At 36.2% G+C, this 72,089-nt stretch overlaps 3 protein-coding genes across 3 annotated transcripts; 1 reads left to right on the top strand and 2 right to left on the bottom strand.

The window, feature by feature from the left end:
• Positions 1-38,487: 38,487 nt before the first annotated feature.
• Positions 38,488-51,768, bottom strand: LOC143585231 (uncharacterized). Its single transcript, XM_077067061.1, has 4 exons — positions 51,604-51,768; positions 41,971-42,118; positions 41,803-41,899; positions 38,488-38,784 (listed from the first exon to the last, which is right to left on the bottom strand). Exons 1-4 carry the CDS (start codon positions 51,765-51,767, stop codon positions 38,516-38,518), a joined length of 678 nt encoding a protein of 225 aa, XP_076923176.1. The 5' UTR covers position 51,768; the 3' UTR covers positions 38,488-38,515.
• Positions 51,769-59,290: 7,522 nt separating this feature from the next.
• Positions 59,291-61,954, top strand: LOC143585232 (putative mitochondrial import inner membrane translocase subunit TIM21). The gene is made up of 7 exons (XM_077067062.1): positions 59,291-59,444; positions 59,732-59,868; positions 60,506-60,684; positions 61,169-61,217; positions 61,285-61,401; positions 61,637-61,800; positions 61,893-61,954. The coding sequence occupies exons 1-6, from the start codon at positions 59,291-59,293 to the stop codon at positions 61,793-61,795; spliced, it is 795 nt and encodes a 264-aa protein (XP_076923177.1). The 3' UTR covers positions 61,796-61,800; positions 61,893-61,954.
• A 601-nt stretch (positions 61,955-62,555) lies between these two features.
• LOC143585233 (3-hydroxyisobutyryl-CoA hydrolase-like protein 1, mitochondrial) lies at positions 62,556-66,380 on the bottom strand. The gene is made up of 14 exons (XM_077067063.1): positions 66,275-66,380; positions 66,117-66,197; positions 64,930-64,998; positions 64,561-64,624; positions 64,422-64,501; positions 64,253-64,336; positions 64,092-64,176; positions 63,800-63,885; positions 63,599-63,720; positions 63,440-63,500; positions 63,273-63,371; positions 63,098-63,199; positions 62,978-63,019; positions 62,556-62,794 (listed from the first exon to the last, which is right to left on the bottom strand). The coding sequence occupies exons 1-14, from the start codon at positions 66,368-66,370 to the stop codon at positions 62,678-62,680; spliced, it is 1,188 nt and encodes a 395-aa protein (XP_076923178.1). The 5' UTR covers positions 66,371-66,380; the 3' UTR covers positions 62,556-62,677.
• Between the last annotated feature and the right edge of the window lie 5,709 nt (positions 66,381-72,089).

Raw genomic sequence — 72,089 nt, forward strand, 5'->3', positions numbered from 1 at the left:
GCTGTTTATTCGGTTTTGAATCTATTTAACACCGTTATACACTGTGAGAATGCACATTTGAAAACGTTCATACCGATTGTAACTGTGTTGACCTCTTCACTAAAGATTTACTTCATGCCCAATTTTACTATCTTGGAATCACTTGGCTTGATTAGCGTTTTGAAATCCCAACAAAAACATCTTTTTATATATAAATTTGTAAATATTTTCATGTGTGTCACAAATTTAGAGGGAGAAAATGAGTAGTTAAACTCACCAAAAATATTTTAGATTTTCCCTTGAGAAAAACAAAACTGAGTTCTTATCTCGCTAACTAAATGTTTCAAAAAAGAATAGTTCTTGGTTGTAAAGGGAGCAATAAATTGGAAATTTTTGTAAAAAAATAATAGTTCTTTGTTTTAGAGAGAATAATGGACGTTTAAAATTTAAAAATGGAGAAACTGATCCAACTTTATCGAAAATGATAGTATATTAAATTGACTTACCTAACACATGAAAATAGTAGACTAAAATCCCATAAGATTTTAGATTTTCCCTCAAGAAAAACAAAACTGAGTTCTTATCTCGCTAAAAATATTTTGTCATTGTTTTAAAAAAATCACTAAATGTTTCAAAAAAGAATAGTTCTTGGTTGTAAAGGGAGCAATAAATTGGAAAATTCTTTAAAAAAATAATAGTTCTGTTGTGAAACCAACCACCGACGATCTTGCAAGTTGCATGCCACCTTTTACACATTTGTCAAATATATAGACACATGAACACCAACCACCGACGATCTTGCAAGTTGCATGCCACCTTTTACACATTTGTCAAATATATAGACACATGAACACTCAAAGTAAATCCAATAATTTGAGTTTGTCGGTAATTTTTACTTTTGTGTATTATAAATAATACTATGATGTAAACGAAAGATTATCCCCAGAAAACATTCTCATATATTTACTTCTTTCTTTCTTCATATCCAATATTCTCAAAATTACGGTAATATTCTAACATGTTATCAGCACGAACCGCTTATATCCTAACCAAGAAAGGTAATAGACACAAAGGTATCTACGTAAGCATCATAAACACTTCTTTAATTATGTACATTAGATATATATCTATGCATATACATATACTAACTAATATACTGAGTAATAGCAATAATGTGTATAAACATTGTTATTAAAATTTGATAACTATTCTAACTTTTATTTATATATGCACACTAATATCTCATTTAGAAGTTAGATTTATTTACACTAACAATTCTATTCTTATTATTGTGCATACTAATTAAATATATTTTATAAAATAAACTGTATTTAATATCTTAATTATTATCTTACTTTAAAATAATTAATATTATATATTATATATATACACACACACAAACGGTAATATTACCGTTATAAACGGTAATATAACCGTTATAAATGGGTTATAAACTTACACTATAAATAACCAATAATTAACCCCATTTCATTTACAACAAACATTCTTCTTATTAAATTTATCCAAGATAAAATTCTCAAAATGATTCACCCGGTTTTGATGTTGGTCACTATAATGCTTATACTACTTCTCATTCTAATTTTTAATCTCCCATCTGAAGAGTTCGGCATGTTCTTTTTCTTTTATATGTTTATAGCTCTACCAATGTATTGTATCTCATTGTTGATTGATATATATGGATTCTAATATTTATCTTATTATTTGCTCTATTATGTTTAGCAACAAAATGTCAAATATAGCAAAACTCGAATTCCCAGCACTCAACATTTCTGGAGAAAATTATATGTCTTGGACAGCAAATGTCAAAAGACATTTAAAATCTATGGATGTGTTAGACGCAATCCAAGAATACAATGATTGCTCTGACCAGGATAAAGCAAGAGCTGATGTTTCATCCATAAACATATTGATGAATTGCTACAGCATGAGTATTTTAATTATGATAACCCATATATGATATGGGAAGATTTGAAAAGCAGATTCGGTCATCTAAAGGAAGTTTTACTTCCTACTTCTAGAGATGAATGGAACAGTCTTAGGTTCCAAGATTTTAAGAGGGTAAATGATTACACCTCTGCTTTATACCGAATTTGTTCAAAGCTAGAATTTTGTGGGTATCCCGTAACAGAGGAAGAAAAGTTAGAGAAAACTCTCTCCACGTTTCATGCATCAAATATAAACTTGCAAACACATTATCGTTTGCAGAATTTTAAGAGATACTCTTATCTAAATGCATTACTCCTTGTAGCCGAGAAAAATAATGAATTATTGATGAAAAATCATCAATCTCGTCCCACGGGTTCATTAGCAATACCAGAAGCACATGTTGCTCACAAAAGTTCTCATAAAAATTCTGATCATAAATGGGAACAAAGTCGAGAACGAGGCCGTGGACGTGGACGTGGTCATTTTGACAAAAGGCATTTTAATGATCGTAAGCATCCATTCAAATGGAACAATAACTCTTACGGTCATGGTCGTGGCCGTGGTCGTGGTCGTAACCATAGAGCCAATAATTATCATGTCCCACACAATACCAATTCCAACCAACAAAATAAATGGAATGAAGCTGGTAGGTCCGAAAACAATGGCACTTCATGTTTTAGATGTGGAAGTACAAACCACTGGGCAAAGGCTTGTCGCACAGCTCCACATCTGTGTGAACTGTACCAAGCCTCTCTAAAAGGAAAAGAGAAAGAAGTTAACCATGTTGATAACTTTAATAATATCAATGCTGAGCTGAGCATTGAAGACTTTGGGATGGAACTTTGAAACAAAGTTGCTTGACTACTATAATTAGATGCAATTATTAAGTGTGTTCTCATTATCTTTAATTATGTAGTTTCTCTTCCATGTACTACTTGTGTTTCAATTAAAGTTCTTATTAAAATATCATATGTCTTTGTTATACACTTATTTTTTTCTCTTAATATTTTTCAAGATTTAAAATGAAAATCACCGGAGCACAAGATCAAACAAATGAAGAATATATATGTATAGCGGATAGTGGAGCCACGCACACTATACTTAGATCTAAAAAATATTTTTATGAACTGAAACCAACAAAAGGGATCATCAATACAATATCAAGTCCTACAAACTTGATAGAAGGAGTGGGAAAAGCTAATTTAGCATTACCAAATGGTACAAAGCTCAAAATAGAAAATGCTTTATTTTCCCCAAAATCAACAAGAAATTTGTTGAGTTTCAGAAACATATATCATAATGGATATGATACTCAGTCAAGGACTGTTAGTAATGAGAAATATTTGCTTATCATAAGCAAAGATCAAATATTGGAAAAATTGCCAATGCTCCATTCTGGTTTGCATTATACATATATAAATGTGCCTCAAGCACATATGGCAGTCAAAGAAAATTGTTGCGATTCTGGTATCATAAACTTATGGCATGACAGATTAGGCCATCCAGGATCCACAATGATGAAAAGGATCATTGAAAATACACATGGGCATCCACTGAAAGGTCAAAAGATCCATAAAATAGATAAAATGCCTCAATGTACATCTTGTTCTCTTGGAAAATTAATTACAAGGCCTTCGCCATTAAAAGTCGATAAAGAAACACCAATGTTTCTTGAAAGAATTCAAGGTGACATATGTGGACCAATTCATCCACCATGTGGACCATTTAGATACTTCATGGTCTTAATAGACGCATCCAGCAGATGGTCTAATATCTCTTTATTATCGACACGTAATGTTGCTTTTGCAAAATTTCTTGCTCAAATTATCAAATTACGTGCACATTTTCCGGATTATACCATTAAAAGAGTAAGGCTTGATAATGCGGGAGAATTTACATCACATGCTTTTGATGATTATTGCATGTCTGTGGGAATTGTTGTAGAACACCCTGTTGCTCATGTACACACACAAAATGGCTTAGCCGAGTCGTTGATCAAACGCCTTCAGCTAATAGCTAGACCATTAATAATGAGGACAAAACTCCCTATTTCTATTTGGGGTTATGCAATTATGCATGCTGGATCATTAATCCGCATGAGACCAAGTGCAAATCATAAATACTCTCCCACACAACTTGTTTCTGGAAATGAGCCAAATATCTCTCATCTTAGAATTTTTGGTTGTGCTGTGTATGTTCCTATTGCACCACCACAACGCACAAAAATGGGTCCCCAAAGAAGGTTGGGAATATATGTTGGATATGAAACATCTTCCATCATAAGATACCTTGAACCTTTAACAGGTGATGTATTTACAGCACGTTTTGCTGATTGTCATTTTAACGAGACAATGTTCCCAGCATTAGGGGGAGAAATGAAAAAGCAAGAAAGAGATATATCATGGTGTGTGCCATCATTGTTACACCTAGACCCAAGATCAAAACAAAGTGAGACAGAGGTTCAAAAATAATACATCTACAAGAAATTGCAAATCAGTTACCTGATGCATTTACTGATATAAACAGGGTCACTAAATCTCATATACCAGCTGCTAATGCTCCAGCTCGAGTTGAGATTCCAAGCAAGCAAAACCATAATAATGCGCCTCATGAATCTCAAAAACGTTTAAAACGTGGAAGGCCAATCGGTTCAAAGGATAAAAATCCTCGAAAAAGAAAGGGTTCTGAGAAGGATACTGACCCTAAGGAATGAATGATTGACAAAACCTTCCCTCAGGAAAGAATAAATGATATAACATTTCCTCAGGAAGAAATAAATGATTCCTATAAAGAATTGTCAATAAACTATGGTAAATCACATATAATGTGGGATCGAGATGAAATGGAAAATATTGATGATATATTTTCTTATTCTGTGGCAAGCGATATCATGGAAGAAAATGATGACCCTGAACCAAAATCTATAGATGATTGTAAAAATCGACAAGATTGGAACAAATGGAAAGATGCTATGCAAGCTGAATTAAACTCACTAAACAATCAAAAGGTTTTTGGACCTATTGTCATTACACCAAAGTCAATGAAACCTGTAGGATATAAATGGGTTTTTGTGAGAAAACGAAATGAGAAAAATGAAGTTACAAGATATAAAGCAAGACTTGTAGCTCAAGGTTTTTCTCAGAGGCCAGGAATTGACTATGAAGAAACGTATTCTCCTGTCATGGATGCTATTACGTTTAGATATTTAATCAGCTTAGCAGTCTCTAAAAAGTTAGAGATGCGTCTTATGGATGTTGTCACAGCTTACTTGTATGGATCACTAGATAGTGACATCTATATGAAAATTCCCGAAGGATTTAAACTCCCCGATGCAATAAGCTCAAAGCCTAAGGAAATGTATTCCATCAAATTACAAAGATCCTTGTATGGACTGAAACAATCTGGAAGGATGTGGTACAATCGTTTGAGTGATTATTTGATAAGCAAAGGATACACAAATAATCTTATTTGTCCATGTGTCTTCATCAAGAAGACAACATCAGGATATGTGATCATAGCTGTGTATGTTGACGATCTAAATTTAATTGGGACACAAAAAGAAATTAATGAAGCAATTGCTCTTTTAAAGAAAAAATTCGAAATGAAAGATCTTGGAAAAACCAAATATTGTCTTGGTTTACAAATTGAGCATATGCATAATGGGATACTTGTGCATCAGTCAACTTATACTGAGAAACTCTTAAAACATTTCAATATGGACAAAGCAAATCCTTTAAGCACACCGATGGTTATTAGATCACTCAATGTTGACAATGATCCATTTCGTCCTTGCGAAAATAATGAAGAGATTCTTGGTCCCGAAGTACCATACCTCAGTGCAATTGGAGCACTTATGTATCTTACTAACTGTACAAGACCTGACATTTCTTTTGCAGTTAATTTATTGGCAAGATTCAGTTCATCCCCTACTAAAAGACATTGGAATGGCATTAAACATATTTTTCGGTATTTAAAAGGAACTGTTGATTTAGGTTTATTTTATCCTAACGATTCAAAAGAAGGGTTAGTTGGTTATGCAGATGCAGGTTATTTATCTGATCCCCATAAAGCAAAATCTCAAACTGGATATGTATTTAAGAATGGAGGAACTGCGATTTCATGGCGTTCTCAGAAACAAACACTCATTGCAACATCTTCAAATCATGCTGAAGTCATTGCATTGCATGAAGCTTCAAGAGAATGTGTATGGTTAAGATCTATGTCACGACACATATTGATTTCTTGTGGACTAGAAAAAAATCGAATTCTAACTCCTATCTATGAAGATAATGCAGCTTGTGTCTCGCAAATGAAGGAAGGATATATCAAAAGTGACAGAACAAAGCATATACCACCAAGATACTTTGAGTATACTCGAGACCTTATTAAAGACAATCAGGTTGAAATGAGATATGTCCAGTCCAGCAACAACTCAGCTGATCTTTTCACAAAAGCACTTCCCACAGCAACATTCAGGAAACATGTTCATGATATTGGCATGCGCCATGTACGAACAATGTAACGACCTGCAATTTGAGGGGGAGCTATATACTGCACTCTTTTTCCCTTAGCTAAAGTTTTTTCCCATTGGGTTTTCCTTTAGCAAGGTTTTTAATGAGGCAGTAATTCAATATCCCGAAGTTTTGAAAAGGTGTCATCCAAGGGGGAGTGTTGTGAAACCAACCACCGACGATCTTGCAAGTTGCATGCCACCTTTTACACATTTGTCAAATATATAGACACATGAACACCAACCACCAACGATCTTGCAAGTTGCATGCCACCTTTTACACATTTGTCAAATATATAGACACATGAACACTCAAAGTAAATCCAATAATTTGAGTTTGTCGGTAATTTTTACTTTTGTGTAGTATAAATAATACTATGATGTAAACGAAAGATTATCCCCAGAAAACATTCTCATATATTTACTTCTTTTTTTCTTCATATCCAATATTCTCAAAATTACGGTAATATTCTAACAAGTTCTTGGTTTTAGAGAGAATAATGGATGTTTAAAATTTTAAAATGGAGAAACTGATCCAACTTTATCAAAAATGATAGTATATTAAATTGACTTACCTAACACATTAAAATAGTAAACTAAAATCCCATAAGATCATTTTTGGATGTGTCGATAGGCTTGAAAAATAAGTTAAGTGTTGATGTGACATAAAGTAAAGAAATCTACCATTAATAATGATCAACACATTCATGAAAATGTTGCACGTCTCTACATAAGTCTTATCAATGAATGAGGCAATGTTATTATCTTGTTATACTCAAGCCTCTCTTTTCTTTTCATGGTTCTAAATGTATTGAGTCTACATTAAAAATTTTACAATTGCTAGAAAGTTTTAAAATAAATTATGCTTTATTTTTTTTTATATTGATACAAACCTTGGACTTTCTCTCCAGGGAAAAAAATACCAACCTGATTTTTAAGATTTGTATCATCTGCTTTATTTTATTTATTTTTGTTTAACCCTAGGACTTTCTCTGCGTGTAGAAATACTGACCAGATTGTTAAGGCCCTGGACATCTTTATTTTCTTTTTATATGCAAAAGAATAGGAAAAGTGCAAAATGTGTGTCAATAAGTAATTTGTGATCAGATAAGATAGGTTTAAGTCAACTTGAGGTAACATGAGAAAGCAAACTGAGCCTGAGGTTAGATATGAGATTGTAACTTTCTAATTATGTGGGGACTACATGATGGTTGGTTAATTTTTATATTGTTAAGTTCGTTTATTTACTAGTTTTGACTGTTTATTGGGGGAACTTTGATACTTTATACGTGTTTATTGTATTTCTAGTCATAGACGTTAAAGCAATTAATTATGACCTGTTGAGGCACGGGATGAAGAACCGGGACGTCCAGCACGCGAAAAGAGAAAAAAGATTATTTTATTGCTGATGATAAGACCCATCGCGATACGCGATGGGAAAGCCTGAAGACCCATCGCGTATCATGAAGGGAGTAAATAATATATGTTGACCATGGTACATCGCGATACACGGTTGACCACAGAAGACCCCATCGTGTATCGCGATGGGTGACAAAGATGGTAAAGTTAGAGTTTTATGTTTTGCATCCTTTGTCGACCCTATCATCCATTACTTCATTATATTATAAATTAATTACATGATTACATTAACCACATACTTATTGTGTTATACACCCTACTTACCCTAGCTTTCTTAGGTGATTAGGAACTTGATTTAATTATTTTTGACTACATAGCGACAGTCTAGCATCAAAATTGCGTCGTTACCGGGGAGTTAGTGCGCGTAGTGTTTTTCGTGTTATTTGAATTTTGTGTTTATTTTAGTTTTAAGTTTAGTTTTAATTTTTAATTTTTAGTTTTTAGTTTAGATTTTATTATTCCATTTTACGCGAAGTGTGTTGTTTGTGCAGGTAACAGGTTTTTGCACACCCGCCACTCGGGCAGACAGTCATCGCTTATCTTCGAGCCCGAAATTGAGAGATTAGCTCGGCAGAACCGAGCTCATAATAGAGGGTCAGAAATGGAAGATCAACCTCAGAATCAAAACCATAATCATAACCAAAACCAGGATACCAACCCATTACCAAATATAACGCTTTTAACCCAAATAACGAATATCAACCCGAAAATGACCAAAACCCACCAATAAATTCTAACCAACAACCAAACCAGAACAACTCAGCTCGCTAATGTAGAAATCGAAACCGAAACCAAATCATTGATCAGGCCGGACTATCAGCCCCACATAATACCCCGAGATACAGAGTTCATATTTTGCATTATGAGTATTATGTCAGTATCCATACAGAGAATGAAGAAGAAGGGGAATGGAATGATGCAGGTCCAGATGTTGAAGGTAATAACGAGGCAAATTGGCAAGTGAGACAGAACGGGGAGTTTGAGCTAATAAATAAGGGAAATAATGGATGGGAGGAAGAGGTGGAAGCACCGGTAAATCAGAGACAGGAAGAGTTGGTTAACAGAAACAGAGAAAGAAATGGTATTGGATGAAATAGGGTTAACCGAGCGGAAAGGATAAGGTCAGGGTATTCAGTTTAATAGAGGAGCTCTGATGTATCCTGGGCGGCAAAGGAGGAATTACGTATCCTTGGTTCAGGGTGTTAATAGTCGGTTCGGACCGACTATTTAAGACGGAGCATCCCCGATTGTTCCACAGGTGCGAGTACCGGGATAACAGACATTTAAGTCACGGCCATCATACATTAACATTGTGCCACATTTTCATGGGATGGCTTCCGAGGACCCGTATTTGCATTTTTCTGATTTCTCGGCTTTCTACGGGTCGATTGGTGACAGTACGTTTGACCAAGACGAGGTTTGGTTGCGGTTATTCCAGTTTTCACTAAAAGACAGGGCAAAACACTGGTTTAATTCGCTACCGTTGCACAGTATTGGTAATTGGGCAGAGATACAGCAGGTGTTTCTTAATGAGTACTATTCACAGTCAAAGACAAGCAAGGCCCGAATGAAAATTCGCCGCTTTTAATAATTATCGGGCAAACTGTTTCTCTAGGCATTCACCAGATTCAAGGAGATGATCAGAAAATGCCCACATGATCATATTGAGTTGTGGGAATTGGTGAAGTGTTTTGTTAACGGGTTGACTTATGAGGATAGAAAACATTTGAAAGCCTCATGTAACAGGCAACTGTTGAACCAACCCGAGGAAGATGACTGGGATTTTTTGGAGTTTATGTGTGAAGACTGAAAGTCAGAGGCAGCAGCAGAAAGATGAAGAGATTATACTTCTTCCAGATCAGTAAAGTCAGACACGAGTCAATCTGAAAGGATAGCTGAATTGGAACGTGAACTGGTCGGATACAGAAAGGGTAAAAAGAAAGAGGTTGGTAAAGTTGGAATAAAATTCCCGGTATGTGATGAATGTGTTGAGCTTGAGCCCCGAGTTTTATGATGATGATGAGGAGGAGTCCGAAGAGGTGAACTATGCTTACGAGGATTCCAAGGTCCAAGGGTTCAATTCAAAGACTTATCAACCTAGGCTTAAGGAATCACCCGAACTTTCGATATTGGAATGCGGCTACTCAGTTAAACCCGAACTTTCAGGGATTGAACCAGAAAAGACAGCAGGGAAATTACCGCCAAGGCGGTTATTAGTAGTAGGTTTTGTATAATCGGAATCATGGGTATAACAGAGACGATAACCGGGGTAGTAATTCATCGGGTAGTCAAGACTAGCAAAAAAGGTCCTCGGGAAATGCAGATGAGTCGGTGCACTCAAAATTGGATGCATTTCTAAAGAGTGACAGATAATCAGGCTGAAACGAAGAAATAGTTCGAGTTACGGGATAAATCAGCGGAGGAAATGTCAAAGCAAATTGGTCAGCTCGTAGCGGATAAGGAAAAATTGCAGAAGAGTGCGGGTCAACTCTCGAGTGATACCACGGTCAACCCAAACCACTACAGCTTGAGTTTGAAAAATCACGTTAACCAATTAAGTATTTTAAGAATTGGAAAGAAATATGATAGTAAGGTTGGTGTTCCACCACCATTGGTTGAGGGGGTGATGGAAGAAATTGATGAAAAACTCATCAGTGATGACGAGCCAGAACCGGTTAATGTAAATGAATCTAATAAAAGTGAAAATAATATTAATAAACCGGTCCCGAAAGATGACACCAACAACCCTAAGGAGAAGGTGAAAATTGTTCCCTATCCCGATGTTTTGTTGCGCCATCCAAGGCGACGATGGCATCCAAAGGGGGCCCACAACAAGAAGAAATATGGGAAACGTTTAAACAAGTTAAAACTAATATTCCCCTTATATATGCCATAAAACAGATTCCCGCCTACGCGGAGTACTTGAAAGAATTGTGCACACAAAAGAGGAGTCATAAGATTCCCAAACAGATTGATTTTACCGATAATGTGAGTACAATCCATTCGGGTGCTCTTCCACCCAAGCTAAAGATCTGGGAACGCCCATTATACTCATTCAAGTGAGTGATTTTAAGATTACACGGGCACTTTTAGACCTTATAGCTAGCATCAGTATTCTTCCGGAAATTCTATACGATCAGTATGACTTCGGTCCACTTAGGGCAGCTGCTACCACGGTTGTTTTAGCTGACCAAACATCGAAACTTCCCCGGGGGACGCTGACTGACTTTATCGTCAATATGGAAGATTTTTACTTTCCTTGATTATATACTGAGGGGTCATATATGATTGATATACACATTGTAGTGGCTAACATGTTGATATTAAGACCCCAGTACGTATAAAACCATTTGAATGAAAAAGGTTTCGTTTAACGATACGCTATGAGTTTAAACGCAATCGTTAACATCAAAACGAGCATTATAGCATCCATAAATCCGAAAAGCTTTATAGAACACTTATATGACATGTTTTAAGAAATTCATGAAAATATTTTTAATTTTTACAACGAGTCAGTACGTTTTTCTTATTTTACAAAAATGGGCTGAAAAACACTCGTTTTCGCGCTGTTTTTTGCACTTAAACTATTTTTCTTGCGAAACACCGAACCCGAACTAAATTTGTACCAAGACCGAACCTTGGCATGCAAAACGAGGCAGAAATGGGCCAAAAAGAGGCCCAATGGGCCCCTTATCCTTTGTGACTGCAATACACGGGGACTCCCCCTTGTGATATATCTTCAAAAAAAGATATTTTCTCCATCACTTTCACACCAAAACGCAAACCTACTTCTGGACCAGCTCCCATCTTCATATTTCCAACAGATACATGTAAGAACTTGATCTTTTTTTTTAGTTTTGATCATGATTTAATCTCATATAAACATAAAAATCATGTTTTAATTAGTGTTAAGCATGTTTAACCATCCAAAACCTATTAACATGGCCTAAAATAAAGTTTTGATCTTAAACAAATTTACAAATCAGAACCATATAGATTTTTGACTAAAAACACGGATTAGAACGTTGATATGACGTTTTTACGGTTTAAAAGTTCAGTTTGAAACCCTAAACGAAACCCTAATTAACAAGGCTTGATTGGGGATGATTTATGCTTGGTTTTTTGTTATATGATATGTAGATACACTGACTTTGTGACCAAAGACCCGTAGAGTCGATAAAACAACCAAAAACACTCGAAAACCGACAAGGTATTACCGGTTTACTCGTTTAGGGGCTGTTTGTGCTTAGATTGTGACGTGCTTGTTTTTATTTTGTGAAACTTTTCAAGGAAATTAGGGATCAAATAAGTGAGTCTCTGTTCAAGTTTAGTGATTTTTCGATAAATGGTGAATATTTAGCGAATTTATTACTATTTATTAGCGTTTATTAATAAACAATAGTTAAACTAATTGAAAACTTATGAAACTTAGTTTAGAAATTTGAAATTTTATTGTAAGATCACTGATAAAGATTGGGATTATTTGGAGATGATTAAGTACAGTTTGTGGAATTGCGTTTTTATCGGGTTTTAACAGCCAAAAAATGCACAAAAGGGAATTTTAGTCAAAGAATTAGGTTCTTTAAATTTTACAGGGGTTATTTAATGGTATTTTGACCACTCAAAAAAATTATAGGATTTCAGTAATCATATGGTATAAACAGGCTATTTATCGGTTAATTATAACACATAAAATGAATTTTTATAAATAAATAGTTAAGTACAAAATCAATCATCAATCATACCCAGTAAAATCCCACCGACAGCAAAGCTATAAGTAGGGTCTGGAGTTAAGTACAAAAATTCTGAAAATATTTTTATAAAATTATACAAATTTTACTTTATTTTTACAAAAATTCTCATAATTTATGTATAATTACATAAATAATTATGATTAATTAAATATTTAATTTATATATGTTTTAACAAAGCAAGCAGTTTTGTGTTTAACTGACTGACTTGTATGTCAAAACGTCAAAAGTAGTCAAAAATCGTAGTTTTGGATGAATTCAATAAAAACAAACTTTTTACGAGATTTCCGGAAAATTCGGGTGGATTGTACGCGTTTTGTATAATCCAACCCATATGAAACGGAACGAGCCCTGCGATCAATCTAGATAATGAAACCCTAGATTTCTTTCATAAATCAAATCGTTTTATAAAACAGTATGTTTTCTTAATTTTGTGTGATCTTACCTATTTTCGAAACTCGTAAACGATCAACTTGGCCAGGCACGGAAAACCGTGAAACTAAGCCAAATCGGTTTTAAACATTTCATAATGTACAACGTCACAATCTAAGACTACTAACATGTTCTGGTTGTAACAGCTATGACCAGACTAGATAAACAGTCTGATTTAGTTTAAAGACTGTACTAGTGTTAACCGTACTATACCTATTATAGGATGCGAGCTATAATCAAGGCATTATACATACTACAGGTGTAACCGATCAATACTACGCTAAGGTGAGTTTCACGACCCCACTTTCTAAACTTTTTTACGAACTTTTGGGGTGGAAAGCATGTTTACATATACTTATGTACTTGAAAACTTTTTATGATGTGAATTATCTAAGTGCTAACACTTGAAAGGCCTCTCACACGAGTGATTAACTACGTGCCGAAGGCATGTGAATATGACTACTGATTTGACAAACCCAACTGGCAGGGCCGGAGGGGTATGCCGAAACATGTTTTTACAATTGCACATTACCATGCGAACCTTTTGTAACATGCTATGTGGTGTTAGACATAGTACATACTTGAGGCAAATAGAGCCAATGTGGGCATAAGAAGTGCGTGGGCAGTAAAGGCCATGTAATGGAAACTGGTCGAGGATTCACTCATGGCTTAGTATAATTACATCGCATATTTACAAAACATGAATACTATGATTACGTATACTGGTTTTCGTTCGTACTTGTGAAACTTGAAACTCACCAAGTAGACGTAGTTGGCCCGTTTAACATGCTTTTTAGGTGAGCTAAAGCTGAAATGATTTGCTTACGTGTTCGGTGTTAAGAGTGAAGTTGAATCACTGTAGATAGATACAAGTATATAATAAAGAATAAGCATCCACGAGAACTAGTTATGTGTTATCGCCTAGTTTGTAAACTTAGTACCAACCAATGTTGTATGATGTAAATTAGTTTGTTGAATTTTTTTATAAACAATGTGGTTGATACCAGAGTTATCTGTTGCATTCCCGAATTACGCTTCTGAATTAACCTAGTCGGGGTGTGACAAAAGTTGGTATCAGAGCCATTGGTTATAAAGAATTAGGATATCCCCTAGGATACCCTAATATATCTGTATGCTTGATTAGCTCTGGGTATAAAGTAATGTTAAATAACATATACTGATGATTCTCGGAATTAATTCGAATGAAAAAGTGGGTTATTATGTTCCGGAACGTAATAACGGACTTGTTGGTACGAGTAAATTCGAGAAGAAATCGTTGAACAATCTAATATGTAAAAACAGCAGATATATGTATAAAATATAATATTAAATAAATATATGTATATACACAATTATCTGTACTAATGTGTATGAATACCTGTATGTATTTTATTATGATTAATATTATTGATAAATATTATTATTATTACTAACCCTTGTGCAGAAATATGTCAAGAGCTACAATATCGTCTATCTGACAAAGTACAAGTACTACATGGTGACGAAGAGGACCCCGAAGAGGAATCATAGGATGAAGCGAGTGAAAGCTTAGGGGATGTTGTGGTCCCGCACGAGGTACCTCCTGACCAGCCTGATTTAGCGGGCTATCGTTGTGACACCTATCCCCCGAGGGAATCCCCCAAAAATGACTTAGGAGCGGGAGCCACTAGTGCTTATCATTCACCGATTATAGCTCCTAGATCCCCTACTCCACATGTGTATCACACACCAGTACCCCCTCCCACTATTAGGAACCGTCAGACTGCCCGCATGAACGTGCACCCACCTTAGCACACCTCTCCTCCACCTCGGTCTACATACCATAGGGGAGAAACATCACGTGTCCAGGTCACTGAGATACATGTTCCCACCTGGGGTCTACCCTCACCGATACCGGAACCACCTCTTATATTCGATTCAGCGTGGTTGGGTTTAGTGACTGATCAGATATTAGACACGACATGCAAGATCACATGCGGTACATGCAACGAGAAATGAGGGACGTACAAAGGTCAAATGCTCACAACCATTGGTGTTAGGATCGGGCGATGACACTGTTGGGAGTTTGTAGGGAGGTTATTACAGCCCTAGTGGTTGCTGTTGTGTGCTTGTTGTACCATGTACTTAAGAACGTGTAGGACACTTGTAGTATAATTTGGTTGTATGTAGTGTTTTGACATCCCATGCAGCATTTTGTAGCAGCATGTTGGGTTGACTTGGGAACTATTTACGGTTTATTACTATTACAAGCACTGGCCCTTGTCGGGTGAAGTCTATATGTCGCTTAGTGACAAATTTTGATACGCATATACAAGCGCTGGCCAATACCAGGTTAAGCATATGCATTAAATTTTGGATGCATATGTACAGTAATGATTAGGGGCAATACAAACGTGTTCTTTGGCATAGTTGTGTGTTTGTAATTGGTAATATCGTGATACTGTGCTTATAATGGTGGAAACGGTATTAATTATTATAAATCTGATTATTGTTATAGAATGACCCCGAAGAAAGCTAAGCCTATATTTGAGGCGGAAGTGGCCGAATTGATTGCTTGCCAATTACAAGCAGTGATACCGACCATTGTAACACAAGTCACTGCTAGCATACGTGCCAATAATACTGTTAATCAACCCCCAAGCACCACTACGGCCACTGATAATATACCTCCGCCAGATACTAACGAAGCCCCGGGCGTTACTACCCCGTTGACTACTGATAATGTTATAAACAGTAATAATACTCGCCCGACTGTTAATATCGTTGGGAACCCTGAACCCGTTTTGAACACCACTAATTTCACAAATCCAACTCCCATATTGGAAACCAACACAACTACTAATGATAACGCTCGACCAAATACCGGTAATAATCGTAACAATCAAAAACCCCAACGTCAAGAATATTCGTTAAAGCAGTTTGCCTCCTGCAAAACCGACTGAACGCAGAGGTACTGAAGGACCTAGCGGATTGGTGAAATGGATTGGAAAGACCGAGTCCATAATTAACATTAGTAAATGATCACTAGACCATATAGTCAAATTCGCTACCAGTATGTTTCTAGATCATGCTTTGATGTGGTGGAATATGATTGTACAAACTCAAGGATGAGAAACGATTAACAGTATGACATGGCCTGAACTTAAAACCCTCGTATTAGAACATTTTTTCCCAATAAATGAGAATTAGAACACGAACTTTGGAATTTTGAAATGAGAGGCGTTGGTCATTTAATATACACAAATCGTTTCAATGAATTGACTCGTTTAGTACCATGGTCACTTATTCCGGAATCCAATCACATTGAGGGATATATTTGGGGACTGACCCCAGCCGTGAGAAGTATAGTCAATTCCACAGCCCACCCAACTTTAGAAAGTGCTGTGTCACAAGCCAGCGTTGTTACTTTGACCTTACAAGAAACGGTGTATTAAGAGTACCAGGAGAATCGTCTGGTTTGAAACGAACTAGTTATACCTCTAGAACACAAGTGAAATCTCAGAATAAACGAATCTGCCCTACAACTCAAAACTATGCTATGACCAGTTCCAACATGAAACACGATACAAACAAAGGACATTGCCAAAGTGTGGAAAGTGTAATTTGCATCATACTAGTGAATGTCAAACGGCCATATGTCAAAGATATGGAAAGATTGGGCATTATGCCGCAAGTTGTAGAACTATAATGAATACTGCAAACCGACAGTCTCAAACAACCTAACCTTGTTGTCCACAAACACCTAGTCCCAACCAATTCGACAACAATCTAATCAACAAACCCCATCTTCAATGAACCTCCAGACATGTTATAAGTGCGGTAGTATGAAACACTTTATGAGACATTGCCCCAAATTGAATCCTGATGTAGTAAAACAACAAAATCTAGGGCAAACATCAACTTCCTATCTAGCTAGGGGACGCTCTTCCGTAAATGGATCGGGCGAAGCGCGACAAGACCACATGTAGTAACAGGTGCATACTTAGTTTCTGATCGTTGAGCTTCAGTTTTAATTGTTACGGACATTGATAAAAGTTTTGTAGCTACTAACTTCTTACTATTGAGGAAAATTTTGATTAGTGAATTAACAAATCCTTATACTATAGAACTCACTAACAATAAGTCTACGATTGTTAACCAAATAGTTCGTAACTGCCCTTTTATCCTAAACGACCAATTCTTCCTTACCGACGTATTCCCAGTAGAACTAGGAAGTTTCGATGTTATAGTCGGTATGGACTGGTAATCTAGGTATAAAGCTGAAATCATTTGTAAGGATAAGACAGTTAGAATTCTTCTTTCGAATGATGAGGCAATGATTGTTCAAGGTGAGAAATCTGGTACCGTATTACCTATTGTATCCCAACTTAAGACACTAAAGTATTTGCGCCATGGTTATACGTTATACTTGGAAAGTGTAACAACTAAGGACCCTGATGAAAAATGAGTAGAAGACAACCCAGTGGTACAAGAGTATTCAGATGTGTTCCTGATGAGTTTCCTGCTTTACCACCGACCCGACAAGTAGAATTCTGTATTGACCTAATACTAGGAGCAGCTCCCATTGCTAAAGCGCCTTATCGACTGCACCTTCTGAAATGCAAGAATTGTCCAACCAATTGCAAGAATTACTAGATAAGGGTTTTATACGACCTAGTTATTCACCATGGGGAGCACCGGTTTTATTTGTGAAATGAAACACGGAAGTTTTGGGATGTGTATTGATTACCAAGAATTAAATAAAGTGACTATCAAGAAAAGATACCCACTACCTCGAATTGATGACTTGTTGACCAACTTTAGGGTGCGAAATATTTTTCAAAAATTGATCTCAGATTTGGTTATCATCAAGTAAGAATCCAGGAAGAAATGTCCCAAAAACAGCCTTCCGAACTCGGTACGGTCACTATGAATTTTTGGTTATGCCGTTTGGATTGACCAATGCGCCTGTAGTATTTATGGATCTCATGAACCGAGTTTCCAAACCCTATCTTGATAAATTTGTGATAGTATTTATCGAAAACATCTAAATATATTCTAAAAGTAAGGAGGAACACGAACAACATCTGTGGGTAATCTTGGAATTACTGAGCCAAGAAAAGTTACACGCTAAATAGTCCAAATGTGAATTCTGGCTACAAGAAATACAAATTTTAGGACACATTATGAATCAACAAGGAATCCAAGTAGACCCCAGTAAAATTGAGGCTATTAAGAATTGGCAAGTACCTAAATCACCAAAAACAAATTCGCCAATTTTTGGGATTAGCCGGGTATTACCAATGATTTATTGAAAATTTTCCAGTATTGCCCAACCTTTAACCCTTCTAACTAAAAAAGATCGAACGCATGACTGGGGGGAAGAACAAGAAATGGCCTTCCAAACGTTAAAACAAAAGTAATGTGAAGCTCCAATATTAAGTCTTCCAGATGGAACTGATGACTTGGTAGTTTATTGTGACGCATCTCGTAAAGGTTTAGGATGCGTATAGATGCAAAGAAACAAAGTAATAGCATATACTTCCTGATAATTAAAAGTACACGAAAAGAATTATACCACTCATGACTTGGAATTGGGAGCAGCTGTTTGTGCATTTGAGGTCTAGAGACATTACTTGTATGGTACCAGGTGTACAATTTACAGGAACCACAAAAGCCTACAACACATATCTGATAAAAAAATAATTGAATATGAGGCAAAGAAGATGGATGGAACTGTTTAACGATTAGGATTATGAAATTAAATACCATCCAGGCAAGGCCAATAGACTAGCCTTACCGAGTAAATTCATAAAAATTCTATCCGTTTAGGTGTTAACAAGATATATATAGACTTGAAACAATTTTATAGACGGCCTGGTACGAAGAAAGATATAACCACTTATGTTAGTAAAGGTGTGAGTTGTACTCGTGTTAAGGCGAAACATCATATACCTTCAAGAATGTTACAAAAACTTGAAATACCCCAATGGAAATGGGAAAAAATTACAATGGGTTTCGTTATACACCTTCCCAAAACCTCCTGAGGACACAATGCAATTTATGTAATTGCAGACAGATTAACAAAATCCGCACACGTCATTATGATCCGTAACAACTACACTACCTAAAAACTCACCCAAAATTACATTGACAAAATTGTATCCCGACACGGAGTACCACTTTCGATTATTTCAGACCGAGACAGTCACTTTACTTCATATTTTTGGTAAGCAGTTCATGAAGCCTTGGTAACACGAATAGACCTGAGTACTGCTTATCATCCCCAAACAGATGGCCAATCCGAACGAACCATCCAAACCTTAGAAGATTTACTTCATGCTTGTGTACTGGACTTCAAGCGGAATTGGGATCAACACCTCCCACTCATTGAATTCTCTTACAATAACAGTTACTACAGTAGTATGCAAGCAGCGCCTTATGAAGCATTATACGGGCGAAAATGTAGATCGCCGCTTTGTTGGACAGAAGTGGGTGATACTCAAATTACAAGATCCGATTTGATTCATGAAACAACCGATAAGATTCATAAAATTAAACGGAAACTGAAAGCCGCCCGTGACCGACAAAAGTGCTATGCCGATGTTCGTAGAAAACCGCTATCTTTTGAAATAGGTGACATGGTATTTCTTAAAGTGTCCCCATGGAAAGGTGTTATAAGGTTTGGAACGACCGGTAAGTTAGCTCCGAGATATATTAGACCTTTCGAAATTATTGCTAAAATTGGTCCCGTAGCCTACCGACTGAAATTACTTCTAGAACTGCGCACCATTCACGATGTGTTTCATGTGTCGAATCTTAAAAAGTGTCTTACTGATGAAACGACAATAGAACTACTGGAAGATGTTCAGGTAAATGAAAAGCTAAACTTTGTAGAGGAACCAGTAGAAACTATGGGTGGGAAAACTATACAGTTACGACACGACAAAATCTCATTGGTAAAAGTTCGATGGAACTCACAACGAGGACCCGAATTTACTTGGGAACGAAAGGACGAATTCCGAAATAAATACACACACTTGTTTTCTAAAAAGAAAACCGTTGACACATCAAATTTCGGGGACGAATTTTTTTAACGGGGGGGAGAATGTGACATTCGTGACAAAACAAGGTATAACTTATTTACTACGTAGCGAGTAAACGATAAATCGGTTAATTCGTAGTGATTAAACGAGTAACCGACCGACACCGATTATGACCCTAATATATACCGAGGGGTCATATATGAGTGATATATACATTATAGTGGCTAACATGTTGATTTTAAGACCCCAGTACGTATAAAACCATTTAAACGAAAAAGGTTTCGTTTAATGAAACGCTATGAGTTTAAACGCAATCGTTAATATCAAAACGAGCATTGAGCATCCATCAAGCCGAAAAGATTTATAGAACAATTATATGACATGGTTTAATAAATCCGTGAAAATATTTTTAATTTTTACAACGAGTCAGTACGTTTTTCTTATTTTACAAAAATAGGCTGAAAAACATTCGTTTTCACGCTGTTTTTCGCACTCAAACTATTTTTCTTGCGGAAACCCAAACCCGAACTAAATTTTGGACCAAGACCGAACCTTTGCATGCAAAACGAGGCAGAAATGGGCTAAAAAGAGTCCCACTGGGCCCCTTATCCTTTGTGACTGCAATACATGGGCCAGCTCCCTTCATCATATTTCCATCAAGAACCATGTAAGAACTTGATCTTTTTTTTTAGTTTTGATCATGATTTAATCTCATATAAACACAAATAATCATGTTTTAATTAGTGTTAAGCATGTTAACCATCCAAAACCTATTAAAATGGCCTAAAATCAAGTTTTGATCTTAAACACATTTACAAATCATAACCATATAGATTTTTAACCAAAAACACAGATTAGAACGTTGATATAACGTTTTTACGGTTTAAAAGTTCGGTTTGAAACCCTAATCGAAACCCTAACTAAAAAGGCTTGATTATGGATGATTTATGATTTCTTTATGTTATATGATATGTAGATACACTGACTTTGTGACCAAAGACCCGAAGAGTCAATAAAACAACCAAAAACACTCTAAAACCGACAAGGTATTACCGGTTTACTCGTTTAGGGACTGTTTGTAGTTCGATTGTGACGTCCTTGTTTTTATTTTGTAAAAAATTGCAGGGAAATTAGGGATCATATAATTGAGTCCCTGTTCAAATTTGGTGATTTTTCTATAAACGGAGAATATTTGGCGAATTTATTACTGTTTATTAGCGTTTATTTATGAAAAATAGTTAAACTTATTGAAAACATATGAAACGTAATTTGGAACATTGAAAGTTATGGTAAGATCAATGGTAAAATTTGGGATCATTTGGAGATGTTAAAGTACAGTTTGTGCAATTGTGTTTTTATCGGGTATGAACAGCCGAAAAATACACAAAAGAGTATTTTGGCCAAAGAATTAGGTTCTGTAAACTTTACAGGGGTTTTGTAATGGTATTGTAACCACTAAGAAAAATTATAGGATTTTTCGGAAATCATTTGGTATAAACGGATTACTTATCGGCTAATTATAACACATAAATGAATTTTTATAAATAAATAGTTAAGTATAATAATTTTGAAAATATTTTTATTAAAATCTACATATTTTACTTTATTTTTTCAAAAATTATCATAATTTATATATAATTAAATAAATCGTTATGATTAATTAAACATTTAAGTTATATATGTTTTAACAAAACATGCAGTTTTGTTTTTACAAATTGACTGGTATTTCAAAACATCAAAAGTGGTCAAAAATTGTAGTTTTGGATGAATTCAATAAGAACAAACTTTTTACGAGATTTCCGGAAAGTTCGGGTGGATTATACGCATTTTGTATAATCAAACCCGTATTAAACGGAACGAACCCTACGATCAATCTAGCTAATGAAACCCTAGAATTCTTTTATAAATCAAATCATTTTATCAAACAATATGTTTACTTAAGTTTGTGTGATCTTACCTATTTCTGAAACGCGTAAACAATCAACTTGGCAGGCCCGAAAAACGGTGAAACTGAGTCAAATCAAGTTTTAAAACATTTCATAACGTACGACATCAAAATTACTGACATGTTCAGGGTGTAACAGCTATACCCAGACTAGATAAAAATCCCTATTTAGTTTAAAGACTGTACTATTGTTAACCGTACTATGCCGATTATAGGATGCGAGCTATAATCGAGGCATTATCATACTACACGTGTAACCGATCAATACTACGCTAAGGTGAGTTTCACGACCCCACTTTAAAGTGTTTTACGAACTTTTGGGGTGGAAAGCATGTTTACATATACTTATGTACTTGAAAACTTTTTATGATGTGAATTATCTAAGTGCTAACACTTGAAAGGCCTCCTACACGAGTGATTAACTACGAGCCGAATGCATGTGAATAGTACTATTGGTTTGACAAACCCAATTGACAGGGCCGGAGGGGTATACCGGAACATATTTTTACAATTGCACATGACCATGCGAACCTTTTGTAACATGCTATGTGGTGTTAGACATAGTACATACTTGAGGAAAATAGAGCCACTGTGGGCATAGGAAGTGCGTGGGCAGTAGAAGCCACGTAATGGAAACTGGTCGAGGATTCACTCGTATACTGGTTTTCGTTGGTACTTGTGAAACTTGAAACTCACCAACTAGACATAGTTGACCCGTTTTAACATGCTTTTTAGGTGAGCTAAAGCTGAAATGATTTGCTTACGTGCTCGGTGTTAAGAGTGAAGTTGAATCGCTGTAGATAGATACAAGTATATAATAAAGAATAAGCATCCTCGAGAACTGGTTATGTGTTTTCGCCTAGTTTGTATACTTAGTACCAACCAATGTAATATGATGTAAATTAGTTTGTTGAATTTCTTTATAAACAATGTGGTTGATACCAGAGTTATCTGTTGCATTCCCGAATTACGCTTCCGCATTAACCTAGTCAGGGTGTGACAGTCGTCAGCACGGATGGCACAACAAACAAGTGTTTTTTGTTTGAGGGGTTACAGGTGGAAACATATAATTTGCTGGAAAAGTAGGAGAGACAGCTAGAAGTTGCATCTGTGCGAGGAGACTATCCTCCATGGTCAGTTCAGGTGGAATCTTTTCCCGAGAAGATAGATACCGGGTTGAAACAGTCATTATAGGAGACACCAAAAGTTGAGCTGAAGGATCTCCCAAAGCATTTAAAATATGTTTTCCTTGGTAAGAATGAAACTTTACCTGTTATCATAGCTTCTAATTTATCTGTTGAACAATAAAGTGCTTTGATGGAGGTGTTGATTGCAAACAAGGAAGCAATCGGGTGGACGATAACGGATTTAAAGGAAATCAGTCCTTCAATTGTGATGCTCAAAATCTTAACAGATCCGGATGTCAAACCCGCACATGATGCTCGGCGGAGGTTGAACCCTAACATGCGGGAAGTGGTGAAGAAAGAAGTGTTGAAGTGGCTAGACGCTGGGATTATTTTTGCCATCTCGGACAGCACATGGGTAAGCCCGAAACAGACGGTACCAAAAATGACGGGCATCTAAGTCGTCAAGGACGAATCAGGTAATGAGGACGCCACCCGGCCGGTAACCGGGTGACGTATTGGTACTGATTATAGAAAACTGAATGCGTAAGCATCGAAAGATCACTTTCTACTTCCGTTTATCAATCAAATTTGTTGAAAACTATCTGGTCAAAAATTTTATTACTTTTTAGATGGGTATTCCGGGTATAACCAGATAGCCATTCATCCTGAAGATCATGAGAAGACTACGTTTACGTGCCCGTATGACACATTCGCCTTTAGGAAAATGCCATTCGGGCTATGGAACGCCCCCGCCACCTTTCAAAGATGCATGATGGGTATTTTTTCCGATATATTGGGGGTGTCTTTAGAAATTTTGATGGATGACTTTTCAATTTTCAACACCTCTTTCGAGACATGTTTAAATCAACTCGAATGAGTATTAAAAAGATGTGTTGACACGAACTTGGTTCTTAGTTGGGAAAAGGGCCATTTTATGGTCCAAGAGGGAATTGTTTTGGGCCATGTCGTGTCGAGTTGTGGGATTGAGGTGGACCGAGCAAAGGTTCAATTTATTTCTACTCTACCTCATCCCACGAATGTCAACGGCATTATATCATTTTTGGGGCATGTCGGGTTTTATAAACGATTTATTAAAGGTTTTAGTGATATCACTAAATTATTAAGTAACTTATTGTTTAAGGATGCCCCGTTTTACTTTAATGAAGAATGTGCTAAATCCTTTGACATTCGGAAGTTGAAATTGGTTGAAGCTCCGATCTTGCAATCACCTTATTGGAATTTACCTTTTGAAATAATGTGTGATGCAAGTGATTATGCGGTCGCGGCTGTTTTGGGTCAACGGGCTGACAAGAAACCTGTTGCCATATACTATGCAAGTAAAACTCTCTCGGATTCTCAATTGAATTACACAACAACCGAGAAAGAATTACTAGCACTAGTATATGCTCTAGATAAATTATGGTCTTATATTTTGGGTAGTAAAGTAATTATTTATTTTGACCACTCTACAATCAGGTATCTTATGGACAAAAAGGATGTAAAACCGAGGCTCATAAGATGGGTTTTGCTACATTAGGAATTTGATCTAGAGATTCGGGACAAGAAAAGAAGTGAAAATGTTGTTGCAGATCACTTGTCCCAAATCATGGTGGAAGACGGAGACATGGACGGGCCCTTTAACAAGTCTTTCCCGGATGAGCACATTTTGGCAGTCTCACGAAACCCCCGGTTTGCTCATATTGTTAATTTTAATGTTTCAGGTGATATACCGGAGCATTGGCCAAGGAGGAAAATAAGCACTTGATGTCACAAGCTAAACAGTAAATTTGGGATGACCCGGACTTGATTAAGACTAGTGCAGATCAGATGATCAGACGATGCATACCCGAGGAGGATGTTAGATCCATGTTGGAACACACACATTCTTTCGCGTGTGGGGTCACTTTAGTGGCCAGGAAACAACTAGAAAAATCCTTACAAGTGGCTTCTTTTGGCCTTCATTGTTTAAGGATGCTCACGAGTTCGCGACACACTGTTTAAAGTGTCAACAACTCGAGAGCATTTCTAAGAGGGATGAGATGCCCTTGAACCTGATCCTTGTAGTTGATATTTGGGGGATCGATTTCATGGGCCCATTCCCGAATTCACATGGTAATTAATACATCCTAGTGGTCGTCGACTATGTGCCACTAGGACAAATAATAATATGGTAGTTTGCAATTTTGTGCAAACTAATATATTATCAAGATTTGGAGTCCCCCAAACCATCATAAGGGATGGGGAATCTCATTTCAAAAACTTTTAACTTTGGAAAATTGCTTAAACAATACGGTATTTATCATAGAACTCCAACACCTTACCATCCACAAACGAGTGGACAAGTTGAGGTGTCTATCGGCAAATTAAATAGATTTTACAAAAAACAGTTCGGACGGACCGCAAGGATTGGTCAACAAGTTGACCGATGCTTTATGGGCCTACCGAACCGCTTACAAAACGCCGATTGGAACCACTCCTTATAGACTTTTGTATGGAAAGGATTGTCATTTACCGGTAGAGATTGCACAAAGAGCATATTGGGCTACTAAACAGGTTAATATAAATTATGATGATGCAGGTAAGGCTAGGAAGTTGGCTTTGTGTGAAATTTAGGAGTTAAGGGACGAAGCTTATGATTGTGCATTCGCATACAAGTCAAAGATGAAGAAGTCCATGATGCTAATATTCAGTTGAAGAACTTTGAAGTTGGACAGAAGGTTAGGTTATACAGCACAAGGATGAAGCTATTCCCAGTTAAGTTGAAAAGTAAGTGGGCGGGTCTGTACTTGGTAGTTGGAGTTGGAAATCATGGTCAATTTGAGATTGAAGATTTTGATGACAATTTGAGACAATTGGTGAATAGCTATAGATTGAAGCCATATTTGGAAATGAAGGACATTCACAATATGGAAAAGGAATTGGTGAGTTTCATTGTGACCTCACCGGTTTATGAAGACAATTGAGTGTTCAAGCATTGTCGAGCTGTAGACACGAAATTTAGCGCTTAAGGAATTGGGATATGTAAGTGTCTTTCCAATTTGTTTTCAGTTTATTGAGTCATATATTGATTGTTGTCTTGCATTTGGTGCAGCAAACATCAAGTGTAGGGAAGATTGTTGGTGGACAAGCAATTTCATAAAGTTCGGTAAGAGTTTGTTCAATTACACGTCTTTCCAGGTACGTAAAGTATGTTTTGAGTTCGTAAACATGTTCAGGATGATGTCTGGGTGCCAAAAAGTGGTCGAGTCAGAAAATGTCCGGACCCGTTTTTGGGCGAAACTTTCTGTGGAAAAAGCCCATCGCGATACGCGATGACCTTTTCCACAACTCCAACGCATATCACGATGGAGTATGATATTCCTGACATTGTGACGTCATCGCGATACGCGATGACGTCCTTCAATACCCCGTCACGTATCGTGATGGGGCCAAACACTAATTGCAATATAATTGGGTCGCGATACGCGACCCATTTGTTTTTAACCCATCGCGTATCGTGATAGGTCATGGATATACGAAAAAAATATAATAAATCTGCTCGTCTTCTTCATCATTCCTCATTACCACGGTTATAATCTCATATCTACACAACCATCGCTGTACCAGCCACCATCAACACTCCTTCCAACTATCTCCATAATCAACACCACCGTTTAAACCGTCATCAATCACCATCTCTAGCCACCACCAGTCATCTCCATCACCACCACACTACCATCACCGCCGTCTACCGTCGCACACAGCCAACAAAACACCCTATCACCATTTCACATCACCATTCACCTCAACCAAGTTCACATATCACCACCGCCAGTAACCACCACCATTGTTACCATCTTCCACCACAACTCACCACCACCACATCATTGTCCATCATTTTCATTCATTACTCACCACCAGCGGACGCCATCATCATATGTCCATCACCGTCTATCACCTCTGCTATTAGTTAGTTTTCTTTCCGACACAGAGGTAAGTTTTACGTTAAATATTTTATTATTGTATTAGTGTCGGGATTTGAATTGACATAGTTCGGTTGGGTTGGAATTTGAGATTAATTTTTGTTTGTATATTTGGGGCACTTTGCGGGTGGTTAGTTTCGGGCTAGGGTGTGGTGGGTTGTAGTCAACCCGTGGAGGAGTTGATTTTTTTTTGGTTCCCAGGTTTATTGGATGGATTTTTGGTTTGATTAAACGAGATTGTTTGTACGCTAAATATAGGTAGAGACGGGTCGGGTTTAAGTTCAAAAATTTTAAAAATCATTATTTTATTATTATTTTAATGATAGTTATATCACAAACTCGACATGTCATCTAATAAATTGTTTTGCCGATGTATGAATTTGTGTTTACACGTTGTTTGAGATAGTCGATCATTTGTTTTTGTAGATATATTGATTCATTAGTGTGTTTAGTAATCGATTCGTGGGGATGCGTTGTCAGATTGAGTTTGATTCGAATATTGATTGTACCGCCCGTATTCTATCTCCATTCAAGCGGAACAATCTGGCTTTATAAATGATTATATAGGGTGTCCCCGAATTTTTCGTTTTTATTTAATTTTTATTTTATTATTTGACTTTTATTTAAGTAGTATTTTATTGTATGGAATGACCGAAACTTAAATGTTATACGGTCTTCGCTATAGTTCATTTTCGACATATCTAGCTTACATGATTTAATTTTATAGATATGTCTGATTTTCCTGGATCGCTGGGTGCCGCTGGGCGCAAGAGATCGAGGCCACGACCTAAAGCTACGGGCCGTCGTAGCCCCATTGCTGCTCCGTAGGGTAATCCTGAGCCGCATCGCTTCATAGAGCAGCCCCAGATGCCACCTCTCATGATTCAGTACGACAGTCCAGAGTTGCCGTCCGGACATTGAGCGAGAGGAGATTGTTGGAGATGGTCCCCGCACATATGGTGCTTAGGTTCGGTATTCTCACTGATGAGTACACTAGATTGACCAGGATTAGAGGGATGCAGTTATTGTCACACCCCAACATACGACGGAAATGCCAGGGCGGACTGATTGCTCACAGATTTTCAAATGTTACTATCAAGCAACATTATAAGTTTTAATATCTATTTAATAATTTCAAACAAACATTCATGTACATCAAAGTTATAAATATACAATTATATAAAACATCCCAAATTAAGTTCTTGTATCTTTTCTCTAACATGCATCCTAAGTTGCTTCAAACAATCTTGATAATCACGTCACACGATAACCTGCATATGTGTTGAAAATAATATAGTTTGTCAACACAAGGTTGAGTGAGTATAACACCAGATTTGAGACACTATATAATAATAAATAAAAGTGAAAACTGTTCCTATGAGATATACAGATAAGCCATAGCACATAACAGTCTTATAAAGAAAGCAAACCATAAAGAAAGGGCTCAACAAATCCATATAAATGGACATTGGCTACCAAGCAAGGACTAAACCATGCCATAAAAATGGACATCGATTGCCGAAATAAGAAAGTAGTATTCAAACAAAGCAAGTAAGCAAATAGCAAGTTAGGCAAACTGATAAACACACAAGGATAAACAGTTGCGGTTGAGTACTATATTATATAAAAATATATACGAACGCATATGTCCCCAAAACGGCTAAAATAAATAAAAGAGTGGAGTTAAATACTCATCTTAGCAATAAGCAAGATATAAGCGAAATTCGGTAAGAACAAGAGTTACGATCTTCGGAAGTTATCGATGAGAAATCCTAATTAACAATAGTTGTGGAATAAATACGAATTGAATAAAAAGTTTAAAACTAAATAGAGGCTCGAAATTGATTATCGAGTGAAATCTTACAAAGGCTAATTATTTCATTTATTAACTTTATTAACAAACTTTTATCATAAATAGTATGATTTAATTATATAAAATACTAAAAGATACGTAAATTAATATTTATAATACTTTATAGTTTAAAATATTTTAACTATGAATAACTATAATTATAATTAAGATACTCAAATGAATATCTACAAACTTTTGGATGGTTTTATAAAGAGATATAAGATTTGACGTATGTTCGAGGTAGATTACTTTATTTAAAATTTATAAATAATAATACATTTGGCTTACAAAATACTTGGCCAACTAACTATATAAAATAATAGGATATATATTTTAATTATGTATTTTAAATAGTTAAACCTTTTTAAACCTTTAAACATTTATCAATTTCCCAATATCAATTATATATATACATATTTATATGTAAATAGTGTTTAACCAAAGTTCGGAGACGTGACTAGGTAACATGTCGGTTTTTAACAAAATATTATTTAGTTACAAGTTTTACAATAATTATAACATTTATTTTACATTTAATATTAATTACAATATGTTTATAACTCATAAAACAACTTTAAATAATTAACAAAAATAAAATACCCAAAACTGGGCTGGCTAGGGCTCGAACCTGCGCCCCTGGCTGGCTCAGCATCTTGTCACACAAATAACAACCCAACTGCTCTAGCATGTTAGTTGGGTTAAAGTTGAATACAGTTTATTATATACAGCAGTGACAGAAACCCCCCAAAATGTAATATAAACCCTAGATCTTAAATCAATCAATCCATTCGTTTTATGTTTAATTAACGTTAGGGCTTTTATTAAGCATGAAATCACGAACTGAAATCATGAATTGATTACCTTAGAGGATGCTTGATGATGGGTTAATTGAATGAGATCGTGGACGGCTTAGACGGATCAAGGACGGCTAACAAAGCACGACGATACTAAAATTGACATTAGGGGTTTCGATCGCGAGGTTGAGAGAGTTGTTTTTGCACATTTAATTGGTATAACGAACTCGTTTTCTTGTGTAAACTTAAACAGGTTAAATACGGTAGAATAATTCGATCAATTTGTATAATATTGATTTTGTTTTCCTAATTGAACATGTCGGTGAGGCGAATTAGGCAAGTGTAATCAAGTCTATGATTTGATTACCATGTATAGTACGATAATTGAGGCTCAAGCTAACAAACGGGTTGCGATTATGGGTTCGGATCCGGGTTAAGAATCGGGTTAACGGATCAAATGGTAGTAATAATAAATAAATATATAATAATTGCTTTTAAGTCCCTGAAGATTGAAGGTAGAAACATAGATGGGTTAAAGTTTGGTTTTGGGTAGATTTATCAAAGAAAGAAAGTTATGTTTATATACTATATAATTAATTAAGTAATAATATAATAATAGTTAATCTTCTCGATGAACGCGACATATATAAAATAACCCGAACATAAAAGCGAGTCGGGTATTGAAATGTAAATCCGGAAAAACTCGATTTGTTACAATTATTTAGTCATAGATCCTTTGATTGGGCATTATTGGGTGCTTTGGGGGTAGAGGCAAGACTGCGGGGTTTGATATCTGCTCAGTGGCCCGGGCCCTCGCGTGTGACTCGATTCCATACATCGAGCTTACATGTGAGTTCTGTTCGACTTTTCGACACACGGCCACCGATTTTTTCGAGCCACATGTCGTGTGGTTATCACTTGGACGACACGTGTACGAGATGTCGGTCCCCGACTTTGCTGTGGCCACGGGTTTTTATACTCGGGAAGAGGTGCACACTCCAGAATTTTTGTAGAGTTTTGGGGTTATACATCGCGGGCCCAGTGGGATAGAGATTTTTGGTTGATTAAGGCTCAGTTAGCTCAGTTTTGGGAGAAGATCGCAGACAAGGCCCACTCGAGTTCAGTGGCGGCATCATCCATCAGGGGCCCGTGTCACACCCCAAACTACGGCAGAAATGTCGGGGCGTGAACTAATTGCTCACAGCTTTTCAAAGGTTACTATCATGCAATATTTATAAATTTCGATATCTATTTAATAATTTCAAATAAAACAAAATTCATACAATATCCAAACAAAAAGAACAATAGTGCATTAACAATCGTAAATAACATTGTCTCATTAAATTTCTTTTAGCATAAGTCTTAAGTGATCTTCTAACTTCAATTACTTCACATCACACGGTAACATGCATATGCGTTGAAAATAAAATAGTTTTGTCAACACAAGGTTGAGTGTGCAACACACCAGTTTAAATGTACATATAGTATATAAAAATAAGTAATTGCAACAAGTCATCTGAGAATAACAACATAACCAATGAGCAAGTATAACTGACATATCGAGAAGCACAAAGGCTATAACGACTGGCGTATGATCATACTAGACTGAGATTACGTTGGACCTCTCCGAATGCGGAAGCATATAAGCAAATAAGCACATAAACAAGTAAGGTATAAGTTGTTAACACATAAGAAAATAATTACAGTTTTGAGTATAAGTATATATGAGAAATATAATTTACGCATATGTCCCCAAAACGTGGAAAAAGAAGTAAAATGGGGGAATGTGGTACTAACCTCGATAAACGAACAAGGGAAATAGATAACAATAAGAATGACGATTCGTGGAAGTCACGCGTTGAAATAAGGCCTAATAAGGAAAATAGAATATGGATACGCCAAGTTAATGAACTAAATCGATTAAGAAAACTCGATAGTTAAAATTATTACCAAGTCATATTATATTCTTTTTACTCATAATTAATATATATTTTTACATAACGATAGTATATGAAAAATTATTAGTTTGTTAAATTATCAATAAAGTATATTATAATATTATATAAGTAGAACACATCTTTAACAATATTATTAGTTTATTAATACGTTTAAAAGTATATTATAATATTTAATACAATATATAAAAATACTATATTGATAAAATACATCTTTAGTAACTATAAGTTTGCTAAAGTATATAAATAAATATATATAAAGTTTGCATATCGTATATCTTAAACCAAAAATATTAATTTACGTGATATTATATATGCGTAAATATACAGATATACACGGATGAGAAAAACAAGTATTATAGTCGGTTTTTAAATAAATAATTTATTGATTTCAATTACTGATTTGTTATAATTGTTATTTATGTTTCAAAATGAATAATTACTAAAAATAAACAAAAACGGGGGTGGCAGAACTCGTGACCTGTCACAGGTTAACCAATGCACAATCCAACTGAACCAACCAAACCTGATGCTATAATCTTACAAAACATTAAATATAAATGAACCGAAACTGAACAGAAATACATTATAAACCCTAACAACATTAATCGGTCAATCCAATTGATGTTGATTTGATTAAGGTTAGGGTTTTCAATCCTTAGCAAAAGACGAACATAATGAACTAATCAATTACCTCAAAACGCGAACGGAGGTGAGTTAATTATGTATATTACGAGCCGGCTAGATGAGTTCGTAAACGCACATGTAAATGACGACGATAACTCAATTAAATAAAGGGTTTATGTCGGTTAGGGTTTGAGGACTGTGACTGCTAAATTAATTGAATTATTACGATCTATTTCGTGCTCTACAAGATCAAACGAATGACGGTTGGGTTAAATAGGAATATCAGATCTTATTGTGATATAATTAACATAATTAAATTCGTTTATTAGGCCGATATTAACATAAATATAATATTTACAAGATCAATTTCATCAATAGAACGAGAATTATGGTCCAAGCTAATAAACAGGTTACGGTTACGGGTTTGGTTCACGGATATGGCTTACGGGGTTTGGGTTAATGGATATTTCTGATTAACAATATAATAAATAAATTAAATATCATATTTTGTATATAGCCCCCTGAATTTTGGAGATGGAAACAAAAAGGGGTTAAAGTTTGGTTTTGGGTGGTTTTTGCCAAAGTAAGAAAATTTATTTATATTATAAAATTAATTAAACAATAATATAATAATAATTTAATTAACTCGATAAAAGTGATAAATTTTCCCGAGTATCTAAATGGATCCGGTATTGATATAAATGTTAAATCCTGGAAAGTCCGAGTTGTTACACACGTCCATCGCTATCTACACAGGATCGTTGCTTACACTATTGTCGGTCATCATTCAGGTCGCGATAATTGTAGCAACTTAGAACTGCTGTGTTTATTATCCATTGTTACTGGCCGAGAGGCCAACATTGCGATGCTGCTTCTCACATCATTTGCCCGAGGTCGTAGTCTGCAGGGTGCATCGGCCTAGTTAGCATTGGGGTCGTATATTACGAGGATTGCAGAGAGTGTTGGGGCGTTTGATCGATATCCAGTTGATACTTTACTCTTGGACCAGTTACAGAAGTGTTTGGGTTGGAGGATACCTGGAGGGCCGGGATTTGTGGGCTTCATGATCCTCCATCGTTGGTTCCAGTTCGACAGGGACCACAGGCTCCGCCACCTCCAGGCACGGCAGCGGGGATTGCGATGCAGTAGGGGATCCCGACGCATCGGCAGCACGTTCTTATTCCACGTTTGATTCGACCGCGACAGCGGCATTTCATCCGACAGCCACCACCGCAGCTGCAGCGGCCATTTACGCTTCAGATGATATATCACCAGCAGCTAGCGATGCAGGAGGTGATACGGGCTCATCTGGCTCGTCATGATGATTATTTTAGATTATCATTTACTCATTTGCAGGTTCCTCCTACACTTATTGAGCCTGCAGAGATTGTGGAGTAGCCTGATGTTGGAAGTGAGGCTCAGATGGACGACTAGTCGGATTTCAGCAGACTACCGGTTACATTTTTTGGTTTTATTTTCCCTTTATTTTGTATTTGATTATCATGGTCTGTATAAATTAATATTATATTGGGAAAAATTGTATGGGTAATCGGATGGGTAATTTTTATATATATCTTTGGTTTGATGTCTGTTGTATTTTATTTATTGTATATTTTGTTGTATTTTGAACTTTGTAGGTGTAGTTCGCTATAAACCCTCACGAGACCTCACTTGTCCACCCAGGCTACCGGGGGTTTAAAGGGCTTGTTGCACACGCTAAGTGCAATCGTGATTCCTACGAAAGTGAGTTAGGTCTTTTAACATATTTAATTAGTGTAACAAAATTTATTATGAAATTAATTAATTCGGCTCGGTAATTGTTTTGATATTATTAACAGAAAAACCATTTTTTACATAACTCTTAAAAGACCTATGTCTTACACTTGTGAGAATATTGCTTTTACACGTCTCGAGACTTTGTAGATTTGGTTGTTCGGTTGGTGCTTGGATGAGACGAGTGTGCACGAGTGTTTACGAGCCACATTTTTGCATTGCATTGTCACTCATATCAGGTGATTTAAGTTTCATAATCTATTTTCTTATTTTCATTTTAAATGTTACATGTGTAATTGTATCATTGCTAGTAGAACCATCACATTAGAGCCCCGAGTCTTTCAATTGATAAACTGTCATTTTCAACCCCGTCCCTCAAATATTTATTAATTGTTTAAATACTTTAACATTGAGGACAATGTAAACCTCAAGTGTGGGGGCGGGGGAATTTTAAAAATTTTAGCCCGATATTACCTCTGAGAGTATTCGGAAACCAAAGTTATTAACTGTTAATTATTTTCATTAATGCTAAGTTATAGGTTTCCGGTCATGGTTGGTTTTTCAGCTTCTCGATAGTTTTCCTAACAAATATTTTTTTTCAAAAAGAGAAGTTGAAAATGGGGTCGTTTAGGCGGGGACAGCGAGTCAATGGGACATGTATACATGTTTCATATCGGCAACCCATAATTCCATACATATTGTGAGATTGCCCCCTATACTTAATACATATATTATATAATAATTATAAAACATGTCTTATCAATTATTAAGGGAAACCGGTATGTTTTACAGAATTATAACTTGCTTGTCATATGCTTTTCGAGATCTTAATACCACCACCCAGATGGAGATTAGGACTTTAGAAAACCCATACATACATTTTCCTTACTAAATAAAATTCCTTACCCGACATTATCCCCCTAGGAGCCCATTTAGACCTTATTCCTTTTTAATTTGTTAAACCCACATTACACACCATTTTGACCTTGGTTTTTATTTTATTTTAACCCTGTGTGATGAAATCCAGTTCGTTATTGAGTTATATATAGTCAGTTGTAAAGCATAGTACACAATGTATGTATGTCTCGGTAGAGTTGTAAATATGTGAATGTCAGAGTTGTATATATTTGTTTCGGTGTATCGTTTATCAGTTTAAAAAAGAAATTGGAAAATTCAGCAATAAGCCAAAAAGAAGTTCAGTTTATACTCAGTTGTGTAATTAGCAATTTTTTTCTTGTTGATTAGTTGTTTGTGTATTTGTAACTGGCTTTCATCCACCTTAGTCACTACATATGCCTAATCCGCACACAACCTAAGCCTCAGCAAAACCTTATTCTGAGTCTTTATTCAACCGGCGGGTAATGGGTGGAAATAAGACTGACCTGCAAGCTTATTAAGTTGTAACTCATATTTGGTATTTGAGGCAGAGATATATACTAGCACATATTTTGCTAGTCCAGATATTAAACCGAGAGGAATGTTGATAATGTGAGGGGTGTGAACATGTATGCCTTAACTGGAAACAAAGTACACTCGTCTGGGTGGCTCTATTGTTTTTATAGCATCATTTAACATTATTTGTGGGATGTCAATCTAGAAAGTGTCCGTCTAGGAAACTGGGTATGACCTTAAACTTTACTAGTACTAATGGCAATAATTCACACACCTATGATGGAGGTTAATGTTTACTTTAGAGTTTGTTTGAGGGCAAGCAAAAGATACGTGTGGGGATGTGATGGTTGGTTAGTTTTTATATTGTTAAGTTCGTTTATTTACTAGTTTTAACTATTTATTGGGGGAACTTTGATACTTCATACGTGTTTATTGTATTTCAGGTCATAGACATTAAAGCAGGTAATTTGGACCTGTTGAGGCACGGGATGAAGACCCGGGACGTCCAGCACGCGAAAAGAGAAAAAAGATTATTTTATTGCTGATGTGAAGACCCATCGCGATACGCGATGGGTAAGCCTAAAGACCATCGCGTATCGCGATGGGATTAAATAATATATGTTGACCATGGTACATCGTGATACACGATGGACCACAGAAGACCACATCGTGTATTGCGATGGGTGACGAAGACCGGAAAGTTAGAGTTTTTATGTTTTACATCCTATGTCGACCCTATCATTCAACAACTGATATCAGGCAGTTTCCAGAGCTACAAGAAGGCGATTCCATTAATCCAAATCATACCGAGATCATATTCATGTTCCATATCATCATATTTAAATATTCCATGATGTCGATGCTCATCTAAATCCTTCGAATCATACCCGGGATGTAAAGTTTGTACCATTTTCAGCTTTCTCATGCATTAAAGAATAGATACTTTGTAATTATCATATGCTTAATCTATGAGTATTGATGTTTAGTATTTTCTTTGCATTCAATCGGTTTAGATTTATGTTGATCAGAACGATTAGTTTGTCGGTTGCTATAATAATTGCTCATAGGACTGTTTTGACTAGTTGAATTCAATGAAGCATGCAATTGCCCTTAGTTGAGTCACACTAGTAGGGATTATTTGATAACCAGTTTCGTGTGTTAGTGATTGTTGGTGCCTAAGGTTTAGCTCGTTAGTCAGTCTGTGTTAATCAGTGATAGTTAATCTGTTAAGTTGCATGAGATTATTGTCTGTGTGCATTCTTGAACCCCGGGTGTGATTTGCTTTTATTAATTGTTTAAATTTGTTAAAGTGATAATCATATTGAAACTTAATCTCATTTTCTTGTGTGATCAGCACTACGAATCCATTACTTCATAATATTAGAAATTAATTACACTATTACATTGACCACATACGCCTTGTGTTCAACACCCTACTTACCCTTGCTTGCTTAGGTGATTAGGTACTTTATTTATTTGTTTTTGACTAGATAGTGACAGTCTAGCATCACTACATAAGTTTTTTGCTAAATACATACCTAATTACCTATCACATTTCTACCAAAATCCTTGTTTGACTTTAAAGAGGACAATTATATATACATTCATCCTTGGGTTATGAGCATAATAATGTTGAAATAGAAGTAAAGCTTAGGGCATTATCAGTCAATATGATCCCATGTTGTGATATTTCTCATAAAGTATATGTTAGGGGTAATTTTATCCATAACGTGATCCTGACAATTACCCTAACAGCTTGGACTCCCAGCTAGCTGCAGGATTTTGAACTAACCAACTATCCACGTTATATTTATGTTGTGCTTGTAGGTTACGCAAGACTCAAACAGTCTACAACAGCTAGATGGCTCATTCTACCTAATATCTCGGAGAAATAGCTGAAACACACGTGGGATGAAGACTAAGTCACCAAATGATCATAGCGGCTAGGGTTCCCGTATTTGCAGGACTTATTGTTATTTTCATTTTCTTTATATATGAGCCTATTGAGAACATTAAAGGACGCACTCTGCACTTGCAATACTCACACTTGTACTTAGCTCTCGTTCTCAAGTAGTTCTCGAGCTGTGACCACCATTTTACATTAATAAATTGAGGCAAGGGATAGTTTTCCCCTCCCGAGGTTTTTTTTCCAAGGATCCTCATTAGGGTCTAATGTTTTTCCTCGCTACATCACTATGTTCACCTTTACTTTAACCACTTTGTCTACTATATCACTCACCTCACTATTGAAAAGCACACTACCACACTTAACGAATTTGCTCAATTATTGCTATGGTAATTTTTGACTAAAACAGTTTTGCGCCCACCGTGGGGCAAGTGGTTTTTTCATACTCAAATCCATATTCACTTTCTTCCTAAACTGTTAAAAAAACTTAACGACGTTAAGTTTTTTCCATATTTCAAATTGATGTTTTAGGGATTTCGATCGGAATGGGAATGCGAATCGATTGATGTAAAACTTACCTCAAAACGGTGCTCCAAACTACTTGATTTTTGTTAATTAAAAGATTACACACCGGAATTGAAGCATCCTTTAATCGTTTTGGACTACCGTGTTGAGGTAAGGTTTGCATCAATTGACTCGTATCCTCATTCCGAACGAAAGCCCAATAAAATCAATTTGAAATTTAGAAAAAACTTAACGCCGTAAAGTTTTCTTTAACGGGGGTCCAATGAAAACAAACAGTGTGAAAGTTGGGACCGGTAGCAACTATTTCTAAGTTGAGATTTTTATCAGCCAACTACATTAAGTTGGGATTATTAAAATAAAATTTGCCAACTAATAAAGACTTGTACCAATCACTTCAACTTTTGACATATGTAGATCGAGACAATTATTTAACCGTCAAATTTTGACATATGCACAATTCTACAAACCACTACAAGCAAGCGTTTATATAGTTCTTGTAGTCCTAACATATATACAAACATTATTTCAAAGAAATTAGTGACTTACACAAAAGTTCAAACATATAAAATGAAAGTTGTAGCATAAATTAATTGTTCATAATTCCATGCTCCTTGTCACTAAGACTATGACAAGTATGACTATCGAGAGTAGGAGTGAAGGTCGCACTTTCTCTTCCAAAATGTCATCATCTTTCATTGTGGATGTCGTCTTTTTAGTCGCAGATAATACCCTTTCAAACACGAAAACCTCTAGTTTCTCGATGAACTCAATGATTTTCGATTTCATGACTGCAAAAATCCACTTAATGATAACAGATGTTGAATTGGATTCTTGCTTGTAGTCTGTGCATTCTTCTTCTATTTCTGTTGTTATGACCATTGTTAGTTTACATTGATTCTAGTACCTTTACCCACTTTGGGGGGTTTGATCTTGTTACATACTTGTAAGAGAGATTGAGTCGGTAATGCCATTTATCATATTAGAGAGACCAAACGTGTACAATTGTAAACAATTTGACTACCAAAGTTGTTAGGTCATTAATATTAGAAGTATATTTGGTTTATATTTGTGGTTAATAATAATAATAATAATAAATTGATGTCCATATTTATATGGTTGGTTAGTTGCACATTATATAGAGGGTTAATTCTTTGTATACATTTTCATCGAGACTAACAATACCATAAACACTTTTATCCTATCAAGGCCATAATCCCAAAGCATCAAAATCTTTAGCTTCCGTCACCATCTACTTCATCGATCATAATCTTTTTTGGTCGTCAAAATGCCAACCGACTATCATTATTGTCCATATTTGGGTAATAATTTAATTTGTGGTCGTCAAAATTTCAACCAACGACAATCTCTTGGTCTAGTGCCAAGACGGAATACCAAGGCATTACAAATGTAGTAGTCAAAACCACTTGGTTACATAACCTACTTATCGAACTTCATGTGCCTCCTAGCCGTTCTACGATTGTGTATAGTGAGTGTTAATGTGTCCTTTGTTTATCTGCCTAGTTTTGCATGTTCCAGCTTTCAATTAGTATGCGGATATTGTTTCATAAGGTCTTGTATGGGACCTATTCAGAGTTTTAGATCCAGTTTGAGCGTCACATCCCACTCGAACAGAGGGGCGTATTAGACAAAGTATATTTGGTTGCGGTGCGCACATATAATGTATATATCTGTGAACTCTTGGGTGGACTAAAGTGAAATTGCACTAATTTTGACGTCATTTTACTAAACTCGTGACAATAAAGTTAAAAGTGGCGGAAGGTTAATCAGGCATCATGTGGTGGCGTTGATAGCCAAACGACAATGGCAAATGCACCAATCGGTTGATGCTCCGATGCTTAAGTGTTATGTGCCTTATGTCCAAGGCATGATGCAAAACTATTATCGAGTTGGGGTTCTCACTGGAAGCAGCCTCACTATTCTTATGGGGTAGAGGTGGATGTCTACATCTTACCCTCCTCGGACCTACCATAGGTTTGCTATTGGTGGAATTTACCCAGTACGATTATGATGATGATGATGATGATGATGATGATGATGATGATGATGATATTTGGTTTATATTTGTGTTATAATTTGCATCTGTATTTATAAGTTTTTTAGTTGGACATGCATGCATCATATATAAAGTGAATCTTTGTATTCGTTTTGTCAAGATTAATGAAAGAATAAGTGACTTTAGTTAATTGTTAGCTCTTTATATATGAGTAATGTAAGGGTAACACCTGAAAAGGAGCATTGGTACGAATGAGATCAAGAGAGCTATGCTCTGAACATTGTTATGAAAGAAGATTAAGAGAACATAAGGGCTCACTAAAGACAAAACCTAGTGAAAGTTTATATAGTTCTTCATAAATCGCACCTGTAAAGCCAAAAGACAAAGCCTAGTGAAAGTTTATCTTTTGACAACGAAACAAGTCTAATATAGGTTGGCTGTAAAAAAGAGAGATGATGATGAAACAAGAAAATGCCACAAACCAGCAAAAAGCTTCTCACAACGGGCAAACAGATGATAAATAAGCCATTTCACATGTCGTTGGGCAAGAACATCACGGGCCTCGTCACGAGACTGCTCCAAAGCAGCATTTTTCTCTTCCAAATCGGGTACCTTCTTCTGCAAATCAGCTTTGATTTTCTTCAACTTCTTGATATCGCCAGCTGATCCGTGGGCCTACAACAATTGCTACTCAAGATTTTTAATCTCCAACTAAGGCCCAGTCCACCTTCTGTGGATCTCGCCCTTGTACAAAGAATCCTGAGCAACATGAACCATCACGACATCTGAAAACTCTGGATACTCGTGATTCGCATCCAAAGGCAAACTGGAATTGTAGACAAAGACCTTGGTATCGTCAGCACGAGAAACAGAGTCAACTCCTGTAAAATCCCAACAAGGAACATATTTTTCATCACTCCGATCACCATCGACAACTTAGCGAGAACACTTGTTTGCTTTTTCAGTCACCCAATCCAACATCACCACATCTACAAACCAGAGAAACTTAAGACCAATTCGCGAGAAAGTTTTGCAAACAAGAAAGGAGAAAGGAAAATACATGTGGCAGCCGCCTTCGAACAAGCACCAGATGGAAGAGCCGATGCCTTTGAACGGGTAACCCTCTTAATTGCAGGAGCTTTGAAAGAGGAACCCTTGCCGGTAAAATCTGCAAAACCCCACTTAACCCGATGGCGGGGCTCGTCTGACTCAGTGGCTTCAGGATCAGGAACAGAAAACTACTCTCTCACTATGATTATTCTTAGTCTCAAATGTAAGGGTGTTCGTCAATACGCTTTTTTGTTTATTTAGTTTCAAATTTTTTCAGTTCAATCGAACCAAAACCAAATTTGAATTTTGTTCATTTTCTCTTTTCTTTTATATTAATGGACATTCGTTACATATTTATACAACTAGATTTTATCCCCGTATTATGGGGGTTGTTTTACATTATTCATTTTTAATATTTATATATTTTTTGTATTTTGATTTTATTTATTGTAAACAAGTTAATAATATAAATAGGGTTTGATGATGAGAGGGTATAACAAATAAATGAGATGTTATAACCTGGTTAAAAAGCTATCTGGGTTTTGTGAGACCCATGACTCGCTTATTTTTTTCAATAAAATAGTTTTTTAATTACAAATAATAATTTTTAAAAATATCGGATATTAGTTTTAGTATATATATGCATTTTATAGGATTTTCATATCAAATATTTGGTAAATTAATTTTTAATTCAATGAGATGTTATAACCCGTTTAAGAGTTATATGGGTTTGGTGAGACCCGCACCCATGAATTCGGGTCAGATGCATGAGAAACATTCATTTACAAATAAAGCAATAATAAACACCATTCATTACCTGTGAGTGACAATGAACTTTGAAAATCTTGAACAGCATCATTTTTCAGGATCGCATCCCACACCTGTGGATCCGATGATATTGACCGCACTAATCTCTACAAAATCGATGAACATATAGATTATTAACTATTGATTATTGCAAAAAGGATAATATTTGCATGAACACCTGAACGATGGGATCAGTTTGCAGGAGATGATATGCATCAACAAGTCTCTTTTGTCCCAAAGACTTCATCATTGTTGTTGAAGAATCATAGCTGCATTGCTCCATAATTTCCCCAATTTCGTTTATTTCACAAAATCCGTTCATTGCCCTGATTTCAAAATCAAAATCACAACATCGTTAGAAATAACCCCCCCCCCCTTTATCGAAATCGCAACATAAATTGAAAGTATCGAATAATAACTATGATTTTGAGGATTCAAGTGCCCTGTATGAGCCGATAAAAAGCCCTTAGGCCGTGTATATAAACTAATTTTTTTTAAATGATGATTAACTTACATAAATAAAAATAACAAAATCATAGTATTAGTTTTGAGTTTTATTGTTTTATATAGAAGGCAATAAGTTTTTCGTTTTTATAAATTAAAAAAAATACATATAAATTTAGTGCCCCGGAAAAAAATGTGCCTAGGCCAGGAGTCCGGCTCGCCCTTAGCTAGGCTCACCCTTGATATTGTTAGACGATCGTAGTCCTCGTCCGAAAACAATAAACAAAACAAGTGAATTGACACCAGTATGAAACATGACAATATTTTAGAATTTCATGACATTTGATTCAAGCCTAAGATTTATTAAAGGGCTCAGATTTAGCCGAACCCATAAAACAAGATTAGTGTTGGAATCCTAATTGAATCGTGAATGATTAAGCGAGGATTCGTGTGTTGTTCTAGAGGAGAATGGTGATTTGAGAGTGATTGTTATTATTATGGTGGATCAACAAGCAGGTTACAAGAATTACAAATGTTAATAGAAACTTATGAGAGTGGTCTCTCCAAACTCCATTGGTTGTGAACTAGGGCAGTGTGTGAGTGTGTCCTTTTTTAATCTCAGTGAGAACCCATGAACAAGATAGAGTAAAAGAGAGTTATATTTTTTTCTTGTGTCCCCCTTTACAAAGAGAAAATGTACATATATAATGGTCTAGGGGAATCTCCCTTCTAGACCGTTACTCCTTGAGTTCCCTCTATTGACCGCTGGTCCCTCTGACCCACGCATGGGACTGGCTATTATCCACTGGACACTCTTTTCCCTCCAAGACTGGACACTCTTTTCCCTCCAAGATCCTGTCAACCTCATCTCTATGATACTCATATCAACAAGGAAAGATCGATAGTTGACCTTGGACCTTGTATGAAGTACTTTGGCTGCTGTTGGGTTGGGCTGGACTTCTTGGGCTCTGCTTGGGCTCAGTTCGACCTACTCTCTTCAAGTCCCCCAGTCTATTATTGTTGTTATTTATGACAACGGTAATAGACTTGTTTCAAGTCCGCCTTCCTTCTCCTTTTTTTCTTTTTGTTGGGTCCCGTGGGCTTTCCTTACTAGTCTTATGTTAAACTCTTCATCCATCAGGGCCGCCTCAGAAGCCCAAACCCGAGGTAGGCTCTTCAAGTCTCTCCGGTCTGTTGTGCTCATTATTTATGACAAGTATAATGACTTACCACAAATCTCTATTCTACCTTTGGTGTGACCTCTTGCGTGATCCACCCTAAACTTCAATTGGATGTTGATTCTTGACCTAGAAGCTTTCTTTCGAAACAATTGCTCTCTTTGACTTTGCCTCGTCTATTCCAACAACATGGCCTCGGACATGTGTTGTTCTAACAATTTCTTTTAGGTCGATACTACCAACTTGTTTAGATCAATTAGATAAGACCTTAAACCCCCTAGAACCTTTGATTTTGTTTAGTTACTTTGAGAGGTCTTTTAAATACTCTCTTTTGGGCTCTCTTACTTTAGCCATACTTAACCTGGGCCCGTGTTTGCCACTGGGCATATTTCTCTTATCATTCGGAGAACCCATTTCTAATGTAACCTCTTTAGCCCATTACTGGCCAACGCCTGAGCCGACGACATTTTGAAAAAGCCTCTCATACTCCCCTCAATATGTCATGATACCTTTCGGATCGTCCGCCTTTCTCTTAACTGTTGGCTCCCTTTTCCCACTTTCAAATTTACATTTCACGACTCCTTATCTGTCTAGTAGGGTGTTTTGTTGGAGTAGCTGGTACTCTCCATGCATCTTGGTTTCTCCTAGGCTTTCTTGACTTGGTCCCAATCATGGGACGAAGACCCATTTTCATAGGAGGCTTTACAAGTCCCCCTAGTCCTTATTTTTTATGATAAGAACAAAAGACTAATGTAGTTCCAGCTCACCTTTCTCATAACATACGGGATAGGTTCCTCCCTTCTAGACTCATTCATTGGGCTAGTTTCGGACGAGATCTTTTTTCGGTACATGGCTGAGGTAGATGATATTTAGTTTCCATGAGCCTAACCCAGTTCTCTTGGTAGTTTAAATCTACCATGACATAAATACACAGCCCCTCTTCTATATAATAAAGGATGAGTAAACCATAAACACCATGGGTTGATTCCATTTTGACTCATCAGATTTGGACCTAGTAAGGTTGAGATGGCGGAGTCATGGGGTGATATAAAGACCAAGCATTATGCGCTCGTCCCCACACAATGGTCCCAGTTATGTAATTATCTCTCCAAGTCCCCCAGTCCCTTATGCTAATTATTTATGCTTGGGATAAGGGACTTCGGACACGAGTTTCTTTAACATAACCAAGAAAAGGTTAAGTTTTCTCCCTTGGGTAGTATGTAATCTCTTTAACATAGAACGAAGACACAAACAATTTTCAATGCGATAATATATGATGAAAATGTATCAAACCACCGACAATAATCATGATGATTTGAATTATTTCTATATATTTCTCCTCTTGCTCCCGGATGTATCATGATGTTTTCAATCTGTATGCGGATGGATTATAAGGATTCCAACATGTGAGGTGGATGTAGTAGGTTAGCTATCAATTTGTATTCGGGCTTTCCTTTCACTCGTTGTGAAAAAGATTCGATTGTCTTTCCCCCTTAGGGGGGTGTATATGTATGGTGTCCCATTTAATGGGACATATATAAGTTGTAAGCCTCATACAAGGGGCCATGTCCCACTTGGGGGTAATACAAGTTCTAAAAGTCTTAGATGGGGCTATTTTCCCCTAGGGAATTATGATTATTGAGCCCCATGGATGGGGCTATTTTTCACGGGGGTAGTTATAAGTATTGAACCTAATGGATTAGGTTAATTTTGTATATGGATCCAAGCCCCTCAGTCGGGCCTTCCTTTCACACTTGTGAAGGAGCATTGATGTCATTTTCCCATTAACGAGAAATTATAAATGATGTGCCTCTTAAAGAGGGCTTTATCCCATCTAGGGGAATTATAAGTATGGTGCCTCTTTTAGAGGGCTTTATCCCATCTAGGTGAATTACAAGTATGGTGCCTTTTTTAGAGGGCTTTATCCTATCTGGGGAATTATAAGAATGGGGCCTCCTTTGGAGGGCTTTATGCCGTCTGGGGTAATTATAAGTATGATGCCTCTTTTAAAGGGCTTTATCCCATCTGGGGAATTATAAGTATGGTGCCTCCTTTAGAGGGCTTTATCCCATCTGGGGGGGTTATAAGTATGGTGCCTCCTTTAGAGGGCTTTATCCCATCTGGGGGAATTATAAGTACGGTGCCTCCTTTAGAGGGCTTTATCCCATCTGGGGGAATTATAAGTACGGTCGACCCATTATATTTGTTAATCATAAATATGAAAAAAAAACATAATTAGTTTTAATGCCTATTAGAAGTCTTACACATGAATATAATGGAAGGGGCTGCTGGTTGGGGACCATTCCCTTCTTATAAAAGATAATAGTGATATGAAAGTTTCTTCTCCATGGAAAATTTTTGGAACGTAAAGTGTTACCACATGAGGCTTCTTTCCGTTCATAGCAACTTTGTCACTCTTCAGAAGGGAACTCTTCTTCTCACTCACTGGAATGGAATCATTTTTCCTTGGAAGTCTCTAAAATGGTGATCTCTTTATGAGATACATCTTCATGCATAGAAGCTGATGAACGGGTCCCTCTTGTCGTATTAAAGAAACTTCAATGACAAAGACCCACGACATAATGACAAAATGTCAAATTATTCCCCTAGCTCCAGGTTGGTGTAGGGGGGAGGGTTCCTTCTGAATGGAATTGACCTTTCACACATGTCTTCCCCTTCAAACATTCCATCCCTTGGAGGGGGATTATTCTCCTTTAAATAAAATTCTTGTAATGCAAAAAGCTGTTGTAGGATGCTCTATTTCCTCACATGAGGGGTTTCTTGAATACCTCGTCCAATGGAAGGGGATTAATTTTCATTGGAGGAAAATCTTGCCATTTGAGAGATGTTGTTGTAGAAGGTTCTCCTTCCACGTTGGGAAAAACTTTTCAAATCCTTCCTTAACTGGAAAGTGATTATTCATCTTTAGTAATAAAATCTGGAAGATGTTTTCCTTTGCAGGGAACCCTTGCTCAAATGATATTTTTTTTCTGGGGGGAATTTTTAAATACCTCCTCCCTTGGAAAAGAAATCTTATTCTTTAGAAAAGATTCTAGTAATATGGCAAGGGGCTTCATTAGGGATTGTATGGGAGGAGTGTTTGTAATGAAGGGATTGTCTTGGGAGGAGCCTCATTATATACGGATTGTCTTGAAATAAGGTTTCCTCCTTGTAAGGAGGCTCTGTTATGACTTGCTTATCTTAGAAGAGGTTTTGGTAAGAAGAATTGTTTAGTAAGGGAACTTTGTCTAAAGGAATTATATTATACGGGGGTTTGTTCTGAATCACAAGATGGGTTTTCATATTAAAGTAAATGTTCTAGGGCATCCCTAGGCAAGGGGCTCGGGGCTTTTTTCTAAATCACTGGAAGGGCCTTCATATTAAAGTAAATCTCCCAGGATATCCCCAGGCAAGAGGCTCGGGGGTTTGTTTTGAATCACAGGAAGGGCCTTCATATTAAAGCAAATATCCCAGGCACCCCTGGCAAGGGGCTCGGGGGCTTTGTTTTGAATCACAGGAAGGGCTTTCATATTAAAGTAAATGTCCCAGGGCATCCCCAGGCAAGGGGCTTGGGGGCTTTGTTTTAAATCACAGGAAGGGCCTTCATATTAAAGTAAATGTCCCAGGGCATCAGGCAAGGGGCTTGGGGGCTTTGTTCTGAATCACAGTAAGGTCCTTCATATTAAGGTAAATGTCCCAGGGCATCCAAGGGGCTCGGGGCTCTTTTCTGAATCACAGGAAGGGCCTTCATATTAAAGTTGTAACAACGTAAAAATTTCGAGTTCAAAGTATCAACTTTCCAAAGTCTAGGGACTAAGATTGCCAAATTCCAAACCCCATGGTTTAAATTGAAAATTCTGATTTCCTGACCCATCGTGCTACGCGATGAGTCAGAGGAGAGCCCCATCGCGTACCGCGATGGGGTACCTGACACATATTGACACGTGTGCCACGTGGCACACGGTGGCACTGGTTATCGCCACGTGTCACCACATGGCAACACTGCTGCCACGTGTTGCCACGTGGAGCGGTGCCTGCCACGTGTCGACACGTAGCAGGTCTACGCAGTGAGTCAGCAAACCTATATCACGATACACGATAGGTCTGCTCAGGGACCCATCGCGTATCGCGATGGGGACCAATTTCAAGTCTATAAATAACAAGGTCCGGGTTTCGCATTTTGCACACCAAAACTCAGCTCTCATTCCTCTCTCTAACATCTCACTACATCCCGACAATCGTATACTCGATCCACTTCGATAAACGCGCCATATTCCCTCGTAAAACGTGACCCGAACCTTCATTTGTGTACCGACGTTTCCTTGAAGTTTGTGCCACCCTCCACCCACATACCAAGGGGATGTTTGTCGTTATGGCGATGAGTCTCGATAAGCGTGCCATCATGTGTTGAAGATTGGCATTCGTTGATTTGTTCGAGAAAGAAGGGCGCTGGAATGCTGCCCGAGTCCCTAGGGTTTCTATACGCCACAAAGGTCAGGCGTAATAACGAATTCAATATTATATTAAAGGCTTGAGCTTTAAGTCGAGGATATACTCGATAACTCAATAAAAGAAAAGAAAAGAAAAGAAAACATAACAAAGAAACGAATGAAAGTATGATTACGAATATTGTTGAATACGTATATATGTGTGTAAGTATATATGTAAATATTCTTTGTTAGAAATATTATTATTTAATGAATAAAGAGTATTCTTAAATAATAAAAGAAAAAGAATACGTTTCTTGGAGAAGAAGAAACGTCGGGTTTTGAATATAAACTAAAGGTTTATAATTTACTTTTAAACTAAAGGTTTTCAAGTAAATAAGGCTATCTGTAGTGGGGCGCGGATTTGGGCGAAAAGGGGCGACACCTTGGTGGAACACCGCCCCCCCCCCCCCCCCCCCGCCGATTTTTGGGCGAAAAGGGGCGGGGGCGGGGGCGGGATGTTTTTATCGCCTGGAAGAAGAAAATTATTATTATTTTATTATATGTGTGTGTGTGTGTATATGTATATATGTTGTGTGTGTGATATATATATATGTGTATATGTATATGTATATATGTTGTGTGTGTATATATATGTATATGTATATGTATATATGTTGTGTGTGATATATGTATATGTATATGTATATATGTTGTGTGTGTATATATATGTATATGCAAAATGAATCCTAAAAAACAACCCGAACCAACCGAACCACCCATTCCCACCTTTCGGTCAACACCATGGTTTGAAAAACCAACCGAGCGTGAACTTACAATGGAACCCGATTAACCTAAACCAACCGAGCTATCCGTTTCAATTTCCCGACTCGAACCTAAACATGTACGCCAACCGAGCAATATGTTTTTTTTATATTTTTAGTTATGTATTTTTTTATTTCTTTTTAATTTTTATGCATTTTTATTTTATTATTTAAATAAATTAGTTTTTATTTGATTAGTTTAATTATAACAAGAAAATAATAAAAAAAGATATCGTGGACCCAACTTGTAGCCCCTACACCATTACACCCCAAAACAAATTCGCCCCCTTTGCTGACTGGGCGCCACGTGTCACAATTCGTCCCCAATTGTAGCCCCTCCACTACACATAGCCTAAGAAATGAACTAAAGGTTCATCGAGGATTGAGATATAAGACTAAAGGTCTTAAGCCGGATCGTGTATCCGACTAACAAATATTTATACTCGTACTATAGGTGCGAGATAAAGAAAGGGAAAGACCCTTGGACGGTGAGTGAAGCCGATCCTAAAGCGAGAAGGTGAATACGCCCCCAAACTTTTACTTATTTTAAAATGAGTCAACTTGTTTTGTGAAATTGTTTACAAGGAACTATGTGTTCCTAAAATCGTTATAAATAAAGGGTATGAACCTAGCCTCATGCTGTGGTATACATATGTCTGGATCCTTACATAGGTGGTACTATGCGATGTTTGGGCTTGATCACACCACCCTTGGTCGTAGGACGCTCTCCTGCAGGGAGTACGACCGTTGTGTATATTTACGGGAACTTAACTAAGTCGAACGATGCGGTGTTTGCTGAGGTGACCTAGAGTAGAGGCTCATATTTATAATGTGTTATTTGACTTTGTTATTCCTAAGCCACGTTGGGCCGAGGCAGGCGTAGTCTCGAGGGGTAATAAAGTAAAAGAAATATTTTTGCGTCAGCGTGTTCACCAGCATTTGTTGCTGATGTATTTTATTACATTTTGCAGGTGAACAAAGTTAGAGCTTTGAAATGACGAAGTACTCATATCCGATGGCTCGGATTTCTTTTGTAAAAATTTAATATAGTGGTTTGTAAAACATAAACAAATAATCTTTTGTTAACAACTTTAAACGGGTATTTTATAATTCCCGTCTTTTGAATGTATATATAAATTACACTTTTGATCCTTAAAGTTTTATAAGTCTTCTGCAAATTAACGTAACTCTGAATTATTTACAAACACGATACCAACTTATGGGTCGCACTCCTAGGCCTAAGATGGGGGTGTGACAAAAGTAAATCTCCCAGGATATCCCCAGCCAAGGGGCTCGGGGCTTTTTTCAATTATTTTCATTAGGGGTGGAGATACCGGCGGGGCGTCTCCAGCGTCACCGTAAGAAAAAAAAACTTTCAAAGGTACCGGCAAGGTCTGGTCGTCCCTTTGCCTGGGCAGACTAACTAGACTTGAACGTGAGTGGATGGGGGTCCAAAACTGAGCTGAAAGGACTCAAATATGAGAAGAAGGGGCTCAAAGTTGAGCTCGCTACCTGATTTTGCCCATCGGATGTTTGTAGATCTAAATATCGTGTAGCCGTTTGCCACTTTCTTCTCGCTTTTGCTCTTCGATGCATGCTCCCCGGAGAGTATTTCAAGAATTTTTGACTTCACGGAATATTTTGAAAAGTCGGAGAAAGATTCCGGCAATGGAAAAACGCCGAAGAATCTGAACTGGGTTGACACTCGTTTATCGAAACAGTGGACAAACAACAAAAAACCTTTTGCCGGAGAGACAACGGCGACAGCAGTGTATTTGGTGGTGGTCGTCGCCCGAGCCGGAATGAAACAATAGTGGTATTCCTTTCAGGATTTGATCATCCATTCTTCCAAGATTTTGGTGAGACCTTCAATCAAGAAGGTCCCACGGATGGCGCCAATGTTGGAACCCTAATTGAATCGTGAATGATTAAGCGAGGATTCGTGTGTTGTTCTAGAGGAGAATGGTGATTTGAGAGTGATTGTTATTATTATGGTGGATCAACAAGCAGGTCACAAGAATTACAAATGTTAATAGAAACTTATGAGAGTGGTCTCTCCAAACTCCATTGGTTGTGAACTTGAGGGCTGTGTGTGAGTGTGTCCTTTTTTAATCTCAGTGAGAACCCATGAACAAGATAGAGTAAAAGAGAGTTATATTCTTTTTCTTGTGTCCCCCTTTACAAAGAGAACATGTACATATATAATGGTCTAGGGTAATCTCCCTTCTAGACCGTTACTCCTTGAGTTCTCTCTATTGACCGCTGGTCCCTCTGACCCAGGCAGGGGACTGGCTATTATCCACTGGACACTCTTTTCCCTCCAAGACTGGACACTCTTTTCCCTCCAAGATTCTGTCAACCTCATCTCTATGATACTCATATCAACAAGGACAAATCGATAGTTGACCTTGGACCTTGTCTGAAGTACTTGGGCTGCTGTTGGGTTGGGCTGGACTTCTTGGGCTCTGCTTGGGCTCAGTTCGACCTAGTCTCTTCAATTAGTGTTATATATTCGTGTATTTCGACATCGCACCCGTAGAGATTTTAACATCAAACCCGTAGAATCTTTTGCAAAAACCCTTAATAACCTTGACAACGAACCTTAACCCACATTTCAGTTAAAAATAATAACCTGCTAAGCCCAACTCCTTAAAACTTTTCATTTGAATATGTGACTCGGTTGGAATGGCCTAACCGAACCTAACAGAAAAGCCTGAACGTTAGTGATTCTCGTCGTCCTGTCCCTCAAAATTTTCCAAACCCGAATAAAAAAGTTCTGGCTACTGGATTTATTACCGTTATTATGAGTGGCTCGTTAATTTACATGTAATCTGATTTATTCTGTCTTACGTAGTGGGGGGATATATTTTCCGTTTTCCTCATGGAAATCATAACATAATCTTTAAATATATTAAGATTAATAAAGGAAAAGAAATACCTTTGTAGATCAAAAATGGCGTTTTGCACTTCAAATTGTGAAGGAACAGGGCCAAAACTGGGTTGATTTGAATACACGATTGGCGAACCAATAGGAGAACATAGTGGTTGTGAGTGGTGGTTTCCGGCGGTGGTCGTGGGTGTTGGTATGGCTCCTCCTCCCATAGTTTATTTATAGTGGTAAAGTTTAAAGATGAAATGGAAGATTGGTTTCTGTATGATTGATTGATAGATAAGGTTGTTTGGTGATAATTGATTCTTTTCCATAGAGCCCTTATAGTTTCATACTGACAACACTTTCGGTCCAATTTTTTATAGTTGAGTTTCAACTGGTCGGTGCGTCTATTTTAAAACTTTTTTCAACCGTGTTTGGAACTGCCTCCACTCCTAACTCACCCAAGAACGTCATCAAGGAGAAAACCCACAACTATGGCAATAAATAATGCTTCAAACATAAGACCATAGAAACTCTTTGACACACATTTAAGAGTGGAGCCTTTTAATTGACGGTAAAGTAAATGTGTATTTTAATGTGCTCAATTTTAATTGGAGTGAATCCTACATATAACTGATAGAGATGTGCAAAGTCGGTTCACTTTAGTTATGAGGGCTTAACTATAATTATAACCAAGGTTCAGTTTTTGAAGACTACTTAACTATAACAATAACCGAATGTTCAGTTAACCGTAGGTTATAAGTTAACCGTTAGTTATGGGTACGTTTTAGTTATATTCGGTTAATTGTCCAATATATTGTTTATGTTTTTTTTCTCTTTGTTCTAGTTGGAATTGGTTAGGTCATGGTGCTCCAAGCTCATTTACGAAGTTTCAGAGTTGAAATATGACAGTTCCAAGTTTGGTTATCATATTCCAAGCTATGTTATTAGTTGCAACATACATTTAAATGTTCAACTTTGGAAATAGAGATATAAATATTAGGAAATGTAAAATACAAGGTCAGGTTCAGTTCGGTTTTGATTAAAGTCACCTAACGAAAACACGTCACACATTAACTGAATGGTCGGTTAATCATAATGAATTGATTTAAAAAAAGTATCACTTTGGTTTAGATCAAAATTGGTGGGACAAAATTAGCTATAAATTTGGAACTTTTAAGATCAAGTTCGGTACATACATATTAAACGAACAAAAGACTTTTTCTCTACAAATTAAAATTTTGTATGGGTGAGAAATTGAGAATACATGCATAAAACACGTAGAAACACACATTTGCTTGCAATTTTTTCATGGTAGTCATGAATAGTAGACAAATTTTCTTTTGTTTGAAATGAAAGATTAAAGAAAAATGGGAGAAAAATCTTATGCTAAGCTTACAAAAGATCAAGAAACCTCTCTACAAGATGTCACACCGGGAGAACTCAACGAATCTATCAATGTTGATCAGGTTTTTTATTCTGTTACGATTAACTGATATGTGCGTATGCATATAATATAAACCTTGAATCGTATAACATGAGATTTCTAAACATATAATATTGCTTTGATAGTTATATGGTCTACTGGAATATTTAGTTGTGTAGATGATCCTGGAAGCTGTATGTTTTAATTATTGTAGAATATGCTATACTAGTTTTAGAAACTCGTGTATTACACGGGATAAGTTAATGTATAAATTACAATGAATAACTTAATACAAATAAAAAACAATTCTTAAGACTCTTATGTAAAATAATATATTACAAATTAGGGGTGAGCAGAAAACCGAAAATACCGAACCGAAACCGAATTAACCGAAAATACCGAACCGAAAAAACCGAACCGAAGCAATAACTGACGGTTTTTTTTTGTTTTTTTTGGAAAGCCGAAATTTTGGTTTCGGTTCGGTTACCCATTTCAAAAATACCGAAAAAAACCGAACCGAACCGATTAACTTGGTATATTAAAATAAATAATTTAAATGATTGTTAAATATATTTATACTAAGCCATATACGACAACAACCGAAACAAATTATGAGTTTGTTGGTTCAATAGATTTGTAATATAAATTAGAGTTTGTGAAAGGAATAGTAAATGTTAATATTTATTTTTGTACATGGGAACTAGTTGCATAAAACAATTTATAGAACAAAAAAAAAACAAAACAAGAAAAAATTAAAAAAAACTGAGTATAACCGAACCGAAACCGAAAAACCGAAAAACCGAAACCGATCGGTTTTTATATATGGAAAAAACCGAATTTTCGGTTTCGGTTTCGGTTTCACCTAAAAACCGAACCGTGCTCAGCCCTATTACAAATATTGGCTTTATATCATCAAATGCATTAGGTATTTAAATTTCAAACCGAGAATGGGTAATGAAAAATTTGTCTATGATTTTTAAAACTGAATATTTGTAAAAACAAAATTATTATAGTTTTCTTCAATACGAAGATTTCTCAAAAATTAAATGTTATTGTATTCTTAAACATAAACTCCTTTATATACATTTTAAAGAAAATACTTTATGACATGTAATTATTATATTAGTTTTTTTTATATTAAGTATGTTTACAATATAATTTATGGCATTAATAATTCAATTAATGGAGATTAACCAATTAATACAATATGTTGAATTTATAATGAATATTGTATATATGCTATGCATATTGGAAGGGCAACAAATTGGGGCGTTTTGCGCCATGTGGCGCCCAGTCAACAAAGGGTGGGTTTTTGTTTTTGGGGTGTAATGGTGTTGTAGCCTAATATATATATATATATATACATATATATATATATATATATAAGAGTTCAAATAAGAATAAGGAGTTTCCTAGAAATGATAAGAACCAACAAATTTTTTACATTTGGCAATGCAAATGATGGTGAAAGAACAATTTTAGGAAACTATGTCGGTTATAATGATTAAAGAGTAATTCTAGGAAACTATGTCGGTTATTGGTGATTTTAAATCTCAACCATTGATTAACATGATCCAATGGCTATGATTTATTCCTAGTCTTCTTAGGAAACTACTTATTTTTATGATAACATTCCCCTATATATATATATATATATATATTGAGAATCATGGTGAGTTTTAAGAACTTTAAGAACCATGGTGAGTTTTAAGAATTTTAAGAACTCAATTTTGAACCACACATTTAATTAAATGATATAAAATATGTGGCTGAGATTAAATTTAATTAAAAAATGAAGCAGGAGAGAGAATAAATATTTTTGATAATTACACAAGTTAAAACGTTAGTTACACATGTGTAAAAAGTCGATTCAGTGTGTAAAAAATACCGTAATTTTTTGTACATCACTTACACTTACGTATTACACATGTGTAAAAAAAACTCGAAAAAAAAATTTGTTACGTTAAGTTCTTTCGAGTTCTTAAAACTCAAAGTGGTTCTCAAAAGAAATCAATCATATATATATATACATGTATATATATCTCTCACACACATATATAATAATAATATACCAACACACTAAACCGGCGACAAAAACTTCTCGCCCCCGCCCAAATTGCCCCAAAAATCGCCCACGGGGGCGGTGTTGTAGCCCCTGTCGCCCCTTTCTCGCCTCTATTTGTCGCCCAGTACGCTTAGTCTTAGAACCGAGATTTTTTCTTTCTTTTCCATCAATATAATATAAGTGATTTAGGCGGGAATTTAATAATGAGAATTAACCTCAGAATGTCATGTGTCCAGAATTAATTTTCTTTTTTTAGTATAGATAGATTTATGGTAGTTTGTTTAATACTCAGTTAATTTTTTAGGTGTGATGGGGCTTTTTTGCCCGTGTATGTTGTTTGGGCGAAACATAGCAGCTTTAAATGATGAGATATCCATGAGCAATGCTTGTATTTGTCATGCGTTATGTGTAGAGGGTGGCATGGTCTTAGCTTCCATTACAGCTTTCACCCCAGGATTTGACCCAAGTACTTCATGTCTCATAACCGAGGGCCTAATCTTCGCTTGGTGGATGTGTGGTATTTATTCTGGTATGGCACGACAATCGCTCCAACGCAAATATCACCTAAAGGTATATTGTATGAAAGTTATGCGTGTTCACTAAAGGAAACAAACTAATATTAGTGAAATGTTAATTAATTTTGTTTAGTATTTTGTATAGAATTCGCCTTGGGACCCGTGTGCTGTACATTGTTGCTTGCACTGGTGCGCGATATGTCAAGAGCATCGTGAGATGAAGTTGCACCTACCGGAGGACGTTGGAGACAATATAATGAGTCCGCCTCGCCTTCAAGCAATGAAAGCTATTGTTGAGTCTAGTTCTTCATCTTCTCAACAAAAAAGTGAAGACGGTAAGAATATGGAGCTTCAAATCATAGAAAGATGAGTAAAAGGCACACATTAAAGATAGAAAAAAGATGAGCTGTTTATTTGTTTGGAATATGTTAATACAATTAAGTTTTTGACATGGCTTATTGATTTTTTTTATATTTATACTAACATAACCTAAAAATCAAGAAAATGCATTTCCTTATTGAGAAATTTAACTCAACGTCTAAAAATAAAATCCATATACAATTTAGTTGGATTAATTAAAGTATTGTGAAAGTAGTTGTCTAAACCGAACCAGTTAACACCCATATCATGATTATTTGGTCTACTCTCCTATTTTCACTTGGTTGGTTTAAAAAAATGACAATTGAACGTTAGGGGAACAATCAAATCCGAAAAAAATATTCTTCTACTAGAAACTTACATGATGAATAATCATCATACAGATCAAAGGTCTGTCATGTGACACAGTCATAACAAATCTTAAACATGTTTTGACACTTCAAGCATCTCGTATATAAAGAGCAGTAAATACCATAACTTGAACCAGAATGGCATCATAATACTTCACCAAGTCATTGTTGCAATAGAAAAATAAACGGTAAACCATACTAGAACACTAACTATAAATGGCCTATAAACAATGTTCTAAAAACGGTTTTTAACTTATATCGGATTAAGCTAAAAAATGGTACAACCAGTTAAATTGGGTTATACCTGGTGGTTCAACCGGGTTAAATAGTCTTTCTTATAATTTCATATAAAAGAAACTTCACTAAAAAAAATAACTCAAAAGTATAAGATTCCATAAAAAAGATTGTATCCATGATAAAAAAAACAATACTAAAGATCCCGATTTTCAAAATATAATGCAAAGTTTACTCGTTTAATATTAATTGGTAGGTTAAAAGTAAATTTTAAAAATAAGAGCTTAAAATATCAAAAAACTCTTGTGCTTAAAACCGGTATTTTAGAAAATACCTATAGTTCGATGTGCAAGTAAATCGTCCAAAAATACCAGGCTCAAAATACCCACCTAGTATGTGAAACCTAGTATTACTGGTGGGCTGTTATGAACATGTTTTTAATACATTGCCTATAAATGCTCCTCCTTTAGGCAATGTTTAATGGGGCTACAATTGGGACGAAATGGGGCGATAAAGAAGAGGAACACCGCCCCGCCCCCCCCTCCCCGGCGATATGTGGGCGAAATGGGGCGGGCGGTTTGTTATTGTCGTCGGATATGTGAAGAAAATAATAATATAATATTAATTTTAACGTTGGATAACAGCTAATTAAAAAAAATTAATTAAAAACTTAATATAAATATCAAATAAATTAAACCATTTTCACCATATCATACACATAAAATACCAATAATTTTCATCATTTCATACTTCAAACAAAATGGGTTTCCAGGATTCCACGAATTCTGCCGAGATTTGGGATCAATTAATCAACGAGTGTCAAAGAATTCATCAGATTCATCGACGAGTGGCGGAAGAGCATTTTCGCCAATAACATGGTGTCCGGCTCTACTAGCTATACGCCACCACGTAGACGGTCATATATCCTTCGGGATCGTAAGCAAGCGAACAATCGTTTGATGAAGGACTACTTTAACGACACACCTACATATAACGACGCTATGTTTCGACGTCATTTTCGGATGTCCAAGCGTTTATTTTTGCGCATCGTTGGAGATATGGAAGGGGAGTATGAGTATTTTCAACAGAAACCCGACGCAAGAGGATATTTAGGATTCTCCGTTATCCAAAAGTGTACTTCGGCTCTACGCATCCTTGCATACGGCAACACGACCGACATCAATGACGAGTATTTAAAGATACCTGAGAAAACAACGAGAGATGCGTTGAAGAATTTTTGCATCGGTAAAATTTAAATTGTTTTTATTAATTATTGTTTTTAATATAAATATTTGTTAATAATAATTTATTTGTATAGGAATAATACAACTATACTCTCGTTGTTATCTGAGGATTCCTGCTTCAAACGACCTAACTCGCATATACGATGTACACGAAAGCAAACATTCTTTTCCAGGCATGAACGGGAGTATAGATTGCATGCATTGGGAGTGGGCCGAATGTCCAACCGCATGGCGAGGTCAATACACTCGTGTGACCATGGAGTGCCAACGGTTAGTCTTCAAGCCATTTGTTCACACGACCTCTGGATTTGGTCAGCCTACTTCGCCTCAGTCGGGTCCAGCAACGACATAAACGTTCTCAACGCATCACCCGTGCTATAGTATTACATCAGCCGTAGCATACCGGTCTTACCGTTTTATGCCAACGATACCTTCTATCGTCACAGATACTATTTGGGAGATGAGATATATCCAGAGTACTCGATCATCGTCAAGACGTTTCAAGACCCGATCGAATAAAAAAGAGAATATTTTATGAAGAAGAAGAGTCCGCGAGAAAGGATATCGAGAGGTGTTTCGGGGTTCTAAAAAACGTTGGCGTTATGTGAAAAACCCATGTCGTGTATAGACGTTGGCAAAAATGAGCGATGCCATGTATATGTGTATCATATTGCATGATATGATTATAGAAGACGAGGGAAACACAATATGTCAACACTATATACCATGAAGCGTTCCAAAACAGTTCCCTGAACCAACCCAAGACCAACGAACGTATAACATTCACCAGCTCACATCAAGTGATATACATAACCAACTGAAGACGGATTTGGTTCAACACGTGTGGGATAATCGTCCCGTAGAGGACGAAGAGGAGGACGAAGACGAGGAGGAGGACAAAGACGAGGACGAAGACGACGATGAAGACGAATAGATTAGTTTTTTTATTTGTATTTTTATATGTATTTTGTTGTGGTATGTTTTTTTTATTATAATTTATTTTTATTATTGGTGTTTTTTTTAGTTTTATGTATTTTTTTGCATTTATTTTTTAATTTTAATACATTTTTATTTAATTATTTAAATATATTGGCTTTTATTTGATTAATTTAATTATAAAAAGAAAATAATAAAAAAAAGATACTGTGAGCCTAATTTGTAGCCCCTACACCATTACACCCTAAAAACAAATTTTCATTATTTACTGGCTAGGCGCCACGTGTTACAGTTCGCCCCCATTTATAGCCACTCTATTACGCATAACCTTAGAGAAGGTAAACTTTTAAGCAGTTACATAAAGTAATCTTAATATTTGTAAAATATATAATTTATATTAAATAAATAAAGTGGTAATTATGCTATAGGATAAAAGTTGAAGGCACAACTATGACATAAGTAGTTGAAAGGGGGTTACATTTAAAAATTTTAAATCAAATAATACTGATAATAATACCCGGTTACTAATCGGGTCATGACCCGCAACTTCCCCTTCATTAACTTAAAATTAGGGTTTATCAATTTCATCAAGAGCAATTAACACCATGATCCGATCTTCTTCTTCTTCACGTTCTTTACACAAGTTAACTGCTTTGTGTAAAACCTTATTGTCTGCTCCATCTTACCGATCTCCAGTTACGGCAACCGCCATTCGCCGGTTCACAAACGATGCTATCATCGGAAATAGAAGACAAAATGGTATACATTATTATTATTATTATTATTATAAGATTAAATATGTTTTAAATATGTTTTTTTGTCATAAGCTATACAAGGGAATACTATTCTATGCGTTTACTTTGTTAGGTTTATTGTCGTTACCATTACAAACTGAACTGAGACCCTTAAGATTCTCGTCGCTGCACCGCTGCAATTCAATGGGTGACCGGGTTTTATTACCTAGTTATTATTATTGTCGTTGCTGCTGCTGCTGTTATTATTATTATTATTATTATCATCATCATCGGTTTTAAATGTGTTTGCAGGAGATTTTAGCTCTATAGTTTCTCTACAGTCAAGATTTCAGCTTGCTAGGATCAACGCAGGTGGTAACATGAGTTATTATGTAGCGAGATCGTTTGCATCAAAAGCTTCACGATCAACAAGTAAGAATGCATCAGAGGTTGGATTTTGTACTCTTTTGCTATGCTAGATTAGAATCTTTATGTATGCAAACGAGCATGCCTACAAGTGTGTTGCTGTGGGGTTTTATCACCTCTTTGACACATTTTTAACCACGCTAACCAAACAAATGAAATTACTAAATTAGATTTATATTAAGTTCACATTAGATTGATATTAAGTCAGTGACTTCTAAGGTTGCTTCAAAACCTGCTCGCCTACTTTGTAGACCTCCCAACCAAATCAAAATTTTGGGGCGACTTCTGACGAAGATATTGTCACTAGGTGAGGCTAAAAAACGGACACGGGGTACAGACATATATGTTAAGAACACTTATGCTTAAAGGGTTGTGCAATAGGCATTGTACAGTGTAAGCAACTGTAGACGTAGACACGTAGTCGGTTATTGTTGTTATTAGAATCTTATTGCGTATTTATGTAAACAAAACAGTTTTTGTTTCACAATTGCTCTGCTTGATGCTTCACAATATATGGTAAACAGTAATAGGAATTTGGCTTTTAGAATTCAACACCTTGTACATAGAACTTGACAATTCATTTTATTTTGCAAAAAATTATATGCGTTTATTGAAACTTTTTAAACGTTTAACATCCGAACTTTTCTCTTATTTTTATAGACTAGGAAAGAAGTTACCACTTTTGAAGATCCATTTGATGCACCTACTTACAATATACCCGAAAAGCCGATGACATTTACAGAAGGAGCTTCATATAGTGTTGTTATCCTAGCGGGCCTTGGGATCGCTGCCGCTGCAGGTTATGGTGTTTTCATCGAGCTTATCTTCGAACCAAAAGAGTAAGGCTTTATTCATCATCATCATCATCATCGTACTCAGTATATCCCACCAATAGCAATGCTATGGTAGGGTCTGAGGAGGGTAAGATGTAGACAACCTTACCTCTACCCCATAGGGATAGAGAGGCTGCTTCCGATGAGACCCCCGGCTCGATAGTAGTTTTGCATCAAGCCTTGGACATAAGGCACATAGCACTCAATCATCGGGACACCGGCTGATTGGTGCATGTGCCCTTGTCTTTCGGCTATCAACGCCACCACATGATGCCTGAATAACCTTCCCCCACTTTTAACGTTATTTTCACGAGATTAGTAAAATAACGTCAAAATTAGTGCAATTTTACTTTTGCCCACCCGAGAGTTCACACATATATACATTATATGCGTGCACCGCCAGCAGGGCAATGAGTAAGGCTTTATTGCAGATATTATATACTTTTTACTTATTTTTCGTTAATTTACAATCTTTTATTCTTTTTTTCTTGTACAAAGTTTTTAACAAAGCCCTGAGCAGAATTCAAGATGATAGTCAGGTTTTCTCATTGTTCAAGATTTGTGTTTGAAATGAATCTTGTTTGTAATATGCTTAACGTGTATCAGGTTCGTGTCAGGATCGGTTCACCGATTACTGGGTATGGTCAAGAAAGTAGAAACCGAGCGGCCCGTCAACGGATCCCTAATAGAGTTTGGAAAGATGATGGTGTTGAGCATGTTGAGGTTAGTGTAAATATAAGTTAGAAATACGAACTTTTAGCACCCTGCACCCACTTTCAAAAATAAGAACTTTTACAACCCCGCTTTCAAAAATAACCAACCTGCACCCACTTTCAAATATAACTAACCTGCACCTGTTAAATTACCAATTTACCCCTCGGTCTTACTAACAAACTCCATTAACTCTCAGTTTCTACTTCCCTACGCTTCTGATTAATGATTGAATGTTTGTTTGTAGGTTCAGTTTTATATCCGGGGCCCACATGGAGCAGGTAGGGTTTTTACGGAGATGTTTAAGGACCAAGAGGATAAACAATGGAAGTTTATGTATCCGCAAGTTGAGATTAACTCACCATCCCCATCAAGAATGTTACTTGAATCTTATCTTCCTACCTGATTATGGTATTATCATTTTCATTCCTGATTTTATAAATAAATAACATTTTATATGATAGGTGTTTGTTTTGTGTTTGCGCAGGTAAATGATAACACAGATAAATGATAACACGCCTGCCTCAGTTTTTCAAATGCGATTGGTTTGTTCTAATATAAGTTCCAAGGCACTAGCATGTAGAGATGTTCAACGAAACCGGTTCCTGGAACCGAACCGGTGGACCCGAACCGGTTCCTACCCGTTTTTTGTAGGAACCGGACCCTATCTGATTCAACCCGATGATCCGTGACCGGTTCTTGCATTTCTGAGTGGGGGCGGGTAGGAACCGGAACCGAACCGGAACCGGTTCTGGAACCGGAACCGAACAGGAACCGGTTCCTAACCGGTTTTTTGGTCGTTTTTTGACCGTTGGGGTCAAAAATAGCCGTTTTTTGACCGGTTACGGTACAGGAACCGGGTTAGGAACCGGTAAGAACCGGTTAGATAGGTTAGGGGACCGAGGGTAGGAGAACCGGTTTAAAAGGGGGTTTTGAATATAGGAACCGGTTAGGAACCGGTTCCGGTTCCTAGTCCCAAACCGTTTTGAACATCTCTACTAGCATGGATGGTTTGATCAAGTTTTTTTATGATTTTTTTTTTGACATTATGTTCATATAAGATATTTGTATCATTTTCCTTTCATAACATTAACAAAAAAGATATGTATCAAACAAAAGGCAGCCAGAACATATGCTAAATTAATTTAGCAAATGAAATACTTCATAGAAAATGAGTCAATTCATGTATACAGGATTTCACATCTAATGATCATATGGTTGGAACATTATTAAAAAAACATTAGTTTTTTAGGGTTATAATTTAAATATCAATTTTAAACTTGGATGATTACGTAAACGCCTCTCGTTTTGTTGGCAAATCAAGTTCAGGCTCGAGTGGATTGAGGGGAGAGAAGTAGTGATCTACCATGTCCTGTGTTACGTGTGCTAAGCTCGGTGGGTCCCACTGTAAGTTAAGAAATCAAAGACAAGTCCATGTTAACAAAGATGGCAGCATTCAAAAACAAAATGAGGCTAAAATTGAGTTGAATGATGCATTTTGTATTCTAGAATACTCGAGTGGTGCAAGATCAAAGAATCTACGCAAGAAGCGTAATTTAGTAACTAAATCTGTAGCGAATGTTAGTACCTTTGGTGTAAAATCTTTATCAACCATTCGAGCCCGGACACCCTGTTAGAAAAAAAATACAATCTTCATGTTAGAAAAACTATTTCGTAAAACATAATCCAAATAGAACGATTAACACACCTCACAAAAATCACTGGACATCTTGCACGACATTGATCGTGACGTTAACCGAAATTCACGAATTAAGCACTGATCAAGTGTCTGAAACCGCCCTTCTCGTATCTAAACACAAAGTTAACAAAAATAAACTATAAAACCAAAATCGAGGTGAAAACGCTATCTTGAACATACTTACTGATCTCAATGAAATCTTCAAGCTCAATGGTGAAGCATATTTTAGTTTCTTCAGAGCTGATTCACACCACCCATCGTGCGTTTTTGCAGCTTCGCTTTCCTGTCAGTTTTTTCAGATTCATAAATCTTTAAAAACCGAAACTTAAACGTAAAAAGTTCAAATATTACCAATGCTTCAATGATTTCTTCAACACTCTCTTGACTGAAACATTTATCAACCATATCCATCCTAACCATATAAAGGTAAACCACATACCGTGAAAAGTTAAAAACCAAGAGTAGAAACTTATTTACACACACAAGAAAAAAAAAGAAAAAAAGGTTCACCTCTTTAACACACTGTTATTATCTGGAAAGTCAAAGTCAGTGTACTTCTCAAGAGAAGTTTCAATGACAGAAGGATCATCGGTTACAAGATTCTTGAGACATTCTTCAATTTCTTTAACTCTCTATGGGTGAGGTTTTCATAGAACTGATGAAATCAAACATATGATGTTAACGTTACAAAAAGTGTCTAAAATAACTAACCGTGCTGTGTGAATAGTGTGTAGCAAGCCCACACGCAAGTGTTTCTACACCGTTTAGTCTGTCCCCTGTTAGCCCCAAATACTCACCTGCATACAAGTTAATGTTTATTTCATTACGCCATTCTTAACCAAGTGAACATTATTTTAAAGTAAATTACGGCTTCGTCCCTGTGGTTTGGCCAGAATTGCCACTTTCATCACTTTTCTTGGACATGAAGAACCACGATTTACTCATTTCCGTTATTATTTGAATTTCAGTACTCTAATCTGTACCAACATTTAGTATACAATACCTAAATAACCAGGAAGACGTGAAAGGTGAAATGAAGCACCGGCATCAGGATGGAGCCCGATTAATGTTTCAGGGGTAGCATAAACCTACAATGCAACAGAATTCTTGAAATCTAATTGAAAGAAAGCTTTAGTCGTAGTTAAGTTGTTAGAGACCAATTACAGTTTTATTGGTTGCAATCCTAAACGTTCCCGGGATGGAAATTGCAGCCCCTCCACCCATGGTAACGCCATCCAAAATAGCCACCTAAAAATGACAACAAAAGTATAAGTCTACTTCATGATCCAATATCTTTTATGTTAGTAGCAAGTAGCAACTCTTTAGTGCTTACATGTGGTTTTAAATATGTATGTAGAAGATATGCAAAACTATACACCTTCCTAAATACTTCTTTGCTACCCTCAATATTGCCTGCACAAGATTCAGATGAGTTGTAAACATATTGAAAACAACATTTGATTTTTTTTTACCTTTTTTAATCATATCACGCACGGAGACTATATCTGCACCAGCACAAAAAGCATTGCCACTGCCCTACAAGGAAAATGCAGAAGTCAGAACTATGAACGGCTTCTTCATACTGTAAATCTAAAGGTGCAAACGAGCCAAACTGCTCGTGAGCAACTCAAAATCCGCTCTACTAAATAAATATAATTGATCAGTAATAATAAACGAGCCCATCGCAAGAAAAAATCGAGCATGAAAAAATACTCACGGGACACGAGTCGAGCTCAAGCTCAAGCTCGGGCTCTCATAAGTTAAACAAGCAGAGCCCGAGTCGGATCGGCTCGTTTACATTCCTATCATGAAAATTTTGAGATGAAGAACCAATCACTCACCTTCATTACCACAAAACCTACATCAGGGTTGTCTTCCCAACTCTCATATAGTCTGTGTAGCCTGCTCATCTGCATATTTTCATCGCGTTAGACTGTTTCTAACTTGTTACAAATTTGCTAAGGTTATGCTTCATTGAGCTGATTGGCCATTCGTTTTCACGATAAATATGATCTGGCCACCGTAGTGCCCGTGGAGTATAATCAGTTGTTAGGTCTTGAACTTGGGGATCATGGAGTTGTAACTTTTACAGAATGTGTCATTCACAGTCTCAATGTTCAATTCTTAACAGACTTCTACTTCTGTTATGTACCGTATCCAATTAGAAAACAGATCATGTAATTATAATTAACTAATAACATTTCACCAAGAATGGATAGTTGTTATTCCCTAATAGGCCACGCGGCGTTTAGTTACTGAACCAAATTTTTCTTCCTTTAACCAATTTACGTGTCTACCCCTGAACCTCATTAGAGTTATCATACGGCCTTTAAACTTTAATATTTCTTTTTCTTTAATGAGTTGCATTTCAACCTCCGAACTTTAATAGCTTTATCATACGACCCTTGACGTTTAAAAAAGTTATTTTCTTTCTTTCCTTAGCAAATATTATTCTTCTATTTGTTTTTATAAGTTTAACTTTTTGAATGATTTCTTTTAACTTATTATAACTAAAGCTAACTTTTAATTTTAGACATGTTTACTTAAACGTGTGTCGCGTAACTTGCTTACTTTTACCGTCGTTAAGGTCAATTCTCAATCCCACGTGGTCTATATTAACCCACCAACATACCATGTATATAAAAACAAGGTTAAGTTATTCTACACAGTCTCCTAAATCTAGGAAGGGTACAAAGACACAATGGATCGCAACATATAACACAATGTCAACAAAAAATGACACAATGACGAAAATAAACAAAAAGCATGATGATAAATAAAAATACACAATGATCTGAATAAAAATATTAAAATCTAAAAGCTAGAAATCGAAAAGCGAAAACCTAAAAGCTAATATCTATCGTAGGAGTTGGATAAGACGGTTCCAAATTCCAATGCCACTAGTTTGAGTTCAATCGGACCTACAACTACCTATTTTAACCTAAACCTGTAGAAAATCAAAATATATCCTCACACTAGCTGTATAGCATTTGTAAGTATTGAATATTCACATAAGTAATCAAATTACCAGAGGCATGTTGAGCGCATTGAGAACCGAAGGTCTGTTGAGAATTGCGGTTCTCGAACTGGCATTGCCTTCCACTAACACCTGTAAAATCATCATCAAAAAATTAACAAAATTTGTGTAAACAAGTACACGTGTGTGATAGTTGAAGTTACACCCACAAATGAATCAGTGAGTAATTGGTCACTGCTAAAACTTCGTTGGAATTGATTGAGAAAATACAGATGACAATGACGTCTTCTCGAAAACCTATGCATTCTCACAAGTAAACCTAATTTAATTTGGGCAAGTATAGCGATTAACTAAACGTAAGTAAAAGTTTCACAAATATGGTTCGATTTTCTCCTTGGAAAACCAAAACTTACCTTTCGGTTTATAACGACTATTTATTAGACCAAGCGGTATAAACCCCCCATTGGTGGTCCAACATGATAACGCTGTCACTTTATCATAAACGAAACACCCAAACCCGAGAAAAAATTAACTCGAACTTGAACCGAAGTAATTCGGGTTTGATTTATAAGTTTCGAATAAACTTTTACTTTTTAAATTAAATATATGTTTCAGTATAATAAACTTACTCTTAGCCAGTAAAGTTATCAGTTGCTGACCATAGTCGATTGTTGTCATTCTAACTATTATGGATCGATTGTTTATTGTTAATTTATGTTTTCCGTTTATTACTAATAGCAACCGTAATCGAACAACCAAATCACGCCCGATTTGAAGAAGTTATGGTTCGAGTTAGTTTATTTTGTTTTATTCTTCTTTTAAATTGTTTTATCAAGTCATGTTGGTTTATTATTTGATTATTTGAGTTACGAGCAAAGAATAATATGGTGTTTTAATTTTAGCATTGAAGTTTTAATTTTTTTTTGTTTTTTGTTTTGTTTTCCAGGATACTCGAAACCCGATTAACCCAACCAAAATAAACCCAAACCCGAAAAACCCATGAGAGATTTGGGTTGGATTTCGGGTTAAGATTTAAAATTTTGAAACCCGAAGAACCCGACCCAAAAAACCTGAATCCGAAGAACACCCCTACCCTTGAAACACCACCCCTCTCCCTTTTTGATCATGCATGAGCAGAGCCCTTAGACCATCCCTCATTCTCGCCATTCTCATCTCAGTGGAGAAGGAGCCAATAATAAGTTTCTTGTTTTTGTTTTGATTTTCTTTTTTAATTATTTTTATTATTAAATAATGGAAATGTCAAATATAATGGAGAATGGTGTATTTCCTTGGCTGAAAGGTGATGTTTAATTATGGGAGGAAAACTGACGTGGCACAGATGTGGCGAGTGAGAAGAATGGTGTTAAAGGTTGTAACCCGAGGAAAACAAATCTACTTCTAGTCCACTCTCATTGCTATTAACTTTTTAATTTCTGATTTGTTTTTATGGTACATTTTGCTTTGACGATGTGTTTCTAAATTCAACTTAGACTATGTGTTATATCACATTGTTGACAGTGGACTTTAACTAACCAACTCAAAGGGTTTGAGTCGACAACATATGCCCTCTTGGGCTGTCGGTGATGGGGGGGGGGGGCTTAGAGGGTTAAAGGAAGTGTTCTGCTACCCTAAACATCAGTGTCGAACCTCATCCTTGTCTTTCGATTTTCCCAAAAACACATCGGCAATAATCTAAAGAATCCACAATCCTTTTCGTTTACAGATCTCTCATTTCAATGACCATGGCCTCGTGACTTTGTTTCCCTAACTTTTGGTTAGTCGTAAAACTCTCAATAATCAAGGTTTGTCATTGCTATCATAATTATCTTAGAATAAAAACAATAACCTCGGCTTGGCCATGATCGGGATGGTAGGGATAGTAGTCCCTTCAACCTTGAAATAATCTTTTCGTCGATAATAATAACATCTTATTATTTATTGATAAAATTCCGGGTGTTACACAACCCTGGTTAGAGAAACATTCCTAACTTCAGCAGGAGAGATAGAGCCAACAATCAAGCTCCACCTGGCTTTGATAAACAACCTTTTAATAATAACCAATCCTCTCAATCTAAACCTCCATACCATAACCAAGGTGCAAGTGCCAGCCGACAACCGAATGGTGGATCTACAGTGGAGACTCTTCTGACGCAACTCATAGCAAGTACTAACGCTTCGAACAAATTGACCGAAGATCTATTCCTGAAGAATGAAGTAGAGCTAAAGAACTAGAAGGCTTTTTTGCAAAACATCGAAAACCAAGTAGGTTAGCTAGCCCAACTACTTTCTAAGAGACAGCCTGGAGGACTCCCTAGTAGCGTGATTACCAACCCCAATGCTCAAGCCAATGACATAACCCTAAAAAGTGGCAGAACAACTACAAACAACTCACAAGTCACACCCATCGCATCTGAAGGTAAGGCAGAGGTTTTTGACAAACCCAACAATCAACTGAAACCAACTATTCCTAAACTTGTCAAAGAAACTGTGAAACCATATGTTCCACTAATTCTTTATCCAGCTTGACTGAAGCAGGAAAGGATGGAGGCACAATATGGAAAATTCCTAGAACTCTTCAAGAAACTGCATACTAACCTTCCATTCATAGAAGTCATTTCCCAAATGCCAAAATACACAAACCTTCTAAAAGAAGTTATGTCTAACAAAAGGAAACTACAGGAACTATCACATGTGATTCTCAATGAAGAATGCTCCACCATTCTCCAGAATAAGATTTTAAAGAACATGACTGACCAAGAAGTTTCACTATCCCCCGTCTGATAGAAAACTTGTTAGAGCAATGCTTTAGCCGACCTAGGATCTATCATTAACCTATTTCCTTATACTGTTTTTGTAATTACTCGGGTTTTCAAACTTATAATTTATATCCGTTACCCGAGCCGCTTTATATTCGAGAAATTTTTGTCAATAAAATTATCATGTTTATCGAATAAGCTAATTATTATAATATTATTGTTTATTTACTTATTTAAATTATATATATAACTTTCAAATTTTGACAAAAATTACCCAAACTAAAACTATTACCTTAAAATGTTTCCACCTTCAATATCCAGGGACTAAATAGCATATATTAACATATTATAAATCAATTATCTGGATCTAACCTGTACCCAAACCCATTTTCAAACCCATTTATAACTAAACCATGACCCGTTTATTTTTCTTGATCCTTAATCTTCGCACTATAATCAAAATTTATTATACTAAATCGTTTAGATGATTGTAACCATCCTTATCCCTAAAATAATAAGTGATAAGATCAATTAAGATTCAAATTTCAAAAATAGTAAACCGTCTTTAAACCTATTTTTCAATATACAATGAAACGACCACCATAATGCAATTAAACCCTCCTGCACCCCCGTTAAGCAATCGCCAACTAAACCCCCAATATGTTGATTAACTCTGTTGGTTAATGTCTGTTCTTCTTCGCGTTATGGCCGGCTACGATGTCCATCAATTAACCCTTGTTTAATCTTCATCCTAGGTAATTGATCTATGATTCCTGATCGTTTCAACCCAAATTACATTAACCCTAACGTTAATTAAAGCAATCTTTAACCGATTAACGAATTTTTATAATTAGGGTTTATAATTAAATTTGGTTAAATTCAATTGATATATCTAAAACTTTGTTTCCAGTTTATAACTACATGGCTGCTTAGTTCAGTTGGTTTGTGTCTGTGTTGGTTGTTCTTATGAACCAGCCGTCTACCCGAGTTCGAATCCGGGCAGAGGCAGTTCTTGTTTTTGTTTTTATTTTTGTTATTTAATTGTTTTATTAAAGGATTAATTAATATGATTAGTGTTAATAACAATAAATAATATTTTATTAAACGACATATTAGAATTTGCATTTTTGTCATTTAATCTCGTTTCTAGTTTTCGTATATGTGTGAGTATATATATATATATATATATATATATATATATGGTGAGGTTATACTAAAAAGTAAGGTGTGTATAGAAAGTGTAGGAAGAGATCTAGAGCGTTGGATCTTACGATCCAATGGTTGTGGTCCAATGTTGTGTTTTTCCCAGGTGTGTTATACTTTTATACTTGTTTTATAACTCTTTAGGGGCATAATCGTCCAGTATGTTTTATTATATATAGAAACATTATCAATTTATTATTATCATATTTTAATCCAAATTTAAAACAACACACCAAGAATATCATAATCTATATTACTGTGTGATTTAGATCAAATATTAATCAAAATTTAAAACACATCATCAAGAACATCAAGAACTAAAACACACTAACTTGAACATGATGAACTAAAACACATCCGTATGAATTTTAAGGTTAGTTACATATCTCTTCATTCTAACTCCTAACATAAAATTTCCATTGAAGTTTTATAGGTGGCAAACTTCATTTAAATTTATGTAAAGCAAACAAAATACCAATTTACTGTTACTTTTAAAAATAATAATAAAATGATAAAAGACAATAAAGAAAGTAAACCTTAACAGTAGGTTCTACCACACACACCCTTTATCAACGCTCCCTTCATCATCGTTTTGTGTTTAATTTTTTTAGAGGGTCGCTAGGAGAAAGTGATCTTGAACCGGTGGGAAGTGGCTCGCATTGCCGACCATCACCATCTGTTTTAGTCTTTCAAAAATGCTCTCTATTCTTAGCAAGAAGATCTCCCGCATGTTGAAAACCAAACCGCCGGGAAACTGACTCGTCGCCTGGATCCGATGAACACCGCCAACGCCCCACCAACCTTGCCTACACAAAACTCATATCGCCACTGCCTCCACCCTCACACACGATAGCAGCCGCAATATTTAACCGTGCGGCGGCGCCCATCACAAAACCTAGATCCGGATCCATTGATGCTACCACCAAAAACAAACTTTGCTCCTCCCCACATCTAAGGTGTGAACGGTATTACAACAATCATTTGTAAAAACATATTATTGCGGAATGGTGATGGTGATAGGCAGTGATGGTGGTGTTAATTAATTTGATTGAATGGAATATTGAGAGAATGAGAGACATATGAAGATTATAATATGTTATAAATTAATTCCAAAAATAATAAAAAGGACATGGACGATCATACTCTTATGTGTTATAATCAATCCAATGGTCTAGATCTTTTCATACTCTTTTTACAAAAGTTTGTCTTTTTATTTTAACCTTGCTATATATATATATATATGGAGGGTTATCATAAAAATAAGTAGTTTTGTATCAAGATTAAGAATAAATCATAGACATTGGATCATGTTAAACAATTGTTGAGATTTAAAATTACCAATAACCGACATAGTTTCCTAGAATTGTTTTTTCACCATAATTTGTAATGCCAAATGTCAAAATTTTGTTGGTTCTTACAATTCCCAGGAAAATCTTTATTCTTATTTGAACCATTTTCCATATATATATATATATGCGTGTGTGTGTGTGTGTGTGTGTGTGTGTATTGAAAGTTTATATTAGTAATAAAACTTATTAAAACCCGACACTTTAAATGCACGTTTCCTCATTGTTGAACGTTTTACAAACTTTATATATATATATATATATATGTATATCATATGTATTATTTATTCTTAAACCAAATATATGATCAATGTGATAAGCGTGTTAAATAGGTTTTCATTAAAAGATTTAAACAAAGGGTTCATCATTCTCACACCATCATATTTATTTCGTTCATCCGAACAGGTGAGTATCACATTCCCCCCTTTTAACTCATTTTTACCATTTTGGGGACGTATGCGTTACTATATATTTTTCTATTATCTAATACGCAAATTGCAACTGTTTGTCACTTGTGTGAAACAATTTATACCTTACTTATTATGTGCTTATTTTCTCTATTTGAATCGCATTCAAAGAGGTCCAACATAATCTCATAATAGTATGATCATACGACAGTCGTAATCATTGGTTAAATTGCTTATCTCACTTGACACAGTTTGCTCTCTTATTTATTATTATATAATCATGAAAATCTGGTGTTATACTCACTCAACCTT

Source organism: Bidens hawaiensis, unplaced genomic scaffold (assembly GCF_021521415.1).
Source record: "Bidens hawaiensis isolate Kalapana, Puna unplaced genomic scaffold, B.hawaiensis_p1.1 tig00033628_1, whole genome shotgun sequence".
Taxonomy (NCBI): Eukaryota; Viridiplantae; Streptophyta; class Magnoliopsida; order Asterales; family Asteraceae; genus Bidens; species Bidens hawaiensis.

Excerpts from the sequence above, each read along its gene's own strand:
- LOC143585231 (XM_077067061.1), bottom strand. The coding sequence starts at position 51,767 with ATGGGAGGAGGAGCCATACCAACACCCACGACCACCGCCGGAAACCAC. Across the intron at positions 41,900-41,970 it reads AAACTGATCCCATCGTTCAG|AGATTAGTGCGGTCAATATC; the intron begins GTGTTCATGCAA and ends TCGATTTTGTAG. Across the intron at positions 38,785-41,802 it reads AAGTTCATTGTCACTCACAG|AAATAGAAGAAGAATGCACA; the intron begins GTAATGAATGGT and ends TCATAACAACAG.
- LOC143585232 (XM_077067062.1), top strand. The coding sequence starts at position 59,291 with ATGATCCGATCTTCTTCTTCTTCACGTTCTTTACACAAGTTAACTGCT. Across the intron at positions 59,869-60,505 it reads CAAGTAAGAATGCATCAGAG|ACTAGGAAAGAAGTTACCAC; the intron begins GTTGGATTTTGT and ends TTATTTTTATAG. Across the intron at positions 61,218-61,284 it reads GAATTCAAGATGATAGTCAG|GTTCGTGTCAGGATCGGTTC; the intron begins GTTTTCTCATTG and ends AACGTGTATCAG.
- LOC143585233 (XM_077067063.1), bottom strand. The coding sequence starts at position 66,370 with ATGCATAGGTTTTCGAGAAGACGTCATTGTCATCTGTATTTTCTCAAT. Across the intron at positions 64,502-64,560 it reads GCGTGATATGATTAAAAAAG|GCAATATTGAGGGTAGCAAA; the intron begins GTAAAAAAAAAT and ends AATCTTGTGCAG. Across the intron at positions 63,886-64,091 it reads ACGTCTTCCTGGTTATTTAG|GTGAGTATTTGGGGCTAACA; the intron begins GTATTGTATACT and ends ACTTGTATGCAG.